Below are 71,080 nucleotides of genomic sequence, written 5' to 3' on the forward strand. Positions count from 1 at the left end.
AATCTCAACCATTCCCATGACTTCATTTACCATCTGTATACTGATAATTCCCCAAAATGTGTATCGTCATTCACATTAGTGTGTCTGCAGCAGCACCTGTGATCAAACACATTAACATATGTGTAGCGAAACCTGGGATAAATAAAAACTAGAACTACCCTCTCATAAGTTCTAGTCACATTTTGCTGCCAGGTTAGCTTTAGCAGCACTTCATTTTCCAGAGCTGTGTGCATTTCAGCTTTGCCCATAAGATTATGAGGGGTGGCCTTTGTCACTCCAGAGAGGGGGAAAAGGTATAAAGAAAAACAAACTGTTTCGTATTTCTCCTTCCACAGAACAATGAGTATCCACAAGAGGTCTCTACTACTAGAATGAGGGGTGATTAGAAACTTCCGTTTTCTTGTTAACATAATAATAATAAAATCATAAAGTTCTATCACATCTGGCTCCCCACTACAATATGGCCATATCAGATTCAAGCCCCTCACTCTACCTAGAATTTCTCACTTAGCTGAAATGCTTAGAGTTTCTGTAATGCATAGTCTCTGTACTTTCTGAATTAATATATACCACTCATGTATATGGCTTTAATTCTTGGGTATTTAACTGGGTGCATAACAATGAACAAAGTAAATTTCCCAGCTCCTTTCAATGACGACTATTTTCATTCCCTAACATAACATTTCCTATGAGTTGGCCCTATAGCCAGATTAGTAATAGAGTTTGAGAATGTTCAAGAAGCTGGGAGTGGGGGTTCGGGGGACAGAGCAGCATGCAGAGGCTGAATAACATGTTATTTTAGTATTTGCAGTGAGACGGAGAAAAAATGCATGCAAATATCTGTACCCCCCCCCCCCACCTTTTTCTGTTTTGCAAAGCCTTTCTTTGTCCAAATCTCAGTTTTGGATTAGACCCTTGTTGACTATGTCTGTTTAAGTCCTAGATAAAGGCTTATTTGTTTGACCTGTCGTATCCATAATTGCTCTAACTGCTCGTTTTGATTTTCTTATTGTGTAGACTGTGCTAGGAAGCTTGGCAGGAAGCACACTATGGAAATGTGGAACCGAACAGCTTAATGTGTGTAATTTGGGAAGTTCAGCAGATGCCAGGGCTTAGCAGGCTCTCAGCTTGTTCAAGACTAATCCTGTGGATTTTCATTCTTGTGGGCATCATGCCCCTTAAATCTGAGGGCTTAGGTCCCACCCAAAATCAATCCACACAGCCACCTCCCAGCTGTCCCACCCTTAAAGACTGAGATGGCAGCTGACATTTAAAGGCTCTCTCCTGTCACCTCTTCCTAAGGAAGTGGAAGGGTAGTGAGATGATTGGGTTCCAGAGATGGTCCTGGTACAGACTGATATATAATGTTTTCTCTGGACAGGAGTGTGGACTCCTTGTTTCTAGGGGACCAATAAAACTACAAATGCAACAAACATTCCCCCCTCCAGAGGGGATGACATGTTGTGCCACCCAGATCCCCCCCTCCAAGACTGAAGCATTTGTTTCCCCATCTATTGAGAGGGTTGACAGCAGCAACTGTCAGCTGGGTCCCTTTCTGAGACTTCTCCTGTACTGAAAAGAACCACCTTGCCCATGGTCATTGTCCCCCTTCCCAAGGGCAGCTCACATCTCATATCTGGTTGATGCAGGAGTAAAAAGGCCCAGCTCTGTCACCCCAGTTTGGGACAAATCTGAGACAGCCCAGCAGGAGAGCTCCCTGAAAGATCAGCTAGGCTTTTAATGTGATTGCATTGTAGTTCAACTGCTCTCTGTGTCTATTCCAGCTGACTTCCCTTCCCTCCAGGTGTTTCCTAGGAAACTTCCTACTTGTAAACCTCTGTCTCAGGGCTGGGGGAACCCTACCTGCAATACGCCTTTTATTTTGGTTAGTAGAGCACTGACTGTATTTGGGGGTCCCTACCTTCTTTATGTGATGACTTAGGAGTAAACCATAACTGGTCCAAGCTACTCAGGGTGGTCCCCATCCACTTTGCCGGTGATTGACTTAGGAAGGATCATATGACTCCATCCCAGCCAATGAGATAGGAAGGGAAATCTGGTAGGGAACTATGGGAAATGTTTTCTGGATCAGGAAAAGAGACAAAGGATAAAGAGTCCTTTTTTGTTGGATGTTGACTCTGAATGGGATGCCTAAAATAGCTATAGAAAGGAACAGAGGTGGGAAGAAGAGGGAGCCAAGAGAATATCAGAGAAATCAAATTGAAGCGGAGCCCACCTTGCTGATGATCTTTTTGTCATCTGCAATAAATCCCCTTTGACAGCCCAGAAGGAATTTGTTACACAAGTACTTAGTGACGGAGTTTGGTCTATAATCTCTGATTTTTGTTCCTGTTCCAACTGTTATTTCATTTTTCCATCCTTTGGGGGCTTGCACTTTTTGAATTTTTTTTTTAAGTAGGCTCCACACCCAACATGGGGCCGGAACTCACAACCCCTAGATTAATAGTCTCTTGCTCCACTGACTGAGCCAGCCAGGTGCCCCCTTTTTGAAATCTTTGATTGTCAAAATTCTCCCAGAAAGTTTCCTGGTGATCCAAGTCCTTTTTTTTCTGACTTCTAATGAGCATTAATTTTATTTTGGCTGATCAATTAAACTCAGCTTCCTTTTCTATAACTTCCTGGGCACAAAGTTTATAGAGTTCATGAAATCCAATAATGTGTATGTGCAGCTGGGGACAGAGGGAGGGTGACTCCTAAAGGATGCTGACTCTGGAAAACCATGTCCTGGGATGGCTTTACATGAGAAGCAAAGGAAATGTGATGAAAAGGATTCAACTTACAGAGGAACAAGGACTTAAACCTAATGTTTGCCCCAGAATAGGATACTTATTTTTAGAAAAATGCATCCTCTCCTACCTGTAGTTTATTTTGAAATGTCAGTTCATAGCTGTCATAGCTGTCCCAGAGTTTGGTGCTGAAGAAACTCCTGGCATGGTAGTGGATGGGGGCCCCCTTCTTTCACCCACTTGCCTGTACTCCCTTCCACCTAAAGACTGTTTTTCTTCTTCCCTTCCTTCCCTTCCTTTCATTTCCCTTTTTATTTCTTTCTTTCTCTTTCTTTCTTTGTTTCTTTGTTTCTTTCTTTCTTTCTTTCTTTCTTTCTTTCTTTCTTTCTTTCTTTCTCTATTTGAGGCCTAATTTATAAACAATAAAATGCACAAATCCAAGTATACAGTGTGGTAAATTTTGACATGGTATGCTCCCATGTAACCATCATTCCAATAATAGATGGACCATTCCTCTCATCTCAGAAAGTTTCCTTATACTTCTCCTTTTTTTCCCCTTATACCTCTTTTCAGTTAATTCTCTCCTTATCCCTGAGGCAACTGGTGTTCTGACTTCTATCACCATAGGCTAGTTTTTGCCTGTTCTTCATGGATATTGTTTTCTGTGTGAATTCTTTTACTCAACATGTTTTGAGATTCATCCACCTTGCCACATGTATCCTGCTTCCATTTTAAGACCCTCCATGGGTGTGTCTGGTTTTTTGCCTTAAACATCTTTGCTGCAAGCATTTCATCTGTGTATGTTATTGGCTATAAGGCAGTTTGACATAAAAGATAAAATGGCAAAAATAAAAGAGGAACATTCATTAAAAAGAACATAATGAAACTTGGAAAATGAATAACAAAATTTAAAAGACTTTATTGCAAAATACAAAATATTTGAATACATTCAAAATGTGTGTTGATTCATGGCAGTATTGCACAAATAACTGGTTTTATTTTGTAGATTTTGTACCTAAGTGGTTGTCTTCAAAGTCTTTTGTTCATAGTATCATACTTTTTTTTTTTTGCTTGTTGATTCGTTTCATTTGGCATTACACTTTTTCTTTCCTTTTCTTTCTTTCTTTTCCGCTTCTCTTTCTTTCTTTCTTTCTTTCTTTCTTTCTTTCTTTCTTTCTTTCTACAATTTCTTCCTTCATAAGAGATGTATCAGATTCCAAATACTAGGATGCATATCTGTAACTGGGCTTTGTATTGTGTTGTGAAAGCCTTCTACACTGCTATTTGTTCTGGGCATATTTTCACTTGTCTGTTGATAGATGTTCCAAAGTTCTATGGGAAATGCAGGTTCAAGACTCTTTGCTGGAGTGCCTGGGTGGCTCAGTCAATTGAGCGTCCGACTCTTGATTTTGGCTCAGGTCATGATTCTAGGGTCGTGGGACCAAGCCCCATGTCAGAGCCTGGAGCCTGCTTAAGATTCTCTCTCTCTCCCTCTGCCTCCCTCCCCTGCTGGTGCTCTCTCTCAAACAAAACAAAACAAAACAAAACAAAACAAAACAAAACAAAACAAAATAAACACTTCTATGCCACCATATAGACTATTATGAGAGCTAGTATTTATATCATATAAAAATGTGAGGACTGCCTCAGTGGAGAAATGAAACCAAACTATCAACCAGTTGATGAAACCAAACTGTCAAACAAACCAGACTGTCAACCAATTACTTTTTTTTTTAAGATTTTATTTTTTAAGTAATCTCTACACCCACTGTGGGGTTCTATCTTACAACCCTGAAATCAAGAGTTGCGTGCTCTACCGACTGAGCCAGCCAGGCACCCCTACTTTTTTATCTGTAATGGCAACATTGTATTATTGCTAATTAGTTCTTCTACAAAAATGCTGGAGGCAAAGATGTCTATGGCAAAGATGCTTACAGCACAAGTAATCAGAACCATCCATGGGGTCCGTTGGGCTCTGATTTGTTATGCTTAAGGAAAAGGCTCTGTGCCTCCTGGTGATGGTTTTGCTATGAGACAACTTGCCAAGTGAGTTTCGTAAGTTACAGGGTCCTAGAGACCAAGCAGGTGGCTTCTCCTAGGTATAGACAATTGATCTTCCCATTCTAAATGGTGATTTTGATTAATGGTATCTGAACATTTTGGAATAAAGATAGAATAGCAATTCCTCTTGTAGGCTCCCAGGACAAATGTTGATAATCTCAGGATTCTCTGCCAAGGTACCACCTATACTTCCCCCTGATGAGGACTTGGTCCCACTCCTCAGGCCGAGGGTGAAACAAACTTTTATTAAGCACTTGATTATAAATGACCTTATTTCCCCATCTTGGGAACGCTTCAAGACAGGTATTACTACACTCATGAGGACACACGGGGCTTGTTCCCAGAGTGGGATTTGAACTTGGATTTGTAGATTTCCATACCATGATTTTTTCACCACCAGCAGCCAAGACTTAGGCCACTGTGTCCATCTGAAGGTGACAGACCTCACACTTATACCCATATCTGGATTGCTGCAGGGCTGGGGAGGACTCAGAGCTTAGCATACTTTCTTTCACAGTAAGAGCCAAGTGAAGCTGACGGATGAGTCTTCATTTTTCAGAAATGTTCTCTGTTCTCCTTAGCCAGGCGGCGTTGACCTTCAGTAAAGGCCAGCAGATCTTTGTTATGCCCCTTGGAAATCACTGTTTTGTAACAGTTGTGTTTACAACTGAGATGGTTTCCAGACCTAGGGTAGCCAGCAGGATGATGCCAGCAGTGAGGCATTAAGTTCTCTAATAGGCTTATGCCCTGATAATCATATTAATGGCACTGTCTCATGCTTGATGCTGCAATTATGGGCCTCTCCTCTTGAATTTGATAATAATTACAAGGATGATTTTGCATTTCTCTTTAATGAGAGTTCCATTTCCCAAACAATATTATGACCCCAATAGAGAAGGCTGTTTGTGCCCCTTCAAATTACTGACCTTACACACCATCACAATGTCATACACAGGGTGGACTTTACTCACCTGGGAATTCTGAGTTCTTCTAGCATCAGGATGCTGTGGGAGATGGAGCAAATCCCCTGGGAATTATGACATTGGTTTCTGGTATCTGCATCTGATAATGGGGTTTTATGTTTTTCTGCTATTGCAAAATTAATCTTCGGATAAAGGGTTTGCTTTAGGAGCCAGGTGATTTTTTTTTAAGTTTTATGTATTTAAAACCAATTTTTTAAATCTTTATTTATTTTTGAGAGAGAGACAGAGACAGAGACAAAGTGTGAGTGGGGGAGGGACAGAGAGAGAGGGAGACACAGAATCTGAAGCAGGCTCCAGGCTTTTTTTAATTAAAAAAAATTTTTTTTTAATGTTTGTTTATTTTTGAGACAGAGAGAGAGAGAGAGAGTGCACACAGGGGAAGGGAAGAGAGAGAGAGAGAGAGAGAGAGAGAGAGAGAGAGAGAGAGAGAGACACAGAATCCGAAGCAGGCTCCAGGCTCTGAGATGTCAGCCCAGAGCCTGATGCAGGGCTTGAACGCACAAACCGTGAGATCATGACCTGAGCCTAATCCGGATGCTTAACTAATTGAGCCACTTAGGTGCCCCTAGTTTTATTTTATTTTTGAGAGAAAGAGCATGAGTGGGAGGGGGCAGAGAGAGAGAGGAACAGAAGATCCGAAGCAGGCTCTGCACTGACAGCAGCAAGCCCGATGCGAGGCTTGAACCCATGAACCGCGAGATCATGACCTGAGCTGAAGTCAGACGCTCAACTGACTGAGCCACCAGGCACCCCAATTTTTTAACCTGTGACTTAACTGACCAACATTCAAGAGATTATCTCTAGTATCAGATGCTTGGCCTCCAAAAAGCTAGTTTTCGGACCTTCTTTTTCTCACTTGTAATTTCCAAGGTTTTTTAGACTGGAGTTCCAAGAATTCCAATGCCAAGATTCCACACTTTCCATCAGTTATTAATATTTTAGCCATTGACAGAGGTAACTTTTGCTTTTATGGCCCTAACTGGGACTGATTAACAGACTAGCAAAACACAGCTGTCCTTCTGGAGCAAACCTAAGTCCATAGCATGCACAAGATTTAGGGATTTCCGCTGCTGATGCTACCCGTGTGTGCTTGCCCCTGAAGCATGATGGGATCTTTTCCGGAACGGTGGTGGGAGGGGGGAAGTACAGGGCTTGAGGCACCATGCAGGCCACGGGACTAGTTACTGAGGAAGAAGGCCTTCACTCTGAGCCACGTCCAAAGGGCTGCAGGAGTTGGCTCCAGCACAACAAAAAGGGTGGAAGCTAGCTCTAGGCTTGCAGGTCTTGGACTCTAGGGTGGTGGCACCATGGGGTCTGTATCTGAGTGGTGGGTTGTAGGGTGCTCCGGGACAATGAAGCAGAGGCAGTAGGAGCAAAGGAGGCAGGTGGGGGAGCGGGTGTAGGGCTTTGATTCAGTGGACATGCAGGGACCCTAGCCTGGCCGGGTGCAGTGAGGCAAAGAGCAGCAAGAGGAGCATTCAGGATTGCTAGCTCAAGAGCCTGCAGGGGCGCCTGGGTGGCACAGTCGGTTAAGCGTCCGACTTCAGCCAGGTCACGATCTCGCGGTCCGTGAGTTCGAGCCCCGCGTCGGGCTCTGGGCTGATGGCTCAGAGCCTGGAGCCTGTTTCCGATTCTGTGTTTCCCTCTCTCTCTGCCCCTCCCCCGTTCATGCTCTGTCTCTCTCTGTCCCAAAAATAAATAAACGTTGAAAAAAAAAAAAGAGCCTGCAGTCCGGCAGGGCAAAAATTTGAGGTCTATGCTAGCACCAAAGACGGTACGAGAAACTTGCTGAAGATCAACCTCTGTTTCTTCACCAGAAAAATAGGTAACAAGGGAGATCGAAACATGTGAGGCCCAGGACAAAGCATGTAAGATTCACTGGATAGTGCAGGCTGCCCAACCCCCTGAGGGGGAGCACAGGACACGGACTGAGAAGGTGCATGGCTATAGGGTGACAACACGTTGGGCAGCAAGGGGTGCCAAGAGAGAAATCTGTGACCTAGAAACGTTTTGCAGACCCATGTCAGATTGTCAGATTGGACAGTCTTTGCAGCCACAAAGGAATGGGCATTTGCAAATATTCTTCTTTGCTTAAGTGATCAGTCTGGGTGCCTTTCACCCCACCTTCTCCAGGAAGCCTCCCAGACTTTCCCAATTCTGGCTAATTGTTCCCTTTTCTGATCTCAGAGCTCTTACTGTCTGCACCTTACAATTTAGCACTTAATCAGACACAGCTGTGCATTCCTTTCTAATTGTTTTGGGTGTGTTTGTCCTGTCTCCGGGCAAGATTACTGCTTCCTCTAGAGCAGGACTCACAATCTTTTGGGGAGAGCTCCTGGGAGAGAGATGGATGTATGTGAGGGGGTTTTGATCAAGGGAAATCACTCACATTCCTACAGCGATTTACAGTTTAGAAAGTTTTTTTTTTTTGTAATTAATCTCTACACCCATGAGGCTCAAACTCATGACCCCAAGATCAAGAGTCACATGCTCTACCAACTGAGCCAGCCAGGTGCCCCTAGAAAGTGCTATTACTTAAGTTATCTTCTCTACTCCTTATAATTGTCCTGAGAGGGTGTGTGTTTTAGCATCTACAGTCAATGAAACAGACAGAAGAGTTCAACAACCTGTCTGAGGAAGAGACAAGGTAAGTAGCAGAGGGGAGATAAGCCTGGGATTCCTGATTCATGGCCAGAGTCCCATAGGCGCTCCCAGTGGAGAAGAAGGGGAAGGAGAATGGAGGCCTCCACATGCCTTCCTGATGGGAATCTTGGGGTGAAACAAGTGAGGGGGATGTGGCCCTGGTTTACAGACCTACTGGGTCAGGCTTTATAGAGACCACTCATTTCTGTTTCCATTATCATTCTCTCATGGATCCTCTATCTGCCATCATGCCCAAATCCTCTGCTCTTCCTGGCACCTGACCTCCCACCTCTACTCACTCCCACACTCCATATCTTTTTATACAGTCCTCTGGGATTGCAGACTTCAATAAGCAAACTGAGTTGAAGGTCGGTTCATCCATCTCTCCATCCGCACATCTATTCTTAAGCTCTACTCAGAATGAAATCCCCTTTGCTTCCCCTGAAGTTCTAGTAGATGGAGCTGCTCACTCTTTCACCTGAGTGTCCCACCAGAGTGGTGTCAGTCCTCTCTGATCATGTCTCCTCCACCTCTTGCAAACACTCTTGTTCCTTTGAGGAGACTGCTGCCTACCTATATTCCCTCTTCCTTTCTGGTTTTCCTATCTTCTGACCTCCTGGTCACTCCCTCTATCTCACTTTCTTGAGGCTTTAGCTCCTAGCTCCATGACCTTCACACTAGGACCTTGACTTCAGTTCCTGCCCACATCTTCCAGGTTGGCTTCAGTGTTCACGCAGATGACCTATCCAGTACCTTGTCTCTCAATCCCTTGGCCTCATATTCTCCAGTGACTCTCACCTCTACTTTCGCCTATTTTATCATGATTTTGTCATGACCTTAAACCTCTCCACCTCCCAAACCATTAACGTTGGCATCCAGATTGCGAGACCCAACCTCCTCTTCTTCCAACATGACTAAATGTTGCCTCCTTTGACCCCTCCAGCCCATTGACTTCTGTCCTTTCTCTCTTATCATTCATCATGTCAACCCCACTTTTGCCACTTCTCAATTCCTTGGCAAAAGGAATTTGCTCCTTTGCCCTAGTGATTTCCTCACCTGAGCCTGCACCTGAGCAGACAGCTGAGCTCTGCCGGAGGAAATCACATAGGAGGGCCCAAGGGTACCTTATAAGTTCATACCACCAACCTCAAGTGGGTTGCCATGTTGCCGTACCATATGGCCATTTCTCTGGTCATCTCAACCTTCCCACCTTCTGCAATGACTCTGTCACACCTTCTCCACTCTCTTCAGAATCTCTCAGCTATCCTTGCCTCACCCCCAGCCTCCTGTATGTTCCAGAGCAATAGAAAGTCAGGGTGTGGAAAGATTCAATGTCCCACACCAAACCTGCTGGCTCCTGTTACAATAGTGGAGGTAGCCTCCTGCATGAGGTCAGCCTTTTCCATCCATACACTGGTTCCATCCTCTCCCATGGCCATAGGAACCTTTACTGTCCACTGTCCTTTCACTGCTATACCTCATCTTCCTCTTCTCTATAGGATCCTCCCCATCTGCATTTAAACACACTCAAGTTATTCTATCGTAAACCCACTGCTGACATAACAATCCTCAACATTATTTCTCTCTGACTCTTTGACCCTTTCTGCTTGCATGAAGTAAGTGCCTTTCTTCATTTCTTCACCTCTCACTCACTCCTCAATCCACTCCAGTCTATCTCTTTGCCAATCACTGCTCCATGAGTGTCCCAAAGATACCAAGGCCAGTCAATCCAGTGGATATTATTTAGTCCTCATATCCCTTGGTCTCTCAGTCATTTTGAGGGCTGCTGACTACTGCCTTCTTATAACATGTTCTTTCCCTGGGCTCTGGGACCCCATCTCCTCAAGCTCCTAGTTTTCTTTCTGCTTATCTGGCTGCTCTTCCACTTCATCTGCAGGATAGTTTGCCTTGGGCCAGCTGAAAAAAAAATTTTTTTTAATGTTTGTTTTTGAGAGAGCGTGTGCTTGTGTGCAAGCGGGGGAGGGGCAGAGAGGGATGGGGGGACACAGCATCTGAAGTAGGCTCCAGGCTCTGAGCTGTCAACACAGCGCCCAGTCTGGGGCTCAAACTCACAGTAAGATTTTGACCTGAGCCAAAGTTGGATGCTTAACCAACTAAGACACGAAGGCCCCTCCCCCACCCCAGTCCAGCTTTTACCTAACAGTTCCTCAGGGCTCAGTCCTAGGCATTCTTCTGGTCAAACTCTCTATTCTCTTAGGAGACCACCTCATTCTCCTGGCTTTATTACCACTTCTACACTTACTACTTTGGCTTCAGCCTCTCCTCAGAACATCAGATACTACAACCAACCACCTGCTCAACATCTCCACTTGGATGTCTCACAGGCACCTCAGACCCACCTTGATCAAATGTGAACGTTGGGAAGGTTTTCTCAATCCTTTTCCCTGAAGGCCCCCTGACTGAGAAAATAGCATCACTGGCCATCTGGTTGAAAAGGCAGAGAACTGGGAGTATTCTTTGAGTCCTCCCCAGTTAAGCAATCACCAAGTTTTGTTGGTATCTACTTCTCTGCATTTGCTTTACCACTTAAACAGCCCCTTTCATTTATATTTTGGCAACAGCCTCCTGTCTCTCAACCCCCTTTCTCCCTCTTCCCTATTCATTCTTCACATTGTGGTCAGAGTGATCTTACTGAAAATGGTATTCTAGGCCCTACAAAATCAAGCCCCTGCCTACCTCTCCAACTTCTCCCTCAACCACATTCCCTTTGTAGTCTAAACCAGCCAGGAATTCTGCTCCATTCTTCTCTCTGCCTGCTCGCTCTTCAGAGCTCAACTCAAATGTCACCTCCTCTTGGACTCCCCAAATGGTCACACCACCTTGAGCTTCCTTGGCCCATATCACAATTGCAATTATATAATTGATAGCGCATGTGATTGTGTTTTTTAAAATGTTTATTCATTTATTTCGAGGGAGACAGAGCTCGTGAGTGGGGGAGAGGGACAGAAAAGGAGGCAGAGAATCCCAAGCAGGATCCACGCTGTCAGCACAGAGCCTGATGTGGGTCTCGAACTCAGAAATTGTGAAATAGTGCCATGAGCTGAAATCAGGAGCTGGATGCTTAACCGACTAGGCCACCCAGGCATCCCAATAATGCACTTCATTGTTAAACTCTCTCTCCAGCTAGACTGTGAGCTCCGAGAGGGAAGTGTTTTACCACCTTCACCACTCCAGTGCCCGGCACTGTTCACTGTGCCATGCACCTAGTAGGTGGTCAACACATATTTGTTAAATAAATAAATAATACATCTTTACCTATGGATGATGGACCCAGGACCCAACCCAAGTGTAAAGACTACCGCCAAGTGGGGTATGGAATTTAGCATTGAGTAATTCTCCCCAAGGAACAATGTTAACTGTTATAGATATACTCCCAACTGCATTAATTAATAGCAGGATGGAGAGAATGCCCTTATGTGCTTAGAAACAATATATCAATCTGATGGCACAGAAAAATCTTCAGATGTCAGTCTGGTCTTATCACAGTAGTTAATCAGAAAGGCAGCATAGAGATATCTTTGTTTAAACCAAGGAACATGGACTCAGGATTAATTACTTTGATGCAGAATGAAAGACATAGGCTTTGTTTGTCTATTAATTTATACTTTATGTACTCTTAAAGAGTTTCTAATCTCTAAGGGCACCTCAGTCAGTTAATCCTCCGAATTCAGCTCAGGTCATGATCTCCCCACATGTGAGTTCAAACCCCGTGTGGGGCTATGTGCTGACAGCTCAGAGCCTGGAGCCTACTTCGGATTCTGTCTCCCTCTCTCTCTGCCCCTCCCTCAATCACACTCTGTCTCTCAAAAATGAATACATGTGAAAAAAAATTTTTTTTAGGAATTTCTAATCCCTATATTTCTTTAAAAATGTTTTATTAGCTTTCTAAATTAAGAGAGTTAATACCACTGGAAAAATACAAAATTCAAAGTCAGTAAGGGTATAAAATTCATCTCTCCGCTTCCCACACTCCAATCCCACACTTGGGGTAACCGTGGTTAGCAGTCGGTGTGCATCCTTCTTGTTTTTCTATGAATATACAAAAATCCAACTTGTTTCTTGGACTTTTATGTCTCAGTCTTAAGAGAACCATGTGATCAACATAAAAGCAAAAAGGTCTGAAGGCTGAAAATAAAAACTTTCCCAGATCTGGCTCTGAATTCCTGTTTCTAGAAGAGTGCACCCACGTGGCTCCGTGCATCCAGCAGCAAAGTGTTCTATTCCGAGCTTGGAGAAGAGTTAGGGTCCACAGTCAAGTGGGCTGAGCTCACAGGTGCCTGAATTCCTACATTTGAAATTCCTTCCCCTTCGGCTAATTCCACCTCAGAAAGCCTTCCGAAAAATGCAAATATTTGAGGGTGTCGTGTCCTTAATTGTTCAGTCTGGCTATGTAAAGGAGACCTTTTTCTTCCTGAAGAGATAAGGACCAAGAGAGGGAGGTGCTCTCAAGTGTGCCTGCCGCCAGGTTTGCCTCCCGGCGAGTACGCGCGGGGTGAGCTGGCTGCGCAGGGCCTTCCAGACCTGGGCAACCTCCCCACGCGGTCGCGCAGGGCTTACCTGGGGCTCCCCAAAGTTGTTTTCACAGCGGCTGGGACTCGCCTTAAAATGCAGTGCTCTGGCGAGCCAGCGGGGGCGCTGGGCTGGGAGGATGCGTCTATGGTTCCAGGTGTTTCGGCCGGTGTGTGTCGTCAGCCCCAAATCCTCACCCCGCAGCGGGGAGCCGAAGGTGTGAGCGTCAGAGTTCAGCCATTTAGGCAGTTCCCAGGCGTCCGCCCAGCCCCTCTGGGCCGCGGTGCGAGTTGGAGGCGCAGCGTCTGGACACCTTATTTCTGGCTTTCAAGACTCGCGTGGAACCTCGAGGAAATTCTCTGCAAGACACCGCAAGGAGAACTAAAACTTCCCCCTCACCAATTAGTGGGCGGCCTCATAAATCCGAAGATCGGGCGGCAATGCCAAGTAGGGCATCACTGTAGGCCTTGGGCTCTAGGGCGTCATTTGGGTATCCGAGAGGTGGCGGCGGGTAATGGGCACGTGGGCAGAGAGCAATGGTCAAGTCCCATTCTGGCCCTGTTCCCCCTTACTCAGTGGAACCCCGGTTTTGCGGGGGCGCACGCACCCAAACACCGGAACGGCGGCTGTGGTGCTGTCTAGGCGCAGTTACAAACTGGTTCTGGCCATTTAAGGTCACTGGAGTGCTCCCCTGGCCATGTGCTTAGTCCCCCAACATAAGACGTACCGCAAGAGGGGCAACCTGCAGTTGGAGGGATTTAGGCTAGACCGGGTTTGGGGATACGGTCAAACTGCCGTGTTTTTCCGAGGGAGTCTACTTCCTGGGGTCCCCTTCCCCCGGCTTAACCCTTTACTGCCCACGTGTAGACCTGGGGGTCCCAGATGGTCCCCGGAAGTGAGGAGAAGCACGAGACTGGGCGAATCTCGGGCGCCAACTCGCAGACAGATTGGCGCACCGCCTTCCCCAAACTTGGGGCGCGGGGCGGCGGGCCGGGCTGGGCGGTGACGTGAGGGGCGGTGCCGGGCCTGATTGGCGCGTGGGGCGGGGCGAAGGCGGGGCCGGACGGGGCGCCCAGAGGCGGTGGCGGCGCCTGGAGCCGGAGCCGGGAGTGAGAGGCGCGGTGGCAGTGGCGGCAACAAGTGCTGGAGACGAGCCGTGCCGGTGACTTCCCCGCCGCCGACACCACTGGGCCGCCCGTCGCGGTGCAACGCATGGAGCGTGAGCGGCGGCGGTCGCCGGGCTGAGCCGCGCCGAGCGGCCGGGACGTGGATGTGGCCGGGATCTCCCGCCCCCGCCCCGCTGAGCAGGAGCTGCTCCCGGACAAGGTACGGCCGGGCGGGTGTGCCCCCCCACCCCCCGCCTTCCGCCCTTCCCTTCCCCCACCACCTCCCCAAGCCCTCTCCGCTTCCTTTCCATCTCTGTTCCCGGCTCCCCACTGCTCCGCACTGACCCCTCTCCCTCCCAATCCAGATCCTCGCCGGTTCCGGCTTCGTGCCGGCGCCCCAGAGGAGGAAACCATTCCTGGGTGGCTCCCGCCGCATTTAGGCGTACCCCGTTTCCTCCACCTTTCTTACCCTAGAGGAGGAGGATAACAAAACCAGCAGCAGCGTGTCTTTTGAGTCTCTTGCCCTATTCCACCCCCACCCCCACGGGACCGGGGGACATTCCCCCCTCCTCGCTGCACCCCAACTTCCGGGGGAGCCCGCGCTGGGTGATGCAGGCATTGCGAAGCGGCATCTGGGGCCCGCGTCCTCACCTGGCTTCCACGGGCGGTTTGGATAGGGGGCTGTGCGTGATTTCGCTCTCGCAACCCTCACCCCACCCTCTCATTGCGCTGGTCTCGGGTGCCGCATGGGGAGATCAGGTGTTTTGTGAGCCAAATAGCCGCCAGCAGCCGCTCCCCGCCCCCATCTGCCTGCCGCTGCCACCTCCGGGTCCCCAAAGGCTGGTTTCTGTGAAACTTAGGGAGAACCTTTCTCTTTGACCTCTAAAAAAATGTTTCACGCCGCCCGCGTTGAATGATTAACCAGGCTACTTGCCTGAGACCTGGGGAGGGGGATGGGTGGGTGCTGCCGGGAGCGTGTAAGGCAGGCCCTTGCGAAACCCCTCGTTGGAAGGGTGGGAGTGGGGGCGCGGGGTGGGACCCCGCTGAGGCCGCGGGCGGGGGTCCTGGAGGCTGTCCCGGGACGGCAGGCGGACTCTTCTGGAGGCAATAAAACCAAGTCACCTTAATTTCCAGAGTACGGTATTTTGCACTTAGGGCAGGGGAGCCCCAGAACCCATTATCTCCCCACACGTGTCACGGCGTGGAAGCCTACCTCTGAAAATAATACATTTTAAATCAGGGCGAGGAGGCTCCCTCTCCTCCTTAAAACGTAGAGATGGTATGTTTGTCTTTGCTTCTCTATCCTCATGGCCTCGTGAACCTTCCCAACTTCGTAGAAAGATAGTTTAGGACAATTATACCATATTCTCCTGCCCCTCCCTGTTGGAGCCTTGATGTAGATTTCAGATTGCTAAACCAGTTGGTGAATATGGGTGTCTACTTGTTATAACAAATTCTTCCGGTGTATTTTGCCTCCGGAGGTGGCCAACGGAGTCAGGATTGGGACTGGGTAGGAGGGGAGACCCCAGCCTAGCCCAGTCGAAGGGCTCTGGAGCCCAGCTGTCTGCTGGTCGCACCCATGCGGATCTGACAGCTGACCCCGGTGGGAGGACAGACAGGGTTGGGCGGTCACTTCTTCCCACTGCTCTAGTTCTCACTTCTCTTTCGTTTGAATAGAGGTTATTAAGCCTGGTGGAATTTGGGAGAGTGTTAGAGTCCCTGTGCTCTTAAATCAGATTAGATTTTAAGACGAGGGAAGTGCAGAACCCTATAGAACTCTCTACAAGTAAAGCTTTCTGCTCTGCGCAGCCTTTACCAATGCCTTTATCTTTGGATCTAATGTTTGAAATTACAATGTTGAAACTTTTCAGTTTGAAATGCTCTTTTCCCTTATGGCCGTATCCCAACAGCAGGGGCTCACTGCTCTTCATTTAGTTTTTGTGCAGAGGACATGTGTATGATGCAAGACCTAATTCTCCAGAACAGTTCAAGTTCCCACCCTCTCTGTTCACTGGTCTTGATTCTGCGACATACTGTTCAGTGACCTAGGGCAGGTTTGATCATCCCAGCCTTATTTTCCATAACCGGTTTTGGGGATGGTAACACCTGCTCCACCAGATTGTTTTTTAGGACAGATAGGATAATGTTTACCGAAGTCCTGGCTCTGCATTATGGGAGTTGAGCACTTAATAAGTGGTGGTCATTGTGTAATCAATATAGAAGTTCCGCTAGGCATCAACTTCCCCTTACCAGACACAGTAACTGGGAACCATTCAGATTTGTCTGACTGAAATCAGCCAAATTTGGCAGATGGAGATAAAGCTTTTAAAGTCCAGGGAATGAAGTAATCTTTTGATGAAAATAAACACATGCTTGTAAAAGTTATGATTTTTGGGGGGTTGCTGATGGATAGCTGAGTAATGGTTTGTAGTTTTGAAGAGTTCCTTGTTTAAAAAAACACAATTTATTTAGATTTTTCTGATTCTAAGATACTACAGTTTTGCTAAAGTAGGAAAATGGAACTGATAATTCATGGTTGATTTTTCACTGTACAATTTGTCCAAATGTGTGCCTTTTTTTAGAGGTACCTTGGGAAAAAAGGACTTATTAGGAAATGAATAAGAATGTAAAAAAAATGGATCATTCTGCTTTACATGATGCATTGTTGGTATAAAGCCAAGATGTTGTGGATAGAAACGTGTGGGGCTTTTTCAGCTGATGCTGGAATAAGAGAAAAGATGAATCCATTGTTTCTTAGAGAAACTTTGAAAAGTTTTAATGTTTTCTGGTAATGTTTTTGTGTTTGTTTTGTTTTGTTTCTTTTTAAACAATAATTTAAGGATCCTGACCAGTGCTGTGAATGTGCTGAAGCATACTCTGTTCTTAACATACTGGGTCAGGGCTTTTAATTCTTTCTAACTTGCTTAATAGCTACAATATTAACTTTACTTAGTTTTTTTGACCGTTTGTTGAACAGTTTGTTAAAGAGTTTAAAAATTAATAAATGCCAATGTATACTTTTATAAACATTAAGATTCTTGCATCTGGGATAATATTCGGTTATGTAATCTATTGCAACATGTCCACTCATGGTGTATAAGTTACCAGTCGTGAAAAATTCTCCTAAAGGCCTTTTGGTCTTATATGCAAATGATCAGGGAGAAGTAAAATCATTTCACTCAATTGCCTGGCAATTTTAGTGTATACAGAACGTTAAAATATGAATTAAATTGGGCTGTGGCAATTTGAAAGTTAGGTTTCCTGGCTGACACAATCGAAAGTACCCAGTAAGACCACAGCACATATACCCAACAGGTGTGTAAGATACAGCTGTCTCCTGCCCCCACCCCACTCCCCGCTCAGGTGGGATAACTGTTACTAGGTGCTTGCCAAAGATATCTCCAAATTGTAGGATGAATAAATTCCTCTCTCTGGAGAGGCAATTACTGTTTGAATAAGATGTATCTGTGTGTGGTATAAGACTTTGAGAGAATTGATGTAATGATTTCATCATCACCTAGCGGTGATGAGGCTTTGCTAGTCTGAACAGAACTTCAGTGGGAAGAACTCGTACTTACTTAATGGAGAATTTGTTATTAGGGCATATGTGGTACAGTAACTTTACTGCTGGAAAAAGTTAATTGTATGGACCAGTTTTCTGTGTGTTAGAACACTAAGCTGAGATTTTGCACTTATTATGTGTGGCCCCTACTGTGAGCTTTATGTTCTTTGCCCATCAGCTTTGGCCTGCCTGCCTTAATTTTTGTAACAGAATTCAAATTTCTTTTGAGAGTTAGCATTATTGATAAAGTTATAACATGTCTTGAAATATTTTGTGTAATTTTAGCTTTAGGTATTTCCATAGATAACTGGTTACAAATTTTCTGTGCATCTGTGAACATTGTATTCTGATGTGGCTACAGAGGGGAAATTCCTAGTAGCCAGGAAATTGATACTTTCTACTTTTCATTCTGTGGCATTTAAAAGCAGGCTTATTGTTCCAGTGTCTTCACTCTGATGTGATTAGGATGTACATTGCTCACCAGAATATTAAAAAAAAAAAAAAAAAAAAAAAAAGATTATCTGAGGAAATCAATTCTAGAGTGTGGCCGGGTCTGTCAGTGGCTCTGTGGTGGTTTAGTGGTTAAGAGTATGAACTTAGAGTCAGATGAGGATTTTTAAAAATTGTTTTAACTTGAGAGATAGCATACAGTAAAGTGTAAAGCACCCTAATACTATGTACAGTTCCTGAATGTGTGTCCACCACCTCGCTCAAGAAGTAAACATTTTCAGTGCCCCAGAAGGTGCCTGTGCCCCTTTCTAGTCTGTATCCACCCGCTAGAGGGAACCGTTATTCTAACTTTCATATCATCTTAGATGTGACTCCTTTCATAGAGATTGATTTTGCCTGTTCTTGAACTTAATATAAGTGGAATTACAGAGTCATACAGTGTCGAGTCTTTTGTGAAACAGACCTGGTTTTGAGTTGCATTTCTGCCACTGTGTGACTGTGATTCCTGTAACTAAGTTACTTAACCTCTCTGTGTGTTTCTTCATTTGTGAAAGGGGGAAGATAAAGCTCTCAGATTTACTAAGAAGATTCATGTGATCATACACTTACAGTATCTAGCACTGTGTTTGACATACACTTTCTTTGTCGCCCTTTTATTTCTTTCAAGGGATGATAACTAAAGCAACTATATCTTTCTTTAATAAAAAAGTTTTTATTAAAAAAACTTTAATAAAAGTTATGTTGATCTTTTATTGGAAGTTAGAAGCCAAGTCTTTGTTGATTTAATATTTTGTTGATGTAGCTTTCAGCTTAAATAAGACGTATTATGTCTTAGTAATTGATCTCCTATTATTTTTAATTGACATTTCCTCTGTAAGTCATGAAATGACAGTCATTGAAATGTAGAGCTGATCAGTCACTTGCGATCACCTGCGTGGAATGAGCTGTGGTGCAAGGAAGACAGTTTACACTTGATTATGAAGTCTATGGAAGAGTTTAGATAAGAGGCAATAGTAAGTGGCCTGGATATCCAGAACAATGTTTACTGCTTTATATTTTGTGAAATAATTGTTTCAGAAGTGAAAGCACAGGACCAGTTGTTATGCTCAGATGATCGTATACTCAGAGAAACCATTCAAAACATTTTCAGCTTCTATAATCTTCCTGGTAAGTGGCATTATATATTCAGTGGTCTCCTGTTCTCAGTGTTTTGGTGGGCTTTTTGGATACTTTCTATTTTTGGAGACATACTTTAAATGTAACTTGGGTGGTGCTCTGGCATTCTTTCTAAAAGACTTTTTCCTTATGATGTTTATTTAGGGAGAAAAATCAAGGTCAGGTAAAGGCAAATAAAATTAATGCCACCATCTCTTAACACTGTAATGACTGTTAACTTGGTTTGGATCCTTCTAGGTTCTTTTCTTGTATCTGTACACTTCTGGATGGGGCTTATGAAAAACACATTGCTGATACTTTAGGCAAATTTAAAACAGATTGTGTGGCCTGCCTAGACCTGACTGAGAGGGCAGGAGGCTTTGAAGGCTTGAGTTCAAATCCATACCCAGCCTGGCCCTTACTTGTGGCCGTACCATTGTCAGGAGTGCTAGGCATGCAGTCCCCCAACACTCCCATCAGGTCCCCTGTCCTCCACATTACAGCAGCTGAGAGCGAAAATCTGTCCTTTGGACCCCCTCCCCCTAAGACCTCAAGATGATGTGTAATCAGATGAGCATTTTATTCATTTGATCAGCATGCATTAACTGAGCACTTAGTGTGTGCCTAGCACTGTGCTTGGCCCCACGTGAATTCCTAGATGGTCCAGGCACAGTTCTTGCCCTCGAGTTAGCCATCTGTGACACCTCTAACCTGGAACCCATGAAAGAATGCTCTTGTAGAGGTGCAAGCAATGTGCAGTTTTGGAGGTAGCCAAGAAAGGCTTCCTGAGGAAGTGGTATTTGAACTTAGCCTTCACCAATGAGTTAATAACTTTTCAGAGGGCAGAGAAAGGAGAGCAAAGGTATTTCAGGCCTGTGGTAGTGTGTCAGGGAAACAGCAGGTGATTTCATGGGTTTAGAGGTCCGGGTGTTTAGGAAAGGGTAATAGGACACGGTGCAAGCTCAGTGACCACGCAAAGAAGTGGCACTTGATAGCTAATGGAGGTCATGGGAGCCATGGAAAGTTCTTGTGGAGAGGATGTGGTGACATCTCAGGGTCAAGCTTGCATGTAGGAAGATGAGATGGATGCAAGGCAGGTGTGATTATGGGCCTGGGTCATTTTACAGCCTCCTGATGGGGAACCTTTTTTCCAGTTGCCCTACAACAGTGTATTCTCTGAAAGAAGGTGGAGGAATCTTTACAATTGAAATTACTTTATATGCTTCTTGACACAGTAGCTCCTACTGCCCCTCAGAATAAAGCCAACGTTCTTCTGTTACCTACCAGGCTGTTGGTTCAGTTTACTGCAGTGACACTGGCCTCTGTGCTATCCTGCCTCTGGCATTTGCACTGGCTGTTCTCTCTTTCTGGAATTATCATGCCCCACTCCTGCTACCTTCTCGCTGAGAAGAGAGGTTTTGTCTGACTGTCCTTATCCTTATCTGTACTGTCCTTTATATTTGTGTAAGTTCCTATCAACCTTATGGTAATTGACCACATAACTTTATTCTTGGCTGTCTGTTCATTAGTTAATTTTTTTTTTAATTTTTTTTTCAACGTTTTTTATTTATTTTTGGGACAGAGAGAGACAGAGCATGAACGGGGGAGGGGCAGAGAGAGAGGGAGACACAGAATCGGAAACAGGCTCCAGGCTCCGAGCCATCTGCCCGGAGCTCGAACTCACGGACCGCGAGATCGTGACCTGGCTGAAGTCGGACGCTTAACCGACTGCGCCACCCAGGCGCCCCTCATTAGTTAATTTTTTAAAAATGTTTTTATTTATTTTTGAGAGAGAGAGCATAAGCAGAGGAGGGGCGGAGATAGAGGGACAGAGAATCCGAAGCGGGCTCTGCACTGATGGCAGTGAGCCCGATGTGGGGCTTGGACTCATGACCTGCAAGATCATGACCTGAGCCAAAGTCGGACACTCAACCAGCTGAGCCATTTGGGCACCCCATTATTTGTCTGTTTTAAATACTACTCAGTTAAAATACGTGCTTGCTACTTGTTGAATTCAGTCACTTCATCAGTCTTTCTGGGGGAAATCTGAGGGCCCAAACCAGGCCAGGGATAGTACAGGATTAAAGTGTGAATATGTGATATATTTGAAAGAGACTGAGAGATAAAACCAGTATAGGGAAGTGTGAAGGGGGTGAACTACAGCTATAGGTACATGGGGGAGCTTTTTAACATTTAGGACATTGGAGGCTCTAGCGGTGTCTCAGAGGGTCCAGGGGACAGGAGCGAGGGAAGACCCAGCAATATAGGCTTAAGCCCAGAACTGTGGAGAGCATCAGTTTTGGGGAATGGGGCCAGGAGCAAAGCTGCCAAGATGCAAGAGAACCAAGAAGAGAATCCAGGTTGGGTGGTCTTGAATTTGAGGTTGGGGGGAGGGGGAAGCAAGGGTGGTGGTCAGCAGTGTTAGGTGCTCTGGGAAGCCAGGAGAGGCTGAGGACTGAAGATTCTAGAGGATGAAGGGAATTGGAAAGGTCCGGGCATATAAAAGGGCATGACCAGGAGCAGAACCTTTTCAGAATATTGGCAGAGAAGGGAAGGAGAAGCTTGCACCTGGAGCCACTGGGAGGGAGAGTTTGAAGGTGAAGGAGAAAGTGGAGATCCACCATTGATACACGGGACCCTAGGGGAGCAGCAAGGGCTGTCACAGGGGATGGTAATCTTAGGAGGGCTGGGGAGTGACTTACTCTCAGGGGGGAGAGTGGTCCTTGTGGAGAACTTGAAGTAGATTTTGGTCCCAGGGCTGACTTCAGGGGAAAACAAAAACCAAAAAACCACACACACACACACACACACACACACACACACACACACACACACACACACACCTTTGTAACCATGGCAACCCAACTTAGCTTCTGTTTCCTCCCCTACCCGTGCAAAATAGGAAAAAACCTGCACAGCCAATCTTACATGTTGATTGTTAAAATCCAATGCCATCATGAATATGAAAGTGTTAACACTCCAGTAAGGTTATTTCTATGCACCATAAACTTGATAAGGCTTTTAATTTGTGCTTCAGAATTCTGTTGGTGTTTATTTTCTTTGAAAAGCACTTAACATCCAAGAGCTTCTCTGAACTACTGCTTTTGAGTCCTGATCAGAGAGTAACACAATAGTGGTTTTAAAACAAACAAACAAACAAACAAACAAACAAAACAACCTTCAAGTCTGGCTCTAGATTGTTTGTTGGGAGGCGTAGTGACGTTTTTAGAATCAAATATATTTGTTTTAGCACTGAAAGGGTCAAATTGGGTTTGTTACAAATACCATCTTTTCTAAATATTTAACATTTGGAACTAAAGAAATGTATTTTGCATTTATTATTTTATGGCTGAATTTGACGCTTATTTATAAGGAACTTATGTAGCATTTATTCTTTATAGTAAATGAGAAGTAGCTATTTTATTTTTCTTCCCATCACCACATAAGGAATTTATTTTCTTCAAATGAACTTAAAATATCTCTCATGAATACTCCTATTTTTAACTGTTTCTCTTTTGAATTTTTTTCCTTAAGGTTCTGATGGAGCCTTTATTAAAAAAAAAAAAGCTCTTTATAATGGAGATTTTCAAACTAGTACAGATACAGAGAGTGATATAATGAAGCCTCAGGTGGCTGTCACTGGTTTCAGCATGACATTTCTTTTTTCGTCCCTGCCCCACGCATGAGTGGGAGGCTGTGTGGGCAGCACCCAGAGCGGGAGGGCAAGGCCTGTGACACCTCCAGCTCCTCAGTTGGACAAGTAGAAACCATGAGAGTGTTTCGATCCCCATGTCGAAACATGGGGCTCCCCCATGTTTTGCCCCATGCGGAGCGAGAAGTGGGCAGAGGGTGGACGTGGATTGCTACGGTCCTGATATTTCCAAGTAGATGACAGCCTGTGACATGTGAAGGTGACATTCACAGATATACTTAAAATTAGATGATTTAAACCGCTTGGTCAAAGAGGCCCAGTTCCTAAGCTGTTCTGTCCTGTGCTCTTATATTGAGCAAACATGTTCTCTTTTATTTTGGCAACATAAATTTTTCCTGGCAGGTGGTCAAAGAAAGAAGTGTTACCATTTCATCTCTTTAAATATGTGGACCTGAGTTTTGGTTGAACATCCCCCCTTTTAATAGAACATTTGGATAAAAGGCCAAAATATCAGTTTTGATGATAGGTATTTTAAATCCGTATGACTTATTTTGATATCTGAAAAAGCAACTTAAAAACAATCCTCAGGCTCCTTTTAGTAACTTTCTTGAGATTTAACATTAGAGGAAAGGAGAAGAGGCAGGAAAGGGAAAGGAAGCTAGGGAAAGGGAACTGAGGGGGCGGGGTGTTTTGCTTGTTTGGTACCCTGTTCTGAAGTTACCACCCTAGGGTCACTTGTCACTAGAAAGGTTGTCTACTGGGATGAGGATGGTCCCTGACTCTGGAGAAGAGGTGGCATCCCAGGGGAGCCTGGTTTAATTGGACATTCCGTGTGTGTGTGAGGAGCAGCACCTGGCATTCACTCTGTGTGGTTGGTTTGCTTTCACCTCACAGCTATAGCACATGTGTGGTGGGCGCCTTGGTCCTGCCTCCCTCAGGGTTGAGGAGAGTGGGGTCTTGGCTCCCCTGACCATTTGGGCTGGGAAACACTACTGGGGTTGAGGAGTGGGCTCTAGGTAACTAGTTCCTGGTACTCTTTTTCTTTTTTTTAATTTTTAAAAAATTTACATCCAAGTTAGTTAGCATATAGTGTAACAACGATTTCAAGAATAGATTCCTTAATGCCCCTTACCCATTTAGCCCATCCCCCCTCCCACAACCCCTCCAGTAACCCTCTGTTTTCTGTACTTAAGAGTCTCTTATGTTTTGTCCCCCTCCCTGTTTTTATATTATTTTTGTTTCCCTTCCCTTATGTTCATCTGTTTTTCTCTTAAAGTCCTCATATGAGTGAAGTCATATGATATTTGTCTTTCTCTGACTGACTGATTTCGCTTAGCATAACACCCTCCAGTTCCATCCACGTGGTTGCAAATGGCAAGATTTCATTCTTTTGATTGCCGAGTAATACTCCTTTGTGTATATATATATACCACATCTTCTTTATCCATTCATCCATCGATGGGCATTTGGGCTCTTTCCATACTTTGGCTATTGTTGATCGTGCTGCTATAAACATTGGGGTGCATGTACCCCTTTGAAACAGCACACCTGTGTCCCTTGGATAAATACCTAGTAGTGCAATTGCTGGGTTGTAGGGTAGTTCTCTTTTTAGTTTTTTGAGGAACCTCCATACTGTTTTCCAGAGTAGCTGCATCAGCTTGCATTCCCACCTGGTACTCTTTTTGAGAGCCTCCAGTTTGGGGGGGGATCCCGAGTGCCAGGAGGTAAGATTAAATACAGTGTGCACTGAGGGAATAGAGGATGTCCTCATGGAGGAGGTGGTGGAATTTGAACCACGGCCTTCAAGGATGAGGGTAGGATTGAGAAACAGAAGAATGAACATTTCAGGCTGGGGGAAGCTAGCATGAGCAAAGGTGTGGGTAGGAAGGACAGGAGTTGTTCAGTTGTTGCACAAGGGTGCAGGTGCCCAGGAGTTCTCTGGGAGGGGACTTTGAGGGTGACACGCTTCGATCTAGGATGGTCTTTGTGAGAGTGCTTAATGTCGATGGGGATGCCTACCTCCCTCTACCCTGCCCATGCAAACCACACAGTGCCATGCTTGTCTTCAAGTTTAGCGGCAACTGGGATGAACTTATGGGCTGGGAACCCATCTGGGTTCCCAGTTTCTTCCACTTTCCCTCCGTTCACTCACCATCTTGGGAACCTCAGGCCAGTTTTTGGAAGCGATTGACTTATCTGTAAAGTGAGGATACCTCGGTGACCGTTTCACAGGACTGAGTATCCAGCTGGGCCCTTGGCATGCTTCCTGGTACGTGGACAGTGAATGGGTAAGGGCTGGTATGCAGTTGTCAGTTTGTCGTTAAAAGGAGCGTCTGGTATTTCCAGTCCATTCCTTCCTTTCTTGTCTCCCCTCTCCCCTCCAGGATATTAGATCTGTTGATTTTTTTCTATTTTAATACACCGTCATTTAAATCTCTGCCCATGCCAATTCTGTACAGCTTTCTGTGGTTTTTATGCATGTTTTTAGAGTCCTGGAGGCACAGTAACTCATGCCCCTTGGTGTCACCTTCATTGTAATGAAGGGCAGATTTTCTTTACGAAAACGTGGCACTGGAAACCCTCATCCTAGCAGCCAAGAAATCGAGACTTCCCAAGGCAACTTTTCAGTTACTTAAACACAATGCATGTCATTGGTGTTAATTTAAATATTAAAGTTACAAAAGAAGTCTAATATGATATACACAGTCTCAGTTTGCAGCACGTTCAAAAAACGTTTTCTTGTCTTGGGGAGGTTATCTATTTATTTTGGAAGGAAGAGAGATGTAAACTTTTATGTTGCAGGAAATTGATGGACATGCTCTGAAATTCTGCATTTTGTGGGGACAAGAATTGCCAAATATAATTTAATAAAATTGGGAAGGGCAGTGGTTGATCTGAAAGTTTGTCCAGCTTGTTGGGAGTGACGTAGGTCAGTCTCTATGCCACATTGGATTTGGCTGTCCCGGTGCTTAACATTAAAGTGATTGTTTTAAAATAAAAAATTCCTACTCCTGTTTGTGGTCAGTTATCACAACCCATGGAATTAAGTGGTGGGCAATGATGTAATTTTGAAAGTTAATTTTAAAACTTTGAGGAGAGTCAACTTTTAATTTTGTTAAGTTAGTCTTTAAGTGAAAATTGCATGTATTTTACTGTGTAAAATGCCAGTAATCTCTTCTCCAATACTTACATGAAAATATCCTTTCTTATTGATTTCATCAGCTTTTCGTTTTAAGTGTCTGTAGACACGAGGAGTCCACATAGCAGGCACCAAATTACCTCCTCCCCTCCCCATCTCTGTTCATCAAAATTGCCAAGCCATGGCCGATGGCCTACTTACTTCCAGAAGCATTTATATAAGGTCAGTTTGATAACTTCGTTTATATAATGGGATTCTGTTTCTAGTCCAATACTGTAATTTATGCCTGTGCATTTTTATTAATTTGTAATTGTCTTTCAACCCTTGGGCCTATGTTTGTTTATAGATTTATTTAATCATATTAGACGGTTTCCTGAGATGTTTTTAGGTGATGTACTGCTTCTGATGAGTGAGGGGTAAGGCATTGAGGAGGAAAGCACTGGACTTGGAAAAGGCTTAGGACCCTTAGGAAGAGGACTGACCTGGACTGACAGATAGCCGGGGGGGCCAGGTAGGGTGCTCTGGGGGTGAGGGTGGGGGTGTTGGAGATGTAGGGCCTGTGTGTGAAAATTATTCAACCATGACTTGTTTAGAGTGATGTTGATTCTTGATCATAAGGACCAAAAAAATAAAAAATTATAGTTAGTCCTTGTTTCTTTACTGCACCTCCCCTTTTATGTCCTTCTTTTCCTCAGATTCATTGATAAAATAGCAATATATTGTCTGAGTGGCAGACACGAGAGATACAGAAATTAACATGGCCCAGCCCTTGTCCTTGAGGCTTCCACATCCTGTGGGTGTGTCAGACTTGTTAGCAAGGAGGTGTGGGGAAGTCAGATAAATATGTGTGTTAGGGGTTCCAGCAGCAAAGGGGAAGTACCACAAACATACCCAACGGGAGGAGATCAGGGATGGTACCACTCCGGGCAGTGCTGGGGCAATTGGCCTTTTGGCCTTTTTGTTTTTTATGTTGAAGTCCTAGCACTGAAGCTGTAGACTATGAGAAAAAGACTTTGTCCCTGACAGTAATTCTCACTGCTGGACTCACTGCCCTGATTGTTCCTGTGGGGATGTCGGACAAGACGTCCTTCTGATGCCTTCATTTCCTCTTCTGTAAATGAGTTGATAGGAGTAGATGAGCTATAAGGCCCTGGAAAGGAAAGTTTTAGCAGCTTCTTTCTGATAACGAAATTGGTATATGATCTCTGTGTGGAATGTGTGTGCTTGTGAAGGAGAAACCCAGTGAAAGGCTGAGTGGTACAGTTTTGTGGTCAACGTTTGCTCTTTGATCATCTCTTCTGGTGAGGGCTGGTGTCCTTTCCTCTCAGAGCTGGGGGAGTGGAGTTCTGGGCCAGATTAGTTCTGTGCACTAACCTGTAGCAGGATGGAGGGCCGTGCTGGGATCCCTCGCTTCAGGCGGTGGTGCTAGAGGGGAAGGGAAGAAAAAGGTCACATTTTCTCTGTGTAAACAGCTCTCACAAAAGAGTTTGCCTGGAGAGTATGTGATTAGACCAGTTTCATCCCCTGCCAGTCTCTCATTCTATAGCGTGGGTAAATTCCTCACACACATCTGCAGGGACCTCACCCCTATCAAGGAAGGTGCTTACACTACCAGACCAGGACCTTTGGCACCTCAAACCAGTGAACGGTTCCCAACAGGCGATTTTGTCTACAATGCTGCTTTCTCATGCTGATTAAGATTTTCATTCCTAAGTTATTTTTTTTAAGTCCAAGCTTATCTAGGGATTCTTGACATCTTGAGCATCAGTGTTGTGTGGTAGAAAGAATAAGAGCTTAGTCTTAGGGTCAGGCTCCAGGGTCCAAATGTTGGCTCCACTGGGATTAGCTCCATGACCTCAGACTAATTGCTTCACATTTTTGAGCTTGTAGAAGATTAAATGAGAGGAGAATCACTGACATAGGAAAAGGAGAAAGGGCATGAGGAGTAGGAAAACCAGGACGGAAGCATATTAAAGTGTAAATTAAAACAAGGAGATGTCCATTTTTTGTAAAGACTAGAAAGGACAGCGTCCACAACCAGTGGACCACATCAGTGTGGCTGGCTCCTTGCTCTTAAGTGTCCAGTGAAGATAAACTAGTTCTGACCTTTCTTTTTGGTGGGGGAGATGGATGGGGTGGGGAGGAGAACAATTTGATTGGTTTCTAAATTAGCCACCTGGGTGGCTCAGTCAGTTAAGGGTCCGGTTCTTGGTTTCAGCTCAGGTCATGATCTCATGGTTTGTGAGTTTGAGCCCCACATCCTGGGTTCTGTGCTAACAGTGCAGAGCCTGCTTGGGATTGATCCTCTGTCTCCCTCTCTCTCTGTCCCTCCTCTGCTCTAAATAAATAAATAAGCAAACTTAAAAAAAAAAATTGCGTTCTCTCTGTAGTTTTTCCAAAGGAAATCCTAAGACAAAAAACTTGCATTTATGAGGTTGTTCATCAGGGTTTTTTTCGATTATGTGGAAAATCATGAACAACTCCTTGGTAGTGATTGATAAGCCAGAACAAATAGCCATGTTCCCAGAAAGCTGTATGAGAGATCTACCGATAGAAGACTGACTACTCAGATTGTTCTCTTTCCCCTGTGAACTCAACCTGCTTTACAGAAATTAATTTGCCGTGAATGCAAAAGTCAACTGTATTTGTCATCAATGTGCACATCCAATTTGAGTTCTTCATTTTTCCTTTTTTCATATTCCTGTGATTTTGCCAGTTTTCTTTTCTTCTTTTTTTGTAAATAGCGGGGCTGTGAAAGAAAACACATTCCTACAGTCTCTCCAGCAACAGCACTTGTTAAGTTAGGCGTAGGCATGAGTCATCCTCTTCCAGCAGAGAGGCCCTGGGCCCACCAGCACCTACTTCCTCTTCCCAGTGTGGCCTCAGAGCCCATAGACTGGCCCCACTCAGTTCCTGCCTTGGCCTCTGCTATCAGCTAATGGACTGTCATGTATTTGTTGCCTATCTACCAGTTCACTGTACAGGGCCCATGTTTTATAACAAACCTTTGCTCCCAACTTCAGACTCCAATAAAAGTACTGTAGTTAGAGATGAATTTGGGTTGGTGATCTAGGGATCTAGAACTTGTGCCAGTTTTTGTTTGTTGCCTGATATGTGAAAATGGATCAGGGCCTTTAAATATTTTTCCTTTGCCTTGTATAAATTGAGTCTCTGAAGAGGGTGTTGCAGAAGGGTAGGATTCTCCTTCCTGGATCCCAGTGTCTAGAACCAGACTCCCCTACAGAACCTGCTGGTTTTCTTGCACTCCTAGGTACCTACAGGGCATGGCTTTTTCCAGCTCTGGCAACAGTGGTAGGAAGGGGAGCCTGGGCCCACCCCAGGCCACTGCTTCCCTGGCCCCTGTCATTAGCCCCATGTATATTCATACTGGAGCCCCATGGTCATGGTCATCTAGTGAACTGGCCACCCAGTCTTTGTCCCAGGCTGCAGCCAGGAGCTGCTCCTGTCTAAGCCGTTCATTGACATGCTAACCTGCCACGGAAGGGGGTCTCTCTACTTCCTTGTCCCAGCAACATCCTGGACTCCCTGTGTGTGGTGACCCCCTCTCCACCCTCGTTCTCTCTGAATGCCCACCAGCAGTCTCAAAGGTTTGTTTTCTCTCATCCTCCTGATGGGGACACTATGTGTTCCAGGCTTTGTGCCTGCACCCCAGAGGGTTGTTCCTGCTCTCCTGGTGACTAAACCATCTCTGGCCTGGGAACCTGGGAACTTTTCCGCCATCCATACCTTCTCAAATAAGCTCTGAAGCTGTCTTCCACGTTTGTCCTTTTCCTGGTACTTTTCATTTGCCAGAGACTACTCTGTGGAGTTCTGTTCCGTCCTGTAGTTACTCACTTACTATATTCTTAAACTTGTGCTTAAATTATTGTGTGGTCTCTGCCTCCTGGTTGGACCCAGACTGAAACATACCCCGTGTAACCCAACGAAGCAGAAGGATGAGTCAGAGAAGTCTCGGCGGCCCATTGAGAGCATGCCAGATAACACTGTTTGTGCGAGGATCCTGCAGCTGCCAGTGGAAGTACTTACCAAGCCATAGCCACGTCCAGCTCTTAACAAGGGCTTTCAAGACACGTGAAGCTCCACAGGAAGTGACTACCTGCACTGCAGTGTTTCTTTTCTAAAATGATTTCCTGCCTTAGGGAAGTGGGTGCCCTCAAATTGTAAGTCTGTACTAAGGGCCTGCCTTCCTTTAGGGTTCACCCTGTGCCTCACCATCATGGCCTTGATGGTGGTAACAGTTCTTCCCCCACTTGCCCGCTCCCCACCAGGAAGGGGGTGTGGAGGCTCCTCTGTTTTGGGATAGGACAGAGGAAGGGTCTGCTGCAGGAGGAGGGATGGAGCCCTCACCTGGAAGCACTACTGAGTCCTGTGCATGTGCATTCCCATGCACAGGATGTGCCCGAAGCACACCCACAAGTATGTTGCCTTTGGTGGGTCTGGGGCTGACTGTGGGAGATGGGGGGCTGGGCTATAGTGTCCACCCCTGTTTACTTCTTCAGATCTTATCCTGAGCTCTCAGGTTTAATATGGGCTCACTACTTCTGAAATTCATCTCTCTCAATTCTAGAAAGATCCTTTAAATTTTTTTCTGTTGTACTTCAGTGTTTTAAAAAGAGAGACAGATTTATATAAATACATGTGTGTCATTTACCAGCATGCTCATACATGATTTCCCAGTGTCCTCTCTTTGGAGGAGAGGTATATGTGTTTAATGCAGTTTCTACTCAGTGAACTTGGCCAGATGACCAAAATATCTGTTCATTCAGCAAATGCGGAATGACTTTTAGGTGCCACATGCTGGAGGTAATGGTGGCAGAGTGTGATCATGCAATATGCCCAGGTGTAGGCCAACATGATCAGGAGAGGATGCCCTAACTCTTGGGAGGTGGGTGCTTCAGCCAGGAGGTGACACTTGAGCTAATTTGGAAGGAGTAAAAGCTCTCCAGCAAGGCCTAGCAAAAGGAAGGCACTCTGCAGATGGCAGAGAGAAGCTGAGATTTTCTGGAAGAGAAGTGTGTTTGCTGTGTTTGGATGTTAAAGCGTGGATGGTGTTGGGGTGGGGGCTGTTGGCTGGAGATGGTTTGAAGGGAAGCACAAATAGTTATGAAGTGCCCTGGCTGGGACCAGAAGGGTGTGTGAGTTGGAAAACTGGAGGACTGAGGCTGGTGTTTAGGTTGGGACATATCACTGGGTAGGTCATCTTGTAGAAAAGGGGGAGAGGCCCTGAAGCCCTGAGCTCCAGCTCTGGGAATGGAGAAGAGAGGAGTTTTTTATTTTATTTTATTTTATTTTATTGAAGTTTATTTATTTGGAGAGAGACAGGGAGAGAGAGAGAGAGAGAGAGAATCCCAAGGAGGCTCCGCACTGTCAGCATGGAGCCTAATACAGGGCTTGAGCCCATGAACCGGAGCTGAAATCAAGAGGCGGATGCGTAACCGACTGAGCCACACAAGTGCCCCAAGGAATTTTAGAAGACAACACAGTTAAGGTTACCCTTTGAGGGAGCAGCAGCCTGTTGGTGGTGGTCTGACCACACCAGGGGAAGAACATAAGCAGGGAATGTGTGTTTGTACAGGGGGCTGCAGACTGGGTACTTGAGGAAGAGGGCATATTTGGGAGCATGGTGAGAAATAAGGTGGCAGGCTATCACAGTGGCTGGTGGCAGAGCCTGAGCAGAATAGAGAGGTGATGGCAGAGGTAAAAGTCACATTATGGAGGTGGGTCCACAGGACTCTGCTCCTTGGTTGGATGTGCAGAGCAGGAAGGGGCAGCAGTTTGAGGTAATACACCCAGGTGCCTGTGAAGTTGATCCATTTTAAATAGGGGGCCTGAGAAGAGGGACCCCACAAAGCTTGTTAGAAGCTAATATCTGCAGTTAACTGAGTCAACTTGTGATCCTCAGTCAACCTGTGATCCTCCTTTTGGAGGTGATATTTAAGGCAGTGCATAGACAAGTTCCTAGAGAGAGCAGATTTATGAAAGGGGCAATGAAATGTGCTTAGTGTTGGAGGAATCAGAATCCTTGAAGGAGAACTATGGAATGCCCATTGAGTGATAGACCACTGGTGTGGTAGGTAATTTCATCCCCATTTTACAAATGAGGAAACAGAGAGGTCAAGTAACTGCCCAAGGTCACACAGCTAGTAGGTAGCATAATCAGAATTTAACTCTGGGCTGTTTGACTGCAGATGCCAGGCTGACCTTCAAAAGTGAAAATGGATCTGGGACATTTCTGCCCTCAAACATCTACCAGCCTTGTTTTATAACTACATAATCTTTTACATTGAACGTCTAAAACTGTTGTCAGTTTTACAAAAAGCAAGGTCAAGATGGCCTCTGGGAGGGTTAATTCCCTGCCATCATTTGCGCATTTTCTTCTTCCTCCTTTTCTGAAAGTTCTGTACATGTTTATTTGAAGAATGAACTTAGTGATTAATTTTATCTTAAATGACAAATGCCACTTGAGGAAGTCAGCCATACCAGGCTTTGGGGAACTGTAATCACTTGGGGACCAGAACATGTCCTGCCAGACACTTTCATGTATAATGTTGCCTGTGGGGATGTGTAGGTGAGCACATTCATCATATGTTCTTTTCCCTTTTCATTTCAAACATGAAGTACTAATATTAATGACTGTGAACCAAATTTCCTTGAATTTAGCCAGTAGTTTGTTCTGTGACTTAGAGATTAGAAAGCAAAGTCAAAGACACATGTTCTCTCTCTGTGCCAGCCTCTAGGTTATGGGGGAAGTCCTGGGCTTCCCTGCCCCAGCCCTGGCAAGAACCCAGGTCAGGCTTCTTGTTCCTATTAAGGAATGGGTTCTAGGTCTGGCCCAGCTCTTCTGAGCAGCTTCACTCAAACCCTTATCACCCCACTGTCTGCATGAGTGCTAGAAGCTGTTCTCTCCCCCAGAACCACTTAGCTGCAAACTGTCCCTGTCTCTGTTTATCGGAGCAGAGCCTGGAAGGGGCTGGCAAGGACTAGGCAACAGATGGGAGCAGCCTGGGAGGTAAGGATTTAGGAAAGCCATTCTCGCCAGGGTTTTGGAGGGTGGGGGAGAGCAGCAGCCAGCCAGAACCATGTGCACGTTCTCCAGAGAGTGTACGTGTTTCCCCTGCCCTCATGATATGGCAGTGGGCTTGGGCTCTTTCCCCTGTGAAGGGGTGTGTGTCTGGTTTGTGCAGGAGAGTGAGCAGGAAGCAGGGCCCCCTGGACACGAAGGCTGCTAGTTCATACTGTGGTTGAATCAAGAGCTTGAAATTCCAGCCTCCTTGCCTCAGCCTGACTGGACGGGGATGGCTGCTCATTTTATTTAATGGTTACACAAGAAGGTCCTGCCTTTCCTTTATCTTTAACCTTGAGAATACTGGGGTGAGAATGTATGGCAGTCTCAAGCACAGGTTTTGGGTCAGGCCTGGATATGATTGCTTGCTCTAGCCCTGATTAGCTATTGGTAGCCATCTCCCTAACTTGCTTGAGCTCCTTGGTTCCGTGTGTGTGTGTGTGTGTGTGTGTGTGTGTGTGTGTGTGTGTGTGAGAGAGAGAGAGAGAGAGGGAGAGAGAGGAAAGAGAGACTGACTCTCCTTGAGTTGGAGTTCTGTGAGAATGAGTCCTCTTGGCCACAATAAAATGTTTTCTGGCCAGCACTTTGTTTCAGTGTTTCTAGGGCTTTCAGAACTGGAGGAAACCTTTTAGGATGATCCACTTCAGTGGTTCTCACTCGAGTGTCCATGAATGAAATAGTGGGATTGCTTGGACTGCATACCGGGAAACAAAATGAGGTATGTGAGGTATTTTGTCCAGGACTTAGTTTATAGAGGAATCAAGGTTACTTATTTACCACCCTGCCTCCAGTATCTGACTTTGACAGATGGTAGTTTTGTAGGTTAAAGTGTATAAATGAAAAGCTTTAAAATATTTAATAACTCTTAAGGAGATTAACCACTGAAAGTAAGACTAGTGTCCATTAGTCATAACCCTGTGTGGCAGCATTCATTTGCATCATGGTTTAACCTTCAGACTCTGGAGCTGAGCTGCTTGGGTTTGAACTAGTGTGACCTTGGGCAAGTTCAGTCACCTCTCAGAGTATCTGCCTCATAGGATTGCTGGCGCCTGGTGGGTACCTAACTAAGTATTCAAAGAAAGCATATGTGCTCATAGAAAGCATCCTTTCTAATAGGTGACTTCAGATAAAGAGCACAGGAGATGTGCAGGTGGGCTAGGGGTGGATGTTGTGGCAGAGCCTCTGCGGAACACTGTGGGGTCCAGTGCAACGATATAGAGACTGTGGGACTGAGGCCGTGACACAGGATAGCGACGTGGGCTTCATAAATGGGAACCCAGTCTCAGGAATTTTGTGTGATATGCTTCCCACCCCCATCCCAGGCAGTCTGGATGTTGTGGTAAGAGGCTATTCAAGGAGGGACATGGTGTGGCAGTGTTAAAGAATGTTAAAATAACCTATAATCCTACCGCCCCGATGAAACCAGTTTTGTTTTCGTGTCGTATTTTATCTGGATTTTCACATAGTTTAAGCAGGGCCTCTGTGCTATTTTGTAATCCGTTTTCAGCTAACAAATACATTTTTCCTGTTTCTAACTTGCTTTCTAAATATTTTAATTGCAAAATAAAGAAGAAAGTTGTTTTCCGTTACACAGAACCAACTGAAGCGTTTTAGAAATTTCAAAACTGTTCAGTCCTTATTGGGGAGCACCAGGTGAAAGGCTAAGGTTGTTAGCATTTGGGATTTCTTCCTATTTCTGTTACTCATAAGAAAAATTCTGTGTTTCACAGTCAGAGTTGTATAACATCTTGCCCAGCTTTGGGGTAAGTTTTCTTACTCAAATTCTTTTTAAGCAATGTAACTTCCTGCTCAGAAAAGGACACGTATTGGTTTTATGTCTGTAATGGGAATATTTAGTCAGATATTCAGAGAGCTTTTTCCCACAGATATTTTTATGGGGGTCACTGTTTTGTCCTCCTTTCCATGAACTTGGTTTGTAGTAAGAGTCTACCAAAAGCAGAGTTCTCATGAGAGGGACTGTGCCCAGGTCACAAATGAAAGATGACTTTTAAACTTCATGGAAAACTATAGTTGAGAATCTTGGTTTTCCCATCTTTTTTTCTCAGGTTGGAAGAAAACGTCCTTTAGCAAGTAGTGGGTAAGCGTTAGCCTGAGCTGCATGTTTGGGAATTTGGACAAGTGAGGCTGGCCCATTCTCAGAAGGGGGGCTGGGAGCTTCTAGGCACTCGCATTTCCTTTTCTTTGGAGAGTCTTAGTAATGATCAAATGTACCTTGGTACATTTGAGCTAACAAACAGAGTTTTCCTGTGCTTTGGGTTTTTTTCAGTCTTGAGCCAGCCCTCGTAACCTTGCTGTTGACCAGGGTCAGATTACAAGAATGTGGCCGTGCCTTGTAGAAAAAGGAGGAGATCCAAAGAGCCCTGGATTGGAAACCGAAAAACTGTATCCTCTCACCCTTGTCACTTAACTCTTATATAATATTTGGGCAGCTCAGTTAACCCTCTCTGAGCCTCCATTTTTCTCACTGTTAAGGCGCTGTCCTTTCAGCTTCCCTTAGGGGTGCAAATGGGAAATGGGCAGGAAAATGCCCTTCAGCCTGGAATCCTTGAGCAGATGTAAATAAAGTGAGGATGGTGTCCCTTTGAGAGCCGTAAAGCTCTGTCTTGCCCGAGGTGGTGGGAAGTCCTGTCTGGGTCTTGATCATGGAAATAAAAGCCTGAATTGCAGTGGATGAAGTTGGGTGGCAAGCCTGATGTATTCCTCCAAATATTCCCGAAAGAAGGATGGGTGCTTTTCGTGATAGAAACTTCAGAGCATCACTTCCGACAGTTATGGCTGGACTCCAGATAGCCATAACCCTGCCCCATAACCTGGATATACAACCAGCTCATGCAGCTCATTTATCTGGATCGTCTCCCATCTTATTCACTCTGAATCTTTCCCTAGGAAAATTAACTTAGAGGTTCACAACCTGCTATGTAAAGTACTGTGCTTTCCTTTTTTCTTCTTTAAACTGACTTCTTTTACTCTAGAAATTTCAGAAGTAGTCTACTGATATCCATATTCCTTTTCTGAGTTGAAAATGTCTGAGTTGAAAATGTAGTTCTGAGTTCTGAGTTGAAAATGTAGTTAGCTGCCCCATAGTGCGTGCTGTTTTTTTCTTGAGTACCTTCGAAATCTTTGTCCTCAGTGTAGTCTTTCTCCATTCACCCTCATACTTTTCCTTATTGCCCTTCCTTCAAGCTGTTTACATGAAGTGCCCAAGATGTAGAGATCAGAGATACTGGGTCAAATGCTACTGTAGCTGTAGGAGAGTTATCCCAATTTAGAGAAAATTGCTTGTTTTTGAAAACTATTTTGTTTCAATTTAGAAGCCAAAAAAAAAAGGCAAAACAAAAAACAACCCTTAAAATTATGATTTATTTTCTAAAAAGATGGCAATTTCTTTAACTGTATGAGGTACCCATGCAAGTATATTCTAAGTGTCCATTCGAGTTCTCTTGTCCTTGCAAGTAAGGCCCAGAGTAAAGGGGTTTAGGTTGCCAAAGATGTATTGGACTGAGACCTTCAGTTTGATCATTAGGTTTGCCCAAAAGCTCATTTTAAAGGAGTTAACCTGAGGAGGGTGTGGACTCTAGACCTGGGTATGGGTGTTTGAATTATTCAGGTTGTGTGTGCCTTGGGGCCCTTTAAAACTGGAATTAAGGAGTAAGGAATGTCTTGTGGTTTTTTACTACGTTATCTGGAGGAAGTTTATTTAACAAGGCCCTTTCTTGGTAGCTCACTGGTGGGGTTCTGGAGGGGTAGGTAGTGGTTCAGAAGGGAGGGGAGATTTGAAGTGGGATGGGGGCTGCTTATTGGGTGAGTTGGGGGCACCCACATAACTTGGTCATCTGCCATGTTTTCTAGATGTGCAAAAGCTTTAGAAGTATGGGGTAGGGGCCATTGTGTGTGTGTGTGTTTTAATATACTTTATTTTTTTTTTGAGGGGGGGGCAGAAGGAGAGAAAGAGAGAATCTTAAGTAGGCTCAATGCTCACTGGGGACCCAATGCGGGGCTTGATCTCACAAACCTGGGATCATGACCTGAGCCCAAATTAAGAGTTGGACACTTGACCTACTGAGCCACTCAGGCACCCCCTGTTGTTTTTCTTAAACACCTTTTACTTCTTTGTCTATAATCAAAGCTGTTGAGCAGTGGTAAACAGAAGCAATTGGTATATGTGCTGCCGAAGCGAGCATATAAACAGAAGCAATTAGATGAGGACCTACTAAACAGATTTTAAAAGACACAAAAGAACTTGTGAATTCCAACCCATCTCATCTGGGCTGTCCAGCATGTGATAGCTTCATAGCATTCTCAGCATAACAAATACTTTTACCTTGGGACTATCTGTTAGAACCCAGTAAACTTAAATATCTTCTTATATTAAAAAAAAAAATAGGGGCGCCTGGGTGGCTCGGTCAGTTAACTGTCTGCCTTTGGCTCAAGTCATGATCTCGCGTGGTCTGTGAGTTCCAGCCCTGCGTCGAGCTCTGTGCTGACAGCTCAGAGCCTGGAGCCTGCTTCAAATTTTATGTCTCCCTCTCTCTCTGCCCCTCCCCTGCTCATGCTCTCGCTCGCTCGCTCTCTCAAAAATAAACATTAAAAATTAAAAAAAAATAATAAACACTATTCTTTGAAATAGGCACCCAGCTTTGTTTCTAGAGGTCAGAGGAGACTGACTAACTACCCTTTGATTTGGTGGCCTTGGAACCTGGTTGCCTTGGCTGGGATTCCAGCTCTGCCTGTAACAGTTACTTCTTTAAATCTGTTTCCTCAGGTATAAAATGGGAATAAAGGTAACCACACCTACTTCATAGATTCACTATATCAAGTAAAGTATTACACAGTGCCTGGGACACAGTACTTCTTAGGCATTCTTTTCTAAGGATAGATTCTCAGTGATAGAATTAACCTGGTAAGAACATTCCTTGCAGTGTATTACCATTCCTATTTTTGGGGGTTGTCAAGTTTATGCTTCTTGTATAAGTCATCCATCACAGTAGTGCTCGAACTCTGGAGTTACATCCCTGGCAAATAAACTATTTTATTGCTCTTTCTTCTGTTGCCCACAGCCTGAAATCTATTCTTGGCCTTTGATATTTCACGAAAATGTCATTTTCATTTCCCTTTTTTGTTTTGCTATGAACAGCAGAGATCTTAAGTATGCAATTTGAGTTTTGACAAATGTGTACATCCATGAAACCCTCATCCAGGCCAAGATATACATACCACATTTCTGTTCTCTGGAAAGTTCCTTCCTGCCCCATTCCAGTCAAAACCTCTATCTCTATCATTTTCAGGTTTTTAGATCCTAGGTTAATCTTGCATTCTTGAACCTAACATATATGGAATTTGAGGTCTTCTTTAAAAAAACGAAAACAAAACAAAAAAAAAACCCTAACATTTCTTTGTTTGTTTAAGTAATCTCTGCACCATACATGGGGCTCGAACTCACGACCCCAAGATCAAGAGTAGCATGCTCTACTGACTGAGCCAGCCAAGTGCCCCTGTGGTCTGTCTTTCATGCACAGTGTACTATTGTAGCTAGTAGTAGTTTTATTGCTGGGGGTTATTCCATTGTATGAAATACTACAGTTTGACAGTCCATTCTTCTGTTGGTGGTATTTGGGTTGTCCTCAGTTTTTGGCCAGTAGGATAAAGCCAATATGAGTCTTGTCATTTTGTTTCTCTTAATACTCAGTCTCATCCAACTCCTAGCCCTGCAACCCTGGCCAAGCATCTTAATCTCTCTGCCTTGGTTTCCTTATCTATAAAAGTGTGGATTGAGAAACAATTCAGGGTTGGTATTACCATTTTCTAAAAAATGAAATGAAACAAAATAGAAAAAAATCTGTGAATTACACGGAAACTCACACATTGTAACACACATGAATACAGTTCTGTGTGTGAACTGGGTCACAATATAAAATGTATTTGTTATGAATTGTGAGTGAATCAGTTTGCAACACACTGGTTTGTATGTGTGTCCTTGTAAGCAAGGCAGTTGAACACCGTGGGGTTACTTAAGTAAATGTATATCTTTGCCTTCAGGTGTCTAAAACAGCCACTCTATTAACAGTCACTTACGTACTGCTTGCTGTGGGCCAGCTACTGTTTCGAAAGCTTTTCATATGCAACCATTCTATGAAGTGAGTTATTTTCCCCATTTTATAGATGGAGAAACTGAGACATCAGTTATACAACGTGCCCACAGTCACAGAGCTAGAATAGTAGGGCCATGATTTGAACCTAGGCAGTATGAGCCTCGAATCTGTGTTCCAAACCACTATTCCAAAGAAGATAAAGACAAAGAGGCAAGTGACATATGTCAGCAAATGCAAATTAATAAGTACCTAATTAATACAATGCTCCTCCTTTTTATTCCAGATATGAGAAATGAGTGTTGGACGTCGAAGAATAAAATTGTTGGGTATCCTGATGATGGTTAATGTCTTCATTTATTTGATTGTGGAAGTCTCCAAAAGCAGCAGCCAAGAAAAAAATGGAAAGGGGGAAGTAATAATACCCAAAGAAAAGTTCTGGAAGATATCTGACCCCCCTGTGGCATATTGGAACAGAGAACAAGAGAAGCTGAACAGGCGGTACAATCCCATTTTGAATATGTTGGCCAACCAGACAGGGGAAGTATACGGGTTTTCCAACATAAGCCATCTAAATTTTTGTGAACCTGACCTGAGGGTCATGTCAGTCGTTTCAGGTTTCAGCAATTTGCCAGACAGATTTAAAGACTTTCTACTGTATCTGAGATGTCGAAATTATTCACTACTTATAGATCAACCGGATAAATGTGCAAAGAAACCCTTCTTGTTACTGGCTATAAAGTCCCTCATTCCACATTTTGCTAGAAGGCAAGCAATTCGGGAATCTTGGGGCAGAGAAACCAACGTGGGGAACCAAACTGTAGTGCGAGTCTTCTTACTGGGTCAGACCCCGCCAGAGGACAACCACCCGGACCTGTCAGATATGTTGAAATTCGAGAGTGAGAAGCACCAAGACATTCTTATGTGGAACTACAGAGACACTTTCTTCAACTTGTCCCTGAAAGAAGTGCTCTTTCTCAGGTGGGTGAGCACTTCCTGCCCAAATGCCGAGTTCGTTTTCAAGGGCGATGACGATGTTTTTGTGAACACGCATCACATCCTGAATTACTTGAATAGCTTATCCAAGAACAAAGCCAAAGATTTGTTTATAGGTGACGTGATCCACAATGCTGGACCTCATCGGGATAAGAAACTGAAGTACTACATCCCAGAAGTTGTTTACACTGGTGTCTATCCGCCTTATGCAGGGGGAGGTGGATTCCTCTACTCTGGCCACCTGGCCCTGAGGCTGTACAATATAACCGACCGGGTCCTTCTCTACCCCATTGATGATGTTTATACTGGAATGTGCCTTCAGAAACTCGGCCTCGTTCCAGAGAAACACAAAGGTTTCAAGACATTTGATATAGAAGAGAAAAACAAGAATAACATTTGTTCCTATGTAGATTTGATGTTAGTACATAGTAGAAAACCTCAAGAGATGATTGATATCTGGTCTCGGTTGCAAGATGCTCATTTAAATTGCTGAAATATATACAAACTAAGTTTTGCATAGAAAGACATATCTTGAATAGTTCCCATGTTGTGTTCTTTCACATTAGGGGTAGTACCTATGTTAAACCATCAGAACTGCCTTCATTAGTAGTATCCATTTGAGGGCCTCTATACCCTCTGGTGTGGTACTTTCTGGAGAGGGAAAGCAGAAGAGTGTTAACTTTTCACAGAGGATATGCTGGGAAAATTGGTTCCAGTCCTTCCTATGGCTAGTGGCCATTGTTTCCTAATTTGCCTTCCTTCTTAGCTGAAATCATTTATGTTTCTGGAATTTCCGGGTTTAGGTTATTTATGTTTTGCCCTTGTATGAGAGAGAGTATTCTTCCTTTCCATTATAATGACTGAATTATCTGCAACTTAGGTGTTTATAGACATGCTGGCTACAAAGACCTCGTTATACATGATTCGGTGGTTTTTGTTAAACGCAATTCCATTTATTTTCATGAAATTTGGATGAATTTTTAAAATCGTCTACAAAAATTAACTTCTGTCAAAATTTCCTGCCACCCCAACAGTATTTTCTTGTTTTAGTAGGTCAGTTAATTTTGCAAAATGAGAATCACTGTGTGACATTTATCCGGTTTACCTTGTTACATGGTCTTATGACCGTCCTAAGGAGAAAGCTTAACTGTCCTGATATTTGGTTTGCTGGGTGGTACCGTGATAATTCTCTAATTTTAGTATTTGAAAATCATGAGTATGATTCCATAATGGCCATCAAAAGATTGAATTGACCCTGGCAGCCATATTGTGCTTAGGAATTTTCGATGTGGACCAGGAAGGCATTTGTAATTTCTGAACTTCAAGTGAAAAGATTGAAATTGCAGACCTTCTTGTGAACAGATTGTCAGTTAAAAACTCCGGGATTCTATTCTTGCCATATTTCCACATGTCACGTATACAAAATTATTCTGAGTAGTGACTGCTTCCCTGTCTCAGTGTAGAAGTGCCTGTGGTTTTATTTATTGTTCAGATCAAAGACCAAAACATTTTCTTAAATATATTTTGTGTAATATTTTATTTGTATACAGTGTTGTTGATGAAATATTTAACTAGAGCATGATATTTTAAGTGTTAAGGTGTAACATATGTTAAATAAAGCTAACTGTTATTTTTGAATTTTAAAATTTGGCTTTTTTGGGGGGAGGGGTCTGTGAAGTACTAGAGTTGATAAAATTCTGCCAAACTGTTGCTTACCTATACTATCTTGTAACATGCTCTCTTGAAATATTTTTGTGTTTATAGAAATGATGCTTCTTACCAGATGTGATACTGGGGATTGTAAGATGATGGAAATAAAGTCACTGTATTTTTACTTGTCTTGTGTCATGTGTAATAATCTATGATCTCTTCTGTTTCCTGTATTTGATTACATTTTCCCAAAAGAGACCATTTTTTTTCCACCCAGAAACTATTAATAGCAATATTGACCTATAAGTTTTTCTCTGTCTCAAGGGGTCCTCTGTCTTTGCGTTTAAAATTCTTAAAAGTGTTGGGGCGCCTGGGTGGCTCAGTCGGTTGAGCATCTGACTTTGGCTCAGGTCATGATCTCATGGTTGACGAGCTCGAGCCCCATGTTGGGCTCTGTGCTGACAGCTCAGAGTCCGGAGCCTGCTTCAGATTCTGTGTGTGTGTCTCTCTCTCTCTGCCCCTCCCCACTCATGCTCTGTCTCTGTCTCAAAAATAAAATAAACATTAAAAAAAATTTTTGTTAATTCTTAAAATTACTGGGGCGCCTTGGTGGCTCAGTCAGTTAAGCATCTGACTCTTGATTTTGGCTCAGGTCATAGTCTCATGGTTCGTGGGATCGAGCACCATGTTGAGTTCTGTGCTGACAGTGCAGGGCCTGCTTGGAATTCTCTCTCTCTTCTCCCTCTCATTCTCTGTCCCTCCCTTGCTGTCTCTGTCTCTCTTTAGGTAAATAAACTTGAAGAAAATGTAAAAAATTCTTAAAAGTGCTTTCCCATTTAGAGTCTTGAAAGAGGAGTATCAGTATTTATTTATGCTTCCATTGGTGGTGAGTAGAGAGAATTTAAGACAAAAGCAGCAACTTTTTAATTTTTTTGAGTATAGTTGTTATACAATGTTAGGTTCGTTTCAGGTGTAACTTAGTGATTAAATTTCTCCTTACATTATGTTCTGCTCACCCTGAGTGTAGCTTCCATCTACCACCATGCAACACTATTACAATATCATCCACTATATTCCCGGTGCTGTACTTTTATCTCCAGGAATTTTATTCATTCCATAATTGGAAGCCTGTATCTCCCACTCCCCTTCCCTCATCTTGTTTCTCTTCCCACCCCCTTTCCTCTGGCAACCATCAGTTTGTTCTCTGTGTTCATGGTCTATTTCTGCTTTTCGTTTATTCATTTGTTTTTTAGATTCTACGTATAAGTAAAATGACATGGTATTTGTTTTTCTTTGACTCATTTCACTTACCGTTATACTCTCTAGGTCCATCTATGTTGTCACAAATGGCAAGATCTCATTGTGTTTTATGGCCAAGTAATATTCCACTATGTGTATATACCACATCTTCTTTATCCATTAATCTATGCATGGCCCCTTGAGTTGCTTCCATATCTTAACTGTTGTAAATAATGCTGCAGTAAGCATAGAGGTGTGTAGATATTTTTGAATTCGTGTTTTTATTTTCTGTAGGTAAATACCAGTAGTGGAATTATATAGATCATACGGTATTTGTATTTGTAATTTTTGGAGGAATCTCATATACATGTATGCATGTACCAATTTGCATTCCCATCAATGATGCATGAAGGTTCCTTTTTCTCTGCATCCTTGTCAACACTTGTTATTGTCATTTTGATTCTAGCCACTGAAGTGATACCTCATTCTGGTTTTGGTTTGCATTTCCCTAATGATGACACTAAGATACTGAGCATCTTTTCATGTGTCTTTTGGCCATCTGTGGGTCTTCCTTGGACAAATGTCCATTCGTGTTCTCTGCCCATTTTTAATTGGATTATTTTTTTGGTGTTATAGAAGTTCTCTCTCTCTCTCTATATATATATTTTTTTTAAAAATTTTTTAATGTTTATTTTTGAGACCGAGAGAGACAGAGCATGAACGGAGAAGGGTAGAGAAAGAGAGAGAGACACAGAATCCGAAGCAGGCTCCAGGCTCTGAGCTGTCAGCACGGAGCCCGATGTGGGGCTTGAACTCAAGAGCTGTGAGATCATGATCTGAGCCGAAGTCGGACACCCAACCGACTGAGCCACCCAGGTGCCCCTCTCTCTCTATTTTGGATTCTAACCATTTTCTGGTTATATCATGTGCAAATGTTTTCTCTTATTCAGTAGGTTGCCTTTTTTGTTTTGTTGATGGTTTCTTTTGCTTCTTATTTTGGTGTGGCCTCTATAGTTAGTTTTTGATTCGTTTCGCTTGCCTGAAGAGACATATTAGAAAAATGTTGCTACGGCAGATGTCAAAGAAACTATCTATATTTTCTTCTGGGAGTTTTATGGTTTCAGATATCACATTTAGGTCTGTAATCCATTTTGAGTTTAATTTTTGCGTGTGTGGTGTAAGAAAGTGGTCCAGTTTCAGTCTTTTACATGTAGCTGTCCAGTTTTCCCAACACCATTTACTGAAGAGACTTATCCTTTCTCCATTGTATATTCTTGTCTCTAAAGCAGCATCTTAAAGACTATTATCCTACCCCATGTCTATTTGGGGGTTTGTGTCCTTTTTTTAGCAACAGGATATACTGGGTTTTAAACCTTTACATGTTGCCTTTGGCTCTATCATGGCACCAACCGATCTTTGAGTTCACGAAACCCTCTCTTGGTGCCTACGAGATGGATTCTCCCCTGAACCTCCACCTCATGGATGTAAGCATCACCGTCTAATTCGCTCTTTGAGAACTACTCGAGCTCTAGCAGAAATGTGTTTGGACCTTTTTCACGGCTACTCCCAAGTCATGTCGATTCTAAGTTTGAAGTTCAAGGCTGAATGAACATTGCCAGGGTTTAAATTTCAACGAACCCAAGCAGGCGTTAAAAGGGAAAGGATGAAGGAGACATCCCTGGCCCTGGTTTCCTTTCTTTAGTTGGTCAAGGGAGAATGGAACAGAAGGGCAGGAAGGGAATACTCTGAGTCACTTGGAAATTGAATCCAGAATTAAAGCGCCTTCCCCTTCCCCCCAGGTATGACCATCTGCTTTGCTACTCCTGATTGACAGTGGTCTGGAATATTTGGTGTTCTGGGATGTCTTGGTCCCCTCAGATGCAGAAAGAGAAAAGATGCATTTATTAAGGCAAAGGATGATTTACTTTCACTTCCAAGAAAGCTGAAATGAATAAAGCCTTTACTTGGGCCAAATTCAGTGTGATTTGCCTTCTTAATGAAAAATGTCAGATGAAGTAAAAATTCTTGTGTAGAACAGTTGAAAACAAATACTTCATGAGCTGGGCTGTGGGAATTACTGGATAAATTTTCCTTGATGTTAATTGTATATTGGATATACGTTTTATTTTATTTTTATTTTTTTAAATGTTTATTTCTGAGAGGGAGAGACAGAGTGCAAGTAGGGAAGGGGCAGAAGGAGAGGGAGACAGGATCTGAGGCAGGCTCCAGGCTCTGAGCTGTCAGCACAGAGCCTGATGTGAGGCTCAAACTCACAAACCACGAGATCATGACCTGAGCTGAAGTCGGATGCTTAACCGACTGAGCCACCCAGGCACCCGTTTTATTTTTTTAAATATTTATTTATTTTGAGAGAGACTGCACGAGCTGGGGGATGGGCGGAGAGAGAGGGAGAATACCAGGCAGGTTCTGTGCTGTCAGTGCAGAGCCCGACGTGGGGCTCAATCTCACAAACCATGAGATCATGACCTCAGCTGAAATCCAGAGTCAGATGCTTAAATTGGTTATATGCTTTAAATGCTAGGAACATCTGCCACATAATCTTGAAGCTGAACTTCACCTTGTTAGAGTTAACAGTAAATCTGAAAAATTAAAGTATTTGTCCTGATTCGCTTAGGTCTCAAAGTAATACTTTGAAAAGGTAGAGGCCAAGAAAGAGGCATTTTAATACTTAAGGAGCCAAAAAATCTTGTCACATTGTATATAAAGTGTATTTGTTAATTTTAACCTGTAATATTTTATTTACCACTAAAATCCATTCAATATGATTTATGTCAGTTGTATGATATGCCTCAATGGCAGAGATAGTAAAGTGTAAACTATTACTCCTTAGAATAATTGAAATGCAACATTAGCGTGTGTATTCCATGCATATATAGAAAGTTTTAAAACTTAAGTTGAAAAGTGGAGTCCTACTTAGGTGTATTTCCTTCTTTTCCATCACTCTCTGTGGTTAGCAATTTCCACCCAAGCAACCATGGTGGCTTTTGAGCTCTGGTAGTTGCTTGCTTCCTGCCTAGTGTGCATTGTGAAAGGGGAGGTATATTGATTGTGCCGAGGCAACAAAAGTAGAGTTTTTAATTTGATTGTAATCCAAGGGCTTATTTCTAAGAGGCCTGGCAGTTGAACAAAGGTGCTTGCAGTGTCCTGACAGCTGTCCCGCATCAGGGGAATGTTCTCGTCCTACTTTAGCAGTAAGCCTTGGGAAGAACTTACATCCCAGCAAGGGCTTCTCGGTGCCCTGGAGACCTACTGTCCTGGGACACGCCTTTTCCTGGCCTGTCTTCAACTAAACTCTCTCCTGGCTCGTCATCAAGTCCTTCCCCAGATTGGCTTTCTTAACCTTTCTTTGAAATGTCATCAGTAACCCTGATCCTGGCACCAACTTTACCACTTCTTCTTTAACTATCAGAAGAGTACAAAATGAAAACATATCCTGCCCTTGGTTTGGGTTCTTCCAGAAATAGACCTCTAGAGAAGGATTCTAGCACAATTAGTTTCTTGGGTACATGTTCTGTGAGAAGGTGATGTTGGGAAGAAAGGCAGCCAATAAGGAGTGTGTGTTAAGCCAACTGCCAGCATGGATCTGGAGCTCAATCCCATGGGACATCTGTGGAGAAGAATAGTGTGGAAAGTATGCCCCAGAATGATCCCTCTTAAGGCCTGAGGGGGCTGGGCTCTTGTTTACAACAGCTTTATTGACGTATAATTTTCCCACCAGGATAGTGACCCATTCTAAGTGTGTGGTGATTTTTGGCCGATTAGAGTGTGCTGTAACTTGCACTGCAATCCACTACAAAAATAATTTGGTTTCCTGCAGTATGCCCCACGGATCTGTCTCTTGCTTCAACAGTGTCTGGATGGAACGGATGCAGGGACGCCCCTTCTACCAGCCTCCTGACCACCCTCCAACCCTTTTTCCAGTCACAACCTTTGGAGCCATCTTCTTGGCCATCCTTTGCCTCTGGGACTGGCCAACACCCTATTTTGAGCTTAGCTCCTTCTTACCCATCAACCGTGAGCTCCCCGGATTCCTCAGAATTATTTCACCGAGGTGGAGGGGGCTGTCAACCTCCTGGTCGACACGCACCTGCAGGCCTCCTACACCTACCTCTCTCTGGGCTTCTATTTTGACCGTGACAATGGGAATCTGGAGGGCATGGGTCACTTACTTCCACGTGTTGGCAAGGGTGCAAGGGTGTGGAGTGTCCCCGGAAGTTGCAAAGTCAACCAGGCAGCCACACCCTCTTCCGGGACCAGGACCAGGCAGAAGCTGTTCCAGGATGAGAGTAATAAAACCCTGGACGCCACAGACACCGCCCCGGTTCTGGTGAAGAATCTGAACCAGGCCCGTTTGGCTCTGCGTGCCCTGGGTTCTGCCTGCGCGGGCCCCCATCTCTGTGACTTCCTGGAGGACCAGGATGAGAAGGGGATCAAGAAGACGGGTGACCACCTGACTCACCCCTGCAGGCGGGATGGCCCCCAGGCTGGGCTGGGCGAGTATTTCTTCTAAAGGCTCGCCCTCAAGGGGCACCTGGGTGGTTCAGTCAGTTAAGTGTCTGACTTTGGTTCAGGTCATGATCTCATGGTTCCTGAGTTCCAGCCCTGTGTCAGGCTCTGTGCTGATGGCTCAGAGCCTGGAGCTTGCTTCAGATTCTATGTCTTCCTCTCTCTCTGCCCCTCCCCCGCTCACCCTCTGTCTCTATTCATCTGTCTCTCTCTCTCTCTCTCTCTCTCTCTCTCAAAAATAAATAAATATTAAAAAAATAAAAAATAAAAATAAAGTCTCGTCCTCAAGCATGACTAGAAGCCTCTGAAGCCCGGCAGCCTTTGAGGGGCCTCTCTGGCATGCAACCCCCCGGACCAGGGCTTGTCCCCAAGCCTCTCCCTGCAGCCACCAGGCAGCTTTTTATAACCACCCTGGAGCCCTGTCCCAAGCCACGGACCAAATGGAAACAAAGCTGTTTGCAGCGTGACGTGCGTGCACATACACACAGGTTTCTAGTCTTAATCATTCTTTTACTTAGCCCTCTATAGAACTTTTTTATTTGGGCCATCCTTTTTCTTTTTTAATTTTCAAAAAGCAATATCTTGTTTATTACTCTGCTTTCCATTGCAGCCTGTTCTTTGTGGATACAGTGACTTAGAAGAGTTAGTCCTGTTTTATTTTGATAATTCTTAGTGAAGTATCTCAGGCCTTAGTTAGCTGGTTTTCACTTTAATTTTCATGGAAGGGAATACGAAGTGATCCTTGGCCATTTCTGTGAATGAATGCGCTGAACTGACTTGTGTCACTTCCTGGGAACTGTTTCTTTTCAGGGCCATTCATCCCAAAGACCACTTCCTTGCATGGGGAGGCTGAGTGAGGGTGTGTATGTGTAGTGTCCTGGTAGAGGCTGATACCCTTTCAGGGACCGAGCAGGTGGGAGACAGGTAGGCTGGAGACCAGATGCTGGAGCTGCCTTTCCTCCTTTTTGCTTTGGGTCTATTTCATCATGTACTACTCAGCTTCTCCTGCCAACCAGAACATTGTATCTCTCTGTCTAGGAAACATTTCTTAGCATAGAAGCATCTGAGCTCATGCTCACCCAACTGTGTGTGTGTGTTTGGACGGGTTGGGGCAGCTATGATGCAGCCAGCGCCACAGTAAATCATCCCCACTGCCTCCTGCAAGCTGGGAGACTTTGTGGAGCTCCCCTGTGAATGTTAGCCCCATATCCCTGCAGCTTTCTCTCGACCGTATTCAGGGCTGTGCTTCCCTTCTTTCAGCTTGTCCAGTAATATAATTGCATATATTTCCTATCTTTCAGAAGTGATCTTTCTGTTGATGGTACCATCTTTGTTGCCAACGCCACTTTGGGTTTCTTCATTTTTGTATCCCGTTATTGTCATTTCAAGGTGATTTTAGTAGGAGGAGGAGACAAACACTGCCCACTCTCCTGAATTGGGGTCCCCAGCTCCGTTTCTCATAGCCAGGGAGGTAGCCTTGGGAAGAGGGCTCTGGGTTTGGTTCACAGCCAGCCAAGCCTGCCCAGGCAGCACTCCCTCAGCTGCCAAAAATTGCTACGTGGGTGGGAAGTGATCAAGCCGTCCCAGCCTCACTCTGGCCCCACCCCAAGTCTCCTTGGGCAGTAGAGAAATGTTCAACCCTCGCCTCCTTTGAATCAGTAGCCTTCTGGGCTCTTCCTGCTGTTGTTCAAGGGTTCAAGGCACTGAGGTCAGAATTCCTTTTTTTCCACTTGTCCCACCTCATTGCAAAATGTGGCACAGTGATGAAGTGTTAACTAATCATTGGATAATTTGTTTCCAGTCTGTGGGGTGGAGAGAAGAGAATGAAAACAGAGCTTTGCTGGCTCAGCACAAAGACAGCCAACGGGCAGGCTTGCGGGGGCCTAGCAGAAAACCTAACTGGGTGGAGGGAGACCCAGGAGCCAGATGACAGGTGCCAAGGTCCAGCACAGTGACAAGGTGGAAGTTCCGTCTGTTTTGCTCATTTGAAACTTGAGGACCAACCTGCAGTCAGCCAGGAGGCCAGGGCTACAGATTCTCAGCAACAGCCTCTGATCTGCTGTTATCCTCCAGGTTGGTGAGATGGGAGAAACCCAGAGAAGCACAAAGATAAAGAAGATAAGCAAATGTAGGCAAACCTCAACTGCTTAGATAGCAGTAATGTCACACTGACTTATCCTCTGTGGGATATAAGAAAGGATTGGTGGACACTGAGGGTTGAAGTTGTCAAGCTTAAGGTTGGTGGGAAATACCTTTATTTATTTGATTGTGAAAGCCTCCAAAAGTGAGTCACCGAGGAAGGAATGAAAGAGGAGGGGCTGTGATGCACTGTCAAGAAAGCTAAGAACTTTCCCACTTGCTGAGCCCTGCTGGGTTGAAGAACAAGACAGAAGACGCAGAACAACATCATGGAGAACCCGCTGGCCCATGAGGCTGTGGGGCAGCATTTCATGGCAGGAGGCAGCCTGACTTGCTCTTCCACCTCCAGAAACTACAGAGGTGCTTATTGAAATGGGTACCAGCCCAGTCCCTGCAAGTGAGGACCTGCTTAACAAAAAGGCATATCCTATATCCTAGGATATAGTATTCTAGTATCCTAGGATACCACATCATTGTACACAAAAATATTCTCTGCCTTATCCAAAGTCTGGATGTTTTTCCCTGCTGGTAGACCAATCCAGTAAGTTACTCTTCTGAGATAGATTGCTTTGTTTGGAGAAATCTTGCACTTAGAAAACTTTAAATTCAAGGGCACCTGGGTAGCAGCTCAGTCGGTTAAATATCCAACTTTTGATTTCATGGTTTGTGGGTTCAAGTCCCACTTCTCTGTCTCCCTCTCTCTCTCTCTCTCTCTTTGCCCCTCCCCTGCTCGTGCTCTCTCCCTCTCTCTCAAAAATAAATAAACAAACTAGGGGCACCTGGGTGGCTCAGTTGGTTAAGCGTCCAACTTCGGCTCAGGTCATGATCTCAGAGTTCACGAGTTCAAGCCCCACGTTGGGCTATGCACTGACAGTTTGTGGGTTCGTGCCCACATCAGGCACTGTGCTGACAGCTCGGAGCCTAGAGTCTGCTTCAGATTCTGTGTCTCCCTCTCTCTCTACCCCTCCCCTGCTTGTGCTCCATCTCTCTCTCTCTCTCTCTCTCAAAAATTAAAAAAAAAAATCTTTAAAATAAAAATAAACAAACAAAAAACTGCCCCAAAAACATAAATTAAAAAATAATTAAAAAATTTTTAATTTTGAATTAATTTTTGACTCACAGAAAAGTTGTAGTTCGGACCCATCTACCCGCACCCAACTTTCCCTGATGTTAACACAGCCACGTTGCAAAGATCACAATTGGCTCTAGATGAACCAACAACAGGAAATAAATATTCTCTTACCTACACTACAGGTCTTTAATTTTACCATTTTTGCCCTCACTAATGCCCATTTTCTGTTCCAGGATCCTGTTCAAGATCCCACTTGTTCTTGAACTCTTCCAGTCTATTGCAGTTTCTTCATGTTTCTTTGCCTTCTATGACTAATACTTTTGAAGAGTATTTTTGAGGAGTCGAATGTCCTTCAATTTAGGTTTGTCTGCTGTGTTCTCGCAATTAGAATGAGGTTGTGTATTTTGGGCAAGAATGCCACAGAAGTGATGTTTTGTCCTTCTCAGTGCATCATAGTGAGGGTTAATAATGTCTGATTCCTGGTCATTTTAATATGTTGACTGGGTTTCTCCTTTGTTAGGTGCTGTCTTTCTCTTTGCAGTTAAGAAATATCTTGGGGGACATTTGTACATTTAAAAGTTTGTACCGGGGCACCTGGGTGGCTCAGTCGGTTCAGCATCCAACACTTGGTTTCAGCTCAGGTCATGATGTCACGATTCATGGGTTCGAGCCCCGTGTCAGGCTCTGCTCCCGCTTGAGATCTTCTCTCCCTCCCTCTGTCTCTGCCCCTCCCCGGCTCGTGTGTGCTCTCTAAATAAATAAATAAATAAACTTAAAAAAAATAAATAAAAGCTTGTACATTTAAAATGTACAGATAGGGGCACCTGGGTGGCTTAGCCGGTTGAATGTCTCTGACCTCAGCTCTGGTCATGATCTCACGTTAGTGAGTTCAAGCCCCGAGTCAGACTCTCTACTACTGTCTGCTGTCATTGCAGAGCCTGCTTTGGATCCTTTGTCTCCCTCTCTCCCTCTGCCCCTCCCCCATTTGTGTTCTCTCTCTCTCTCTCTCTCTCAAAAATAAATAAACATGTAAAAAATATTTTTTTAAATGTCCAGATAATTAAATAAGCTAATGTGTGGGAAGTGCTTGGAGCCTGGCGTGTAGTAAGTGCTCAGTGAATGGTGGCTGTTGGTTTTTTCATCATCATTGTTGCTCCCTCTGTTCCTGTTCTTTCTCTCGTTTTCTTCCTCTGGTTTGGCTCCTTCTGTTCCTTCATTATCCTCTGCATCCCATGCTGATCCACCTCTTGCTGGTCACTTCCTTGCAGTGTGGTTGGCACTCTCATTCAAAATATCTGAAGCTTCCAGAAGGGCACAGAAGGTTGAATGCTCCTCAGCACGTGGGGATCAGTGCAGGGCAACAGCCTACTGTTACTGCAGGTCAGGGGCAGAGCCCCTGTGGAACGGGAGGAAGGGTTCAACTGTCTTTGCAGCATGTGTTTACTTCGAGGTGTCCACGGCTGGGGCGGAAATTCCCCCACATCCCTTGTGGTGGGAGTCTGGACCAGAACCTGAGGACCCACAGTCCCTTTCCTCGTGGTCCTGGAATGGTCCAGAGGTGGACCTCCTCCCATAAAAGCTGGTGGAGTTTTCTCCAACAAGGGGGTGGTTTGCAGCGCTGGGCGACTTTTAGGGGTCACACCGGAGGAGGAGGGTCTGGTCACGGGTAGAGGGAGCAGCAAAGTCTCATGTGGGAGAGGCCTGCATTTTCTTCCCACACCGGGCAAGGAGGCCCAAGTTAAAGTAACCTCGTTCCCTCTAGATGAGAGCAGGGGCTCCTCAGCCAGGGTCAGGAGATGCCGGTGTGCTCAAGGATAGCCTGCTATGAATTGCTTTCCAGGAGGTTCCTTGTCCTACTCTAGCACATAGTGCTTTATTTACAGAACGGCTGTTCTTGGCAGCTTTCTTGGCCTTCCAGACTCATCCTCTATTTTAGAGCATTTGGGCTCTATTTTTACTCAGCGAGGAGAAGTTTCCCATGTTTGAAAACAGCTGCCATGTAGAGGACTGTTGAAACTACTATTTTTGCCTGCCCAAAATGCCTTCCTCCATCCTTCTCCTGGAGATGGGTGGAGCCCCAGGACTGGTGAGCTGGGCATGTGATCAAGCAGGGCCTGTTGGAATCCTCTGGGGCTGGGAGAGGGGAGCTGTTTTTCTCGGGGTTGCTAAATGGGGTTACCCCGCCAGCTCCCTGACTATCTGCAGAAAGTTTCCCATTGGCAAAAGACAACACCCATGGAAACAGAAAAATGGGAGTGAAGAGAGCAAAGGTGACTCAGGACAGTATGGAGCCCTGGACCCACTGCCGTCCCATCCTCACCACCCCTTGAGCCAGTACATTCCCATTTTTGCTCAGGCTTGCTGGAGTTGGGTGTCTTGGGCCTGGCTGATATCATGAAAGCCTCACTCCTTTCCTGAGTTTTAGGTTGAGGCCACTGCGAGTGTCTCCAGATTCCTACCCTGAGGCACTGGTTGGCAGCTGGGGATGGGAGTTATACAGTTGTCTTAGGACAAAGAATTTGGGTGGAGAAATTTAGGAAGCTGGGTAGGCCTTCCTTTCTCCCAGGGTCTATTCAGTGCAGGTCTGGAGATCCCTGGGCAAGACAGTTTACAGCTTCTCTTTCAGGGTTGGGTCAATAGGCTCTGTTCCTGTGTTTGCCTTGAAGAGCCAACAAAACCAAAAGATAGAGGTGTGTGTGTGTGTGTGTGTGTGTGTGTGTGTGTGTATTTGCATGTGCAAAAAAAATCCAGTTCCTTGGGAGAAGATGCTGGTGGGGTGGGAAAAGATGGGGCAGGGGGAGGTGTTTAGGTGCCCATACAACCCGAGTGTAGGGGGTGGGTCCACTCTGTGGGGTCATATGGTCAAGGGAGGAAGAACCTGAGTCCAGACCCTGACTCCGCCACAGTGGGGTAGTAAATAACCTGGCCCAGCTTCAAGGGGGACAGTGGATGGATGCTCATTAGAAAGTTCTGTGTGGCAAGCTGCTCTGGACTTTCCTGGGCCTGAGCAAGCTGAGCCCCAGCAGCACAGCTGCAGAGGTTGGAACAGCCAAAGGACAATTCCCTGCTTTTATGGTCACGTGATCATTCTTTCAAAAATGCACTTGGCGGGGTGCCTGGGTGATTCAGTTGGTTAAGCATCCAACTTCAGCTCAGAACATGACCTTGTGTTTCGTGGGTTCGAGGCTCGCATTGGGCTCTGTGCTGACAGCTCAGAGCCTGGAACCTGCTTCAGATTTTGTGTCTCCCTCTCCCTCTGCCCCTCCCCTGCTCATGCTGTCTCTCTCTCTCTCTCTCTCTATCAAAAATAAATAAACATTAAAAAAAATTTTTTTAAATGCACCTGGAGTTGGTGGATGTGGGAAGGTGAGACCTCCATGACTCTTGGGGGTCCGGCTGTGTGTCAAGCTCTCAGCTGCAGAGAGGGAAGTTCTGTGAGCCTGCACACTGTGCTCTACCCATCCTAATCCTGGTTTCTTTACCCATCAGGAAAGTGAGGCTTAAGAAGTATGTCAACCCAAGTTCACACAACTAGCAAGTGTGAAACCAGTATTTATACTTGGCCCTCCGACTCCAAAGCCCAAGAGCTTTATCCTGCCGTGGGACTCTCTTCCTAGGCCTTCCAGAAAAGAATTTGGGAGACTATTGTGATCCAATAAAGTGGCACTGGTGCTGTGGCATTTCTGCTAGTCCTTAGCCATGAACTTTGGCCTTTGACTCTGCTGTCCAGGGATTTTTGCCTCCATCGCTGCTTCGCTCAGGTTTTATCATCAAAGAGTCGTCACCACGTCCCATCCCGGTGACTCACTATGCAAAGCCTGGTGTTCTACTCACAGACTTACCTTGTTTGCCGAAGGTTTGTGGTCACTGAGAAGTGTTATTAGGTGAGACCTATAGAGCATGTGATCTTTTAATTTCAAATAGGCAGTGAAAGGTAAAGCAGAATAGTGATTGCCTAGGGGTTGGAGGTGCTGGTGGAGGGAAATGGGACATGCCTACTAAGGAATATGGGATTTCTTTGGGGGATGATGAAAATGATCTAAAATTCATTGTGATAATCATTGCACAACTCTGTGGATACAATAAAAACCATTGACTTCTACACTTTAAATAGGCAAATTATATGGTGTGTGAGTTATATCTCAAGAAAGTTGTTAAAAAAATATTTCACTGGGGCATCTGGGTGACTTAGTTAAGCATCTGAGTCTTGATTTTGGCTCAGGTCATGGTCTCACGGTTTGTGAGATTGAGCCCTGTGTCAGGCTCTGGGCTGGTAGCACAGAACCTGCTTGAGATGCACTCACTCTCTCTCTTTCTGCCCCTCCCCCTCAAAATAAATGAATATTAAAAAAAAAAAAAAAGGAGAGAAAGAAAGAGGAAAAGTTAGAGTGGCACTCAAAAGGTCTCCAGAGAGGGGAGAAAGAAAAAGCAGGGAAGTGTTTGTTTCACATGGTTGCTAACTCTTTATTATGTCCTTTCTGTGTATCATATCCCAACCTTTTACTGGACCACCTGCCTACGCAAAGATAACCTGAAGATAGCTAAACACCCTGCCACAGGTGCTGGCCTTTTACCTAAAGGACTCCCCGAATCACTTCTTGTCCAACTCCAGTTGCCTCTGTTCTTGACTTTGGTATCTGTCCCAGTTCTGCATTTAATGATTCATTTTGAAACCTGAATCTTAGCATGAGCCATTTAGACTGGAGTCTGGCATTCCATCGCCACCACTTCCTATGGCCACTGTGTGTGAGAGGCATTTCTACTTCCTGCTGTACGCTGTAGGCCAACCAGCCAGGTTGTGTCCTGCTTGTTGTCTCTGCCGGTGGAAGGAGACTAAAAATTATTCTAGAGACTGGCTTGCTTCTTGACGCCTCCAAGTGTCTAAACTTAGTGACTTGCTTGAAATCAATAGACTACAGCAGAGATAATAAGATATCACTTCCATGATTTAATTCTAAATGATTGTGACTCCTGTCTTGTTAGTAAACTCTCTCTTCCTAGTTATAATGAAGCAAGCTGCCATGTTGGACAGGCCTATGTGGCAAGGAACTGAGGGTGGCCTCTAGCCATCTGCCAACTAGGAAATGAGGCCTTTAGTCTAACAGTCCTCAAGGCAGTGAATCCTACTAACAACCACATGAATGAGCTTAGAAGCCATTCTTTCCCCAGTTGAGTCTTCAGATGAGACTGTAGACCCTAGGCCAACACCTTGACTGCAGCCTTGTGAGAGACCATGAAGCAGAGGATTCAACTGAGCTGCGCCTGGATTCCTGACCCTCAGAAACTGAGATAATAAATTTATGTGGTTTGAAGGCACTAAATTTTGATATAATTTGTTACTCAACACGAAATAACTAATATAGTGTGTATGTGGTTTTTGTTTTATGCTCTCCACCAAGAGATGAATGTACAATGAAACTAGAGAAACTTACATTTCTGGGCCCCTCACTTGCATAAGCCCCTTGCATGGCCCTGGGAGAGTCCCTAGCAATGTGTTCATGTAGTCATATGTTTTTATAAAATTTACAGAAAACATTTTAACTGTAATCAGGACAGGGTCTTCTTACTGCTTCAGCTCTCCCTCCCTCATACTTCCTCTTTTTTTTTAATGTTTATTTATTTTTGAGAGAGGGAGACAGAATACGAGCAGGGGAGGGGCAGAGAGAGGGAGGGAGACACAGAATCCGAAGCAGGCTCCAGGCTCTGAGCTGTCAGCGCAGACCCCAACACGGGGTTCGAACCTACAAACAGTGAGATCATGACCTAAGCCAAAGTCGGCCATTTAACTGACTGAGACACGGAGGCGCCCCCATCATACTTCCTCTTGAGTCTGCTGGTGTGGGAATGATTGGGGTATTTTGAGGATATGACTAAGGGGAAGTTGACTTGGAGATACAGTTAGTGGGATTTGGGGGATATATTCATGTTGCTAGCTAGTCGTTTTTGTGGAAAGTCATGTTGTTGCCAGGCTGGTACTTGGCAGAGTTAGGATTCAACCTAGGGTTCATCTTATGAACTTAACACAAGTCTGGGTTATACTTAATCTATATACTTATACTAATCTTATACTTACGATTATATTGGATTCTTACACTTAAAGGCATGAGAGTCTGTCCTCAGATATTTGCTTTGTTTGACACTCTTTCCCACCTTTCTGCCTGGTCTGTTACCCTAGTCTTATCACCTATTGCCACCATCCATGTACCCTTTGCTTCATCCATTGAACTCTTGTCTTTGCTAGGCGCGGTTGTGCTCATACTTCTCTCCAGCCCGAAGTGGCATCTCCCAAGTACATCTATGTAGATTCTTACTAAGTTTTTGCTGTCTTGATATAAAACATTGACATACGCCACTATGAGAATATTGGTGGCAAACTGGATAATGAGCGTTGTCAATTCAAAGAATAAGATGGCACACTGAACAAGAAAACTTGAAAGTCCCTGAAATTATATATAGCTCCTGTACAAAATGAACTTGATAGTTTTCTCCAAATTTGGGAAAAATTCAACAAAACATGACATTACAAATAATGAATTGTGAAGCTGAGCTGGAGAAGTTGAAAGTGACTTTTCTAAACTGTCGATGAAAAGCAAGTTTGTTTTTGTTTTTTTTGTTTTTTTTTAAGTTCATTTATTTATTTTTGAGAGAGAGACAGCGTGAGTAGGGGAGGGGCAGAGAAAGAGAGAAAGAGAGAGAGAGAAAATCCCAAGCAGGCTCTGCACTGTCACCACAAGCCCAGTGCAGGTCCCAAACTCACAAAACCATGAGATCATAACCTGAACCAAAACCCATAGTCCCAACACTTAACTGACTGAGCCACTCAGGCACTGTGAAAAGCAAGCTTTGATCAAACATGGTAGAGGAAAGAGTAAATTATCCTTTTTTTTTCCTATAAAAAAGTATTTCACAAATTTATTGTTATACAAAGTAGCAACCAGACAGTGCGTGGACCAAAAAATGTGGGGAAAAAGTGTTATAGAGATATGTCAGACAGTTTATGAAAATATGTAATTTTTCTGGGTTTTATGATTCTTGTATTTTTAAAGTTTACATGTTTTTAAAAAATTTTTTTAAGTTTATTTATTTTTGAGAGAGAGACACACAAAGCATGAGCAGAGGAAGGTCAGAGAAAGAGAGAGAGAGACAGAATCTGAAGCAAGCTCCAGGCTCTGAGATGTCAGCACAGAGCCTGACGCAGGGCTCGAACTCATGAACCATGAGATCATGACCTGAGCTGAAACTGGATGCTTAACCGACTGAGCCACCCAGGCACCCCTATATAGTTTTTAATTTGTTGTGATTTTCTTCCTTATTTTAAGGAAACTAATCTTGTGTGAAGTTGGAGTTTTATGTTCTTTGGTGTAAGAGGGACACAAAATTGCATAAGCTTCAGGGTTCACCAAGCCTGGATCTATCCCACTTCTTATCAAGTAGGGGAAAAAAATTCCTTGATATAGAAATCAGAAAATTCCTTCTTCTTACTATTCTTTTTTTTTTTAACTTTTTTAAAAAGTTTATTTATTTATTTAGAAAGAAAAGAACAATGCAAGTGGTGAAGAGGCAGAGAGAGGGGAAGAGAGAATCCCAAGCAGGCTCTGCACTGCCTTCACAGAGCCCAACATGGGGCTCGAACTCACGAACCATGAGATCATGACCTGAGCTGAAATCAAGAGTCGATGCTTAACTGACTGAGCCACCCAGTGCCCCCTTCCTACTTTTCCACCTCTGAGTCCAGCTGTATCTTACATAGCCTTAATAGGGCTCAAAAATTTTTATCTGAATTTAATTCAACTAAAAATATTTTGGTTTTGAGGAGAGAAGGCAGAAGAAAAAATGATCAAAAATATCTTCTGTCTGAAGGGTAGGTGGATGGAGGGGAAAGTAGAAAATCCTGTGTAAATTGAGCAGGTTCCCAGAATTAGAACCTCAGGTGGAAGTTCTATTCAGAGACACTTCAGTTATTTGAGAGAAAACGCTAATAGTTGACCATATATCAAGGACCCTGCCTGGGCAGGCAGGTAGATTTCATGACATCTGAAGTGTCCTCTTTCAACACCTGGGTGGTGACAGTAGCAGTTCAGGCCCAACTAGAGGAGCTGTACCTAGAGACTGGACTTGGCATTGGGGCAGGGTAGAGACCGGGGGACAGACTCTAGGGTAAATCTAGCCCAGCAGGCAGATCCCTGGCCCTTAAATAGTGTCAGAGAGATCTTGTAAGGAGTGGCTTCTCCACACTTCCCTGCTGGGCAGGTCACTATGACCGCTGTGAGGCTCAGGCAAAACAGAAGGCTGGCCTGAAGAAGGGGATAGTGCTGAAAGGAGCAAAGTGCAATGCCAGACTCTGGGGGAACCAGATGGAATCCTGTGGTTCAAGAGCAGCTTCTGGGCCTGACTTGTGGTCTTGTTGACAATACAAGTCCCGCTGGCACTTAGGCTTTCTGGTTATTTGCCTCCCGTCAGGGGTATGACCGAGTGACCGTAGCCAAATATTTAATAATATCTCATTAAACATAGCTTGGCATTCTGAAATTTCAGTTATTTACTGGTTGCTCTGCATGGCAGTTCTCTCTTCCTTAGCATAAGGGCAGCTTCTTGAGGCCATCAGAAACAATAGGCTTAAGAGGAAGGCAATGTCCTTCATCTGATCTTTGTCAGTATGCTGGCTCTCATGCTTCTTGCTCCTTACACTAGCTGAGAAATACTAATAGGAAGCTCTTGAGCAAGGCTTGGGGCCCCAACCATTTCTGACTCTCAGTCCCAATGTGGATGGCAGATCACAGTCTGAGAAAGCCTCTCTTATAGCAGGGCTGTATTCCTTGGCGTCTCAAAAGATAATTAACTGTTCAAACAAAAACAATAATGATGTATTAGGAGGTTTATAATATAAGTAAAAGTAAAATGCATGAAAACAACAGCATAAAGACTTGGAGGGGAGAAATGGAAGTATGCTGCTGTATGATTCTTATATGATATGTGAAATGGTATAATATCACTTCATGGTAGATTGTGATAAGATATATGCAATAAACCCAGGGTGCCTGGGTGGTGGCTCAGTTGGTTAAGTATCCGACTTCGGCTCAGGTCATGATCTCACAGTTTTTGAGTTCAAGTCTTGCGTCGGGCTCTGCGCTGACAGCTCGGAGCCTGGACCTGCTTCAGATTCTGTGTCTCCCTCTCTCTCTGCCCCTCCCCTGCTCATGCTCTGTCTCTCTCACTCTCAAAAATAAATAGTTAGAAAAAAAAATTAATTAACAAAGAGAGATGTTAAGGGAGACAAGACTTTGAGATCTTAGACCCTGTGCTATAAACCACACCTGCCTGAGCAAAATTAGTCCCAGTGCCACCCAAGACCCTGCACAGGGTGGATCCTGAAAAGTACATTGCTTGTCCCTGGGGACTTGGGAGGGGGCTTATGGTTAGTTTGAGATAAGTGGAGATTGGTGGATTGTTCCTCAAACTTTATTGCTAAGAGGTTTAAGGTATCTAGAAATTCTAGGAATCAAAAAAGTGGAATTCTAGGAATCAAGAAATCTTTTGGATAGTGTGTTCATTCCACTGAAGAGGTCCACTCTAATGTGGCCAAATTCTGACCCATTGATAACATATCAAGGCCAGCAGGTGAGAGAATTGCTGTATACCTAGCACTGACTCATTTTTGGTGATATTCCATAGACAGCTACCCTCCACTCCTGGCCAAAGAAGACAGTCTTTGCCTGTTAAAATGTGAAAGGATCTGGTGCCAACATGTTCCCTTTTGTTCTCTCTCGAAGCTGCCAGTGATGTGGGTGGCTCTTACCTCTGTGTCCACTACTTCTATGCCCACACTGCTCTCTCAGAGAAGTTTTATGTGTACACACCGGTGTAAGAGCATTTTGTGTGCTACATCAAACTACATCACCATGAGGTCATACTTTAACTTTCATACGCAGATGAGTTTAAGCTACCCCTCAAATGTCCCCCAGGTGTTTTTGGGAATGCCCAGGGTTGCTTTGGAACCAGTCTATTCACATTCTCCTATTCAGTGAAGGAGTTTCTGTGGATGGTGCCCTCATGACAACAGTGAGGACTACATACAGACTATCTTGGGGTGTCCCTTCTACTCATCTCCATCAGAATGAGCAACAGTTCCATGTGCAGAGAATTTTTAAACCATGGTCAGGCAACACACACACACACACACACACACACACACACACACACACACATACATTCCAAAACAAAACAAAACAAAATAGGATTTCTCATAAGAGAACAAGCTCTGAAGAGATATGACTATGCAAAAGCGTAGACATCCTCTTACATTATAATAAGCAATTTAGCTCAAACATTTCCTGATTAAAATTTACATAACATTAATGAACTAGGCAAGTGGTTTCCTGAAAACAAAGGAAGATTCTGAGTCTTCACTTATTGCAAAACAGAAAACTGTTCCCAGCTTTGAAATGATAGTTTACAAGTTTTTGTTTTTCTGCCTTCTACCCAGCTCTGGGTAGCCTCCTCCAGCAGTCTCTCAAAGAAGGCATCTCCTCCCAAGCACTTAGTATGGGTCTGGGAACTCAGCCTGAACCATCAGCAGAAACCTTGTTACTCCTCAGCACCTGCTGTAGGTATTCCTACTGCCATCTCCTAGGGCTGCAAGGTCTCTATTATTCCAGAATAATCCATGAAAGGAAGTGCCTCGGTGAGATCTGCGTGCTTGTGCTCAACTTTAGTTTGTAGCGCCTAGGTAAAACGCATCCATCTGCTGGGTGTGGCCTGTGTTAGGATCTGAGAGCTACAGAAATGAACAAGGTAGAACAGGGTGTCATTCCACAAGTTATTTGCTTACTGCAAAGGGAAATATCTGCTGATCAGCACTTTAACCATGCAGTCCAACCTAGTTACTAAGAGTGGGATGCCTGATGTGTGCATTCTGATGAGATGCTCTATGACATAGAAAGCATCACCTGTGAAATAACTTTACCAAAAAGTTTTAACCTAAACCATCCAACTTCGGTATTTAATAGGAAACACAGGTGGTAGAAGAAAACATTAAACTGCATCACACACACACACACACACACACACACACACATACACACACACACAAACACAATCAGACAGTGGAACATTCTGTAAGACATATGGCCTGCATTTTTCAAAAAGTCAGTATCATAAATAATAAAAATAATTGAGGGATTGTTTTACATTAAAAGAAGCCAAAGAGAAATAACCTAATACAATGTATAAACCTTGATTAGATCCTAGTTGAATAAAACAAAACAAAATCTAGTTGTAAAAGACATTTTGGGGATAGTTTGGGGAAATTAGAATTAGAATTAGAATTAGGTAACGTTAGGGGCGCCTGGGTGGCGCAGTCGGTTAGGCGTCCGACTTCAGCCAGGTCACGATCTCACGGTCCGTGAGTTCAAGCCCCGCGTCGGGCTCTGGGCTGATGGCTCAGAGCCTGGAGCCTGTTTCCAACTCTGTGTCTCCCTCTCTCTCTGCCCCTCCCCCGTTCATGCTCTGTCTCTCTCTGTCCCAAAAATAAAATAAACGTTGAAAAAAAAAAAGAATTAGGTAATGTTAGTGCTTGCTTTGGTAGCACAGGTACTAAAATTGGAATGATACAGGGAAGATTATCATGGCCTCTGTGCAAGGATGACATACAAATTCATGAAGTGTTCCATACTAAAAAAAAAGAATTATAATGTTAGGAAATTATTTTTATTATTGGTAATCTTATTATGGTTATGTAGGTGAATGTCCTTATTCTTAGGAGATGCATGCTGAAATAATTAGTAGTGAAGTGTCTGGATGTATAACTTATTTTCAGATTGTTCAGAAAAAAAGGCAAAAATGTTAACAACTAATGAATATAAATGAAATGCATTCTATCATCCATTTCAACTTTTTGATTCAATAGTTTGACAATTTTCTTAATCAAGCTGAAGAAAAGAAGAAATAGAACATTAACCCCACCAAGTTTTCTTTCATTCCTTATGAACTAAGTGTTTTGGTTTTTAATGTATTTGTTTGTTGTTGTTTTTGTTGTTGTTACCGCTATCAAGAATAGCTACTGGAGTGCCCACAGGGGCAGCAGCGGGAGCCAGGGTTCCATGGAAAAGTGCGGTTGCATTCTCAGCTCCAGCTGGTTCAACCATTAACTAGGTGGTGTAGGGCAGAGAAGAAAACCCTTTCCTTTTACTCTTCTAAGTTCTTGGCTGGAGCCTCTATTACAAAAGACTAATGAATAAGAGAAAACCAAAAACCAAAAAAGTTGATTAACATGTGTATCTCATATATATGGGAGAAACTCAGGGAAAGGTAACTCAAAGAGGTGGCTAGAACTTGAGCTTAAATACCATCGTTAGCTAAAACGAAGTGTGGGGAGGCAAGTTATGGGAAAATGACCAGGAAGAGTACAGTCAATAGGGATAAGGTTTATTAATATACATTTAAGTCAGTGCCTTCTCTATTGGTAAGTCTCTTGTGATCTAAAGTCTTCCTTCTCTTTCTGGTACACCCTTACAAATGGAGATTTCCTTTATAAATGTAAATTTCCCTTATAAAATGGTAACTTCTACCCTGCTTTCAGAGTTTCTTCTGTGTCTGCTGTTTCTCAAAAAGCATGAGCTCAAAATAAACCTTAAACCAAAGAGACATATTTGGGGTGGCATATTCTGGTATTTTTTTCATGCTTATTTATTTATTTTGAAAGAGAGAGAGAGAGAGAGAGAGAGAGAGAGAGAGAGAGAGAGAGGACATAAGCGAGTGTGCACATGAGCAGGGGAGAGGCAGAGAGAGGGGGAGAGAGAGAACCACAAGCAGCCTCCATGCTGTCAGCATGGAGCCCAATGCAGGGCTCAGTCCCACAAACTGTGAGATCCTGACTTGAGCTGAGATCAAGAGTCAATGCTCAACTGACTGAGCTACCCAGGCACCCCCATATTCTGGTCTCTTACATTGGTCCTTGCTCTGGACTTCAGTCAGCTCCCCTTTACATGTCATTCACTGTGCTCAAGCTTTATAAGCATGATTTCATTAAAAACAAGCCAACAAACAAGTAAATTATGCCTGTCTTCAGGAAGCTGATAATCTACTAAGGAGGTCTTTCATCAACAACCTGTAAACCAAGGAGGAAGAAAATCAGTATCATGACAGGCGAATCCAGAAAGAGCCATTAATCCTCTTGGAGGATTTGAGAGGGATTTATGGAAAAGGAAGCTTTTGACTCCCCCTTGAAGGATTTTGGTAAGTGGGAGTAGGGGGAGGAGGCATTCTTGGATGGAGGGCCAGATGAGCAAAGGTCCGGATTGTTAAAAGTGCTGGTTAATGTAGCAAAACCATGTTGTCAGGTACCCGTTTTGGAATTGGAGAGTCTGGGAGTTTTGTAATTATTAGCGAGGCTGAACACTTTGTCCCAGGTTCATGTTCTGCTCCTCCATTTACATTTTGTATATTTGATCTTGGTTCTAGAACTTGTCCTTAGAGCTTGGTCCTAGAGCTTGATGTTTCTTTCTCTAATTCTGTGACTCACAAAAAGGTCTTCTCTTTTGTTGTCTCCAAAAGAAAATGTTTGCCTAGCAGAGGTGCAGAATTTGCTTTGATTTTAGACACTCCTGATGAGTATTCAGGTGTTTGGCCATCCTATCCTTATTTGATTCAAGATAATTTGAAAAGAAGAGAAAGGAATTCTTGAGCCACAAAGCCCAAATCATGGTTTTTCACAATTTGCTCCAGATGGAGCAAGAAGTTCTGAAGCACAACAATGTGTAAATGATGTTATGTAAAGCTGTTATTTTTTAATTCCAAAGTTATTTTTGTTACTAACTACAGATTTAATAAAATACTGGCCAACTATTGATGGTGTGTCTTAATTAAAAAGTAGAGAGCACAGGTTTGGGAATTAAGCTAACTTGGGTTGGAATCTTGGCTCTCCATTTATTAGCTGTGAGCTCAGGGATGAGTGACTTAGCTTCTCCGAGATTCAATTTTATCTGTAAAATGTGTGTAACTAAAATATAGCCAAGCCTTCCTGGGCAGCTCAGATCTGGCCTCACCAAATAGTGTTGTATTACAAAAAGAAGGAAAAAAAACACATAAAACTGATTGAGAGAGGATTACAGAATAATCCATTATGTTTCTTTGAAATCGGGACATGTTTTCAAATGATGGGGACTTGTAATTTCTTCCTCCCTTCCTCCCTCCCTTCCTCCCTATCTTCCTCCCTCCCTCCCTGCCTCCCTCCCTCCCTTCCTTCCTTCCTTCCTTTTTTCCTGGCACACAAAATAATGATGTACCTTGCCATTGATTGTATCTTACAGGCAGTGGTGTCTTAGATTAGATGAAATATGGCAGAGTCTGTATTGAGGCTTTCTTGAAGCTATGAAAGAGTAAGTTATACTTCATGTACCTGAACTGAAATATCCTCTCCAAATAGCCCACTCTTTCCCCCAATTCTCCTCTGTAGTAACCATGGCACGTTCCTCTTTTTCTCTCTAGCCTCTTCTTGCAGCCTGCCAGCCCTTGCCAGTCTCCTCCTATCCCTCCTCTCTACCCTCTCTTTTTCTTTACTCTCCCCTTCCAGCTCTTCAGCCCAGCTCCCTCCAGGCCCTCAGAATCTCCATCTCTTTATTTGAATTTAGCCCCTTCTCTCTTGGCTTCTCCATTTCCTGTCCTCAGTAGTACCCACCAAGGAAAATAAAAAATCCTCCAAGGACTCTACCTTTCTAAAAGGTGAAGAGCAGGCAGGAAATTATAAATACTTAACATTTAACTTTTTGTGTGTGGTTTCATAGATTATAACAATATCTACCTCCTGGGGCTTTTGTGAGGGTTAAAAGAGATAGGGAGTGTAAACATTTGGCATGTTGCGGGCACATGCTAAGAATTCAATCAATGTTAGCTACCATTACTTACTATTGTTATAGAAAAAAATGTACAATTAACATTGTAATAACACAGGAAAAGAAAGGGGAAAAAAAAGACCAAAGGAGAAAGAATCACCCACTGTCTCAACACTGCATATTTTCCTAGTAGCAATATGGCATGGTGAAATTTGATTTTTATGCTTTTCTGGTGACAGAGCATTCTTATGTATGAATCACAGTCCATAAAGGGAGATATAAGAATGAAAAGAAAGTAATTGTTCATTTTTAATGCATTTTAACATGCAGCCTTCTGTGATATTTTTAGATCACCACAGAGAGGAACTTACTGTTGTCTTCTTCCTGTATCTAGCATGAATTTCTTTTTCTCTATTAGAAGACCATTTGACAGAAACTTTTTGAAATTCAAAGGAATGCTACTGCCTTCTATTCTAATGAAGTATTTGAAGAGGGTTGTAAAAAAACTTTAAAAACTAGGATAATAATTTAAAATATGCTTTCCTATTTATAGTCACGGAAGATAGGAGGTAAACTTTGCAGAGTTTAAAATGCAACTTGTGGGGGCATGCAGGTGGTTCAGTCAGTTAAATGTCTGACTCTTGATCTCGGCTTAGGTCATGATCTCACAATTCATAAAATTGAGCCCCACATTGGTCTGTGCGCTGACAGCGTAAAGCCTGCTTGGGATTCTCTCTCCCTCTTTCTCTGCCCCTCCCAGCTCCCGTGCACTCTCTCCCCCTCTCTCTCTCAAATTAAAAAAATAAATAAATAAACCTAAAAAAAAAATAAAATGCAACCTGTGGTCTTGGTTGTCATTTCACATCACATGATTGGGAATTGGAGAGACTGCCCCGAAGGCTGACAGCCTGCTATAGACTAAACGGCGTCACCGCCCCCTCCCCCTGCACAACCACCCAAATTCATAGGTTGAAGCCCTAACCCGCAATGTGATAGTATTTGGAGTTGGGGTCTTCAGGAGGTGTTTAGGGTTAGATGAAGTCATTAGGATGGGGCCCTTATAGTGGGATAAGTGCCCTCATAAAAAGCACTGGAGAGATCTCTCTTCCTATGTGCACCGAAGGAAGAGAGCTCGCAGTGGGAAGGCAGCTTCCTACAAGGCAAGAGAAGGAGCCTCCGGATGAAACCTACCCTGCTGCACCTTGATCTTGGACTTCCCAGCCTCCATAATTGGGAAATAAATTTCTGTTGTTTAGAACACCCAGTCAATGGTATTCTCTTTTGGCAGCCCAAGTAGTCTAATAGTCTGGTATCTTCCCATATTGGAGGTCAACAGGAAGGTTAACAGCAAGCTTTCTTAGGCCAGTTTCTCCATGCAACAGGAAGTTTCCTAAAAGCAATGTGAAAGTTGAGACAATGTAAGAAGTAGAGAACATATGTGTAATACTGCAAAACGAAACCTAAGCTTGATGAAACTCAAAATTAAGAACTTTTATTTTTAGAAATTGCAACATGGAACTTAACTGTTCCTTGATTTTTTTTTTTTTTTTTTTGCTGGCTAATATATGGAGATTATGAGTTGGTACCAAATGCAAGAGTATTTTGCTGTCTCAACAGGTTTCACGCTGCTGTTTCGATAGTGAACAATCTGATAGCTGCTGAGAGCCTACCCCAAGGCCCCCATCATTCTGTGATACAGAAAAGAGTCCTTTGACTGTGTGCCTGGGGGAGGCTGCCAATGATCTAGGCCCAAAAGATTTGCTCTGCCTTTAGGAAAACTGTGTTCTTCCTTAAAGGGCAATTCTGAATCCAGCTTTTTTTTTTGCTCTGTGAGAGAAAGAGAATATAAATATTGTAAATTTAGGAGCAATTTCCTTGAGAGCCATGTGACAGAAAAAATTCGCTCTTCCCTCTCTCCATTGTGCTGTATATTTATATTATTCTCTCCCATGTGGTGGGAGAAGAAAATTTTACCATTTAAAACAAGAACCAACTGCTACCACCTTCCCATTCTAGAAAAATATCTTATTTTATCTGAGGGGAATACGTAGCTGGTCTTGGTGTTAAAGGTGAACACTCATGGGGCGCCTGCCTGGCTTAGTCAGTTTAGCATCCAATCCTTGATCTCAGCTCAGGTCATAATCTCATGGTTTGTGAGATCAAGCCCCAGGTGGGGTCTGTGCAGACAGTGTGGAGCCTGCTTGGGATTCTCTCCTTCTCTCTCTCTCTGCCCCTCTCCTGCTTGCACATGTATGGGCACATGAGCTCTCTCTCTCAATAAAAATTAAAAAAAAAAAAAAAAAGTGAACACTCACTCAGATCCAGGCCCAAAGCTCGGGGCTATGCTTTCCCCAGAAATAGCCCTGAGGGGTCAGGAAGAGAAGGGAGAGGTAGGTGGAGGTTTAGGGAAGGGAACTTAGAAGGACTTACCATCCAGATAGCACAGTGTAAGACCCCAGAAGGGAGAGCCAGCAAAACACTCAGAAGGCAGAAAGGCCCATGGGCTCTCCTAGTAAATGTGAAAATGGCTGCGTAGTGCTGTGAAGTAGCCAACCACCTCCAAGCCTTTGGGAGTAGCTGCTTTAGGCAGGTAATGGCTATGGGAAATCAAGAGGGAGCTGGGTTCCAAGGCTGGGACCAAGAGAAGGAAACAGCCACAGTGCATGACACAGGCATTCAGTGGGAGCAGGAAATTGAAAGGAAGTGGCCACCAGAAGGAAAACCCCGGGAAGGCACAGCTTGAGCTATTTGGATATAAAGGTTAAAGGACTGTGTGACTCCCTGAGGTTGAGGACTTCCCAGCCCACACCTGAGTCATGCATAGCAAGTGTGCAGTGTACTATTGGGTGCTGGAAGAGTCAGAGGCCCATCCAACCAGGGTGGGAGAAGGGCTCCAGAGGAGGGAGGACACAGCCATATCCAGTGCTGCTCACCCTCTGGGGGAAAGTCAAGTCCCCAATCTCAAAACGGTCCAGATGTGAGTGGTGGATTTTGGTGTTCTCATGGCCTAGATTTGGAGATGTCAGAGGGTCTAGAGTTTGGCAGCTAGTCAGATGGCACTGTCTTCGTGGATGTTGTAGGGCTAGGGAGGAGATGCAGGAGGGTCACCAGGTCTTAAAATTTCTGGGGGCAAGGCATGAAGTAGGTAACACCTTAACTGTGATAGAATCAGAAGCCAGACTCTTTTTATGCTTCTTAAATTTCTCCTGTTATTCCCTTTCTTTCATATTTAGCAGTCATTTTGAAAGCCTATTACCGCTGGGCTAAGAGTGTCAAAGTATAATTTTCCAAAAGGTAAACACAGAGCTCTCATACAAACATACAGTGAACCCTTGTTGAAATTTATGTAGCTCATTAGGGGCACCTAGACGGCTCAGTCGGTTAAGCGTCTGATTCTTGGTTTCAGCTCAGGTCATGATCTCATGGTTCATGGGGTTGAGCCCCACGTTGGGCTCTGTGCTCACAGGGTAGAGCCTGCTTGGGATTCTCTATCTCTCCTTCTGTCCCTCTCCCACTACCTCTCTCTCTCTCTCTCTCTCTCTCTCTCTCACTGTCTCTCTCTCAAAATAAATAAATAACCATTAAAAACATTAAAAAAATTATTTAGCTCACTAATAAGGGACCAACATGATGACAAAGCTATTTCCACGAAGGATACACCAAAGTATATCTGTTCAATGGAGAGTGCTGGAATAAGATGGCTGAGTTAGACACAGAAAAGGCTAATGGCCTCACAGGGCAATCAAACTGTGTATTTTTTCTATTAGAAATCATTTGCATCTTTACTGGAAAAAAAGGTCATTTGCAAAACATGGCACTCATTTACACATTAGATGTAACTTTACAGAACTCACCCTAATCAATTGTAAATAGTAGGTCAAAGTTACCTCCCTTGGAAGATCAGATGACACGTAGGCAGATTGTTACACAGACTCTAAGTCTTGTGGCTTTGAAAGAGTACTCAGTAACCTTTTTGCTGAATTTCCAATTTTGGGATAATATTTCTTACCAGAGGGAAGTAAGGGACTATTGTCCTCACTTATGTCACAGAATTAAAGCATCAGAGTCCTGGAGCAACCACAATGGAGTTGACATAATAGGGGGAAAGAAGCCCAGAGGTGGGTATAACTCCAGGAAAACAAGAGAATGTCTGCTCAGCCCTCCCCTCTTGGGGGTTCTTTCACTTCTACAATTGCACCTTTCTGTTGCCGATCTTTATGAAGATAATGCTGGTCTCTTAAATCTACCAAGACCCTCACTGCCACCACTTGGGGACCCTTGATCTGGCACTGGGCCCACAATGTGGAGAACACAAGCACTGCCCTATCCAGTAGGAGTGGAAGAGTGAAATGCTAAAGCCTCTTTGAGGACAATTTGGCAATATCTACCAACATTTTTTTTTATTGTGATAAGATATATATATAACATAAAATTTACCATTTTAACCATTTTTAGGTGCATAGTTCTATGGTATTCAGTTCACGCACATTGTTGCACAACCATCACCACCATCCATCTCCAGAACTCCTAATTTTCCCCAGCTACAACTTCCACAGAAACTCTCCATTCCTCCTCCCTGCGGCCCCTGGCACCCCCATTCTACTTTCTATCTCTGCAAATTTGACTACTCAAGGTACCTTATTTAAGTGGAATTATACAATATTTGTCCTTTTGTGTCTGGCTTATTTCTCTTAGTATAATGTCTTCAAGGTCTGTCCATGTTGTAGCATGTGTCAGATTCATCTTTTTTTAGGCTGAGTAATATTCCATTTTATGTGCTTACCCTATTTTTTATCCATTCATCCATTCATGTCCGTCAACATTTTGAATGAACAAACTCTTTTGATCCAGCAAGTCTATTGCAAAAACTTTGTCCTATGAATATACTTGCATTTATACACACAAATGGATATAAGAGTGTTAGTGGAGAGGCCTCTTGGTTGCTACCCAATAGATATTTCACTCTTCTTGCCAGTAGGACCTTGAGTTGGTTCATATATCAGGAAGAACCGGGCTCAGGAAAAGCTTGTCTTTCCCCTGCCCTGGGGGATCAGTCTTGATTGGAATAAGACAATAATGATAATCCTATTCCCCTTTGTCAGTGATTGGTTTATGGATGGCATATTCTAGCCAATGGTATGTGAGGGGAAGTCTGCAGCATGGCTTCTGGGAAATTTTTTTCTTCTGGAGAAAAGGAGATGTGTAAGGAGATCTTTAATTCTTCTCTTTGAACAGAGTTGGATGATGATAGGATGTCTGGAACTGTGGCAATCATCTTATTTCCAAACTCACAGCAAAAAACCCCAGCACTCTGAGGATGGCAAGAGAAAAGAGAAAGCATCTGGTCTCTTAATGACGTTGTTGTGCTTCTGAATTAATCTCTCCGATACCACCTAGCTCTGGATCTCTT

General features: G+C 44.0%; 2 protein-coding genes and 1 non-coding gene across 7 annotated transcripts; 2 read left to right on the forward strand and 1 right to left on the reverse strand.

Annotated features, from left to right (window-relative positions):
• Window positions 1–12,313: 12,313 nt before the first annotated feature.
• LOC125162027 (protein PRRC2A-like) lies at window positions 12,314–14,284 on the reverse strand. Its single transcript, XM_047852568.1, has 2 exons — window positions 13,834–14,284; window positions 12,314–13,323 (listed from the first exon to the last, which is right to left on the reverse strand). The coding sequence occupies exons 1-2, from the start codon at window positions 14,176–14,178 to the stop codon at window positions 13,279–13,281; spliced, it is 390 nt and encodes a 129-aa protein (XP_047708524.1). The 5' UTR covers window positions 14,179–14,284; the 3' UTR covers window positions 12,314–13,278.
• B3GNT2 (UDP-GlcNAc:betaGal beta-1,3-N-acetylglucosaminyltransferase 2) lies at window positions 14,074–42,049 on the forward strand. Of its 5 annotated transcripts, XM_047852563.1 has the most exons (4): window positions 14,074–14,290; window positions 19,160–19,249; window positions 26,112–26,250; window positions 39,506–42,049. In XM_047852563.1, exon 4 carries the CDS (start codon window positions 39,515–39,517, stop codon window positions 40,706–40,708), a length of 1,194 nt encoding a protein of 397 aa, XP_047708519.1. In that variant the 5' UTR covers window positions 14,074–14,290; window positions 19,160–19,249; window positions 26,112–26,250; window positions 39,506–39,514; the 3' UTR covers window positions 40,709–42,049. The 5 variants fall into 5 exon arrangements, with proteins under 5 accessions (XP_047708519.1, XP_047708523.1, XP_047708520.1 ...); XM_047852567.1 differs by lacking the exon at window positions 26,112–26,250; XM_047852564.1 differs by lacking the exon at window positions 19,160–19,249.
• Window positions 42,050–62,410: 20,361 nt separating this feature from the next.
• On the forward strand, window positions 62,411–62,517 carry LOC125163104 (U6 spliceosomal RNA). The gene has a single exon (XR_007151274.1). It is a non-coding gene; the product is annotated as a U6 spliceosomal RNA (small nuclear RNA).
• The last annotated feature ends 8,563 nt before the right edge of the window (window positions 62,518–71,080 follow it).

The sequence above is a fragment of the Prionailurus viverrinus genome, chromosome A3 (assembly GCF_022837055.1).
Source record: "Prionailurus viverrinus isolate Anna chromosome A3, UM_Priviv_1.0, whole genome shotgun sequence".
Lineage (NCBI taxonomy): Eukaryota > Metazoa > Chordata > Mammalia > Carnivora > Felidae > Prionailurus > Prionailurus viverrinus.

Coding starts and splice junctions, on each gene's coding strand:
- B3GNT2 (XM_047852563.1), top strand. CDS start 39,515: ATGAGTGTTGGACGTCGAAGAATAAAATTGTTGGGTATCCTGATGATG.
- LOC125162027 (XM_047852568.1), bottom strand. CDS start 14,178: ATGCGTTGCACCGCGACGGGCGGCCCAGTGGTGTCGGCGGCGGGGAAG. Junction 13,324..13,833: donor GGACCATCTGGGACCCCCAG/GTCTACACGTGG, acceptor GGTGTCTTGCAG/AGAATTTCCTCGAGGTTCCA.